The following is a 69,462-nucleotide window of genomic DNA, read 5'->3' on the forward strand; positions in this document are numbered from 1 at the left end:
TAGTGTTTCTTATAGAAAGCACTTCAAATGCTTTTGGAATCCAAAAATATTTTTTTCTAGAAACGCTTTCAGTCATTTTAAAAGCACATTCAAACTTAGCCAATAACTAGTTCACATTTGTACAAATTAATCTGAGAGGAATAGCTGTTTCCGTTAGCCAGCTCACTTATCGTCTTTTTGCTGGTGATATGATTCACAAAGTCACAGCATCCACAAATTATAAATGCAAAATCATAAGATTCATATCGTATGGTCCATTCCATAGCCTGCCGACGATAAACTATCTCCTAATTCGAGATGTAAAAACATATTTACATCTTATTTTATAGTTTCAAGAGGTGTAGACAGGAGTTCTATGCTAATGAGAGCGATGTAAATTTGAGTTTTTATTTAATTTTCTCTCTTATATAGAGTAGCAGAGTTCACCATAAAAAATATATATATACATCCATATATATATATGTATATATATTTAAGTTCTTATTTATATTTTCCAGTCAATATTTTACATCTTTCTGAACAACTTAAAGTTTCAAAGACAAATTGCTCCCTATCTTATGCATTTGGTTGCAATTGCCATCCGGGATATTATTACAATAGCAATGGATTTAATGCACAATTCATTATTTTAGGAACCTTAATTTCTGCAATCAACTATACAAATTTAAAATATATCCAACAGGCTCTTTAAGGGGAGATCTCCATTTAAAAATAAATAAATAAATAGTTGTAGGGCTCACTCCACATCAAACTTCAATAATAAGAAATGTCTATATTTTGTCTCTATTTATAGGTCATTCTTGCAAAAAATCAATTCAATCCGAAATGATTTAGTCACTTGATTGTCACGATGAAATTTTAATGTTTCTTATAACATAATGTTCATCAATGTCTTGGAGCTCAATTAGATTAATTGATGCCTCATACATTTTTTATTTGCCAAATTTTGCAATGATGATTTAATTGGTACAACTTGAAAATAGACAATTCGGATATCATTGAAGTTCAATGTAGTATAGACTCCACAACTAATCTAAAAAAATGAGAATCCCTTCCCTTAAAACCATACGTTACATGTATGTGTTTTTTTTTTTTTCTTCTTATCCTTCATAAAGGATGTAATACTAATAATAAGGATTTTATTTTACCATTGAAAATGAGGATTTTACAAGAATTCAAAAGATAAAATGCTAGTAAATATGTAGATATAGATTTTGAGGCCTTACGTAGTGGGTAAAATTGAGTTGAAGTCCAGTTTTATAAGAATCAAACTCCTAGGACGGAAAATCTGCATTTTACATGAGTGACTCCGATTATTGAATTTAATAATTACTAATGACTTTAATTTCAATAAATGATCAACCACTTGACAGAGAAAATAGAGATTAATACATAAAACGAGGAAAAAAAAGTCCAATAATATTATAGGAATCAAACTCAATGTACATGATTATATATAGGAATGAAACCAAACAAAACTAACGTTTCTCTCTGTAATTGTTACTTTCATCTCAGAAAAAAAGGTTGCACATGATCCCTTATACGGCCATGTACCACATGTTAGCATGAACATATACCAAAACATGTAATTATGAATCACAGTGATCAAAATACAAATCCTATTCATAAGCCTGTAGCACAGAGAAGAAACTTACCCGTAGTCGAACTTGAAGAAGCAGCCATTCCAGGTTATGCAACAAACAAACAGTGCACCTTCTCCTCTCTCCAGTAATCAGTTTGCTCTAACTAATAATAGGTCTTAGTTCGATGATAGAGCGTGTCAACTGTGAGAGCAGAGGCCACTATATATACACAACATAATCCTCGCCAAATCTCATAAGAATTCCCCTATTAGAATCCTTATAGACAACCAAATTAGTGTTTCAGCATAACGTGGATTACAAATCCATTCTCAATAAGACTTCTTATCCAAACTTGAAACAAATAACTTAATCCACGAATTCATACTCATGCTCATATTCTAACAAGAGTGTCACCGTATGTGCCTATCCTCACCCAAAAGATACTCCAAAAATACAAGATGTAATAGCTTTTATATATGCATTCATGTCTTGTCCATTTCATTGTCTTATAAAAATGACAGCCACAGTACTCAACTAGAAGTACATATGATTGATTGATTGTATGGAATCTTAACTATTTCTTCCACTTAGGGATTGACCAAGCGCATGAAGAGAGTTAGCAAGACTGTCGACCAACTACTCGAAAAGATAATTCAGAATCATGAACAAGTTTCCAGAAGTGAACAGGTACACGGCAATCATCATAAGGACTTTGTAGACGTGCTGTTTTCATTAATCAACCAACCATTAAACCCCAACGATGAGGAAGTCTACATGCTCGAACGAACAAATGCCAAAGCCATTTTACTCGACATAATTGCGGGTGCCTTTGACACCTCAGCCACGGCGATTGTCTGGACCCTGGCCGAACTCTTGAGACTGTTGTGCGGAAGCGTCAAATATGAAACCAATAAGCTACAACGGCAAAATATGACAAGACAAATAATCCAAAAGACACAAGGATTTATACTGGTTCGGCGTAAGCCTACATCCAGTTCCGAGACGGCGAGGAAATTCCACTAATATCAAAAGAAGATTACAAATAGAGTTTTAACTCTCAAACCCAAATCCCACATACAACCAATAGCTCTCACTCTCACAAAGAACAAATGGAGAAGATGGAAACATATACCAAATTCCTTCTCTCCCAAAAGCCACAAAATGTAGCACAAATATCTTTGATTGAGTGATCACTAACAAAAGGGGATTACAAACAAATGGGGGGAGAGCTGCAGCTCTTATTCAAATGGGAGAGCCGAATGCTCTCCCTGTGCTCTCTCATCTGCCGCTCCCCTCACTTCCAAAGGCATAATCGAATACCTTTTATAACCAAAATGAGCTCTCCATTTCTTCTCTTCTACCCGAAACAAAAAACAATAATTATGCTTATTAAAAAACCACAAAAGAAGAAAGCATAATCATGATGCCTCCTCATCATGATGTTTCCTCATCATTTTGGTTTCTTTTTCTTTTCTTTTGTTTGTTTATTAGCCGAAAGGTGATGGCCACTTGGCCACAATTCAACAGAGACACCCGAAAGTAATAAAACATTTCCAAGAAGAGCTCCAGAGTGTGATCGGGATGGATCGAATGATGAAAGAAAGTGATTTGCCAAAGCTGGATTACTTGAGCATGCTGGTCAAGGAGAGCTTAATGTAAGACTCATGTTGAGTTGTCAATTATTATGAATAGAATTACTTGAAAGACAAATAACTTGATCTTCAAGATATTTGGCTTTTAATGTGATTCAATATTGGTTGGCAAGAATCATGGAACCAAGATATATTTAGTTGACTAATTGAAACCCTAATTAAGTAGGACATATTGTACATGCCTTGGTGGGACAACATTAAGAATAAATGGTGATTTGGTGTATTCCTCTAATTACTATAATAGGCGGAATTAGGGGAACCCTAATCACTATATTAAGGGTGTCCCTGCTTTCACAAAAAACACGTTCCATTCCGAGCAAACCCTATTATTGCTGGAACACTTCCGCTTGTTGAAAGTAGAAGATTCCTTTGTCATCCACAAGAGCCATGTCTTCCATATTCCAAAGATAAGTAAATTGTAATTGATTTATTGTAATTATTTTGGTTTATCAAATCTGTGATCCTAATCTCTTGTTGTTGTTCTTATGATTTCAGAAATATCTTACACTTAAGGCTACACCCAGTTGCCTCATTACTAGTCCCTCGTGAATTCATGGAGGACATTACAGTTGATGGATATAACATACCCAATAAATCAAGAGCCTTTATCAATATTTGGACCATTGGGAGGGATCCAAGTGTATGGTCAGATAATGTGGAAGAATTCTACCCTGAAAGGTTAATGAATAATAACGTTGACCTACTTGGACATGACTTCCAGCTCAGGTCTGGTCGAAGAGGGTGCCCTGCTATGTAATTAGGGTTAACCACAGTTCGTCTTGTTCTGGGAAACTTGTTGCACTGCTTCAACTGGGAGCTCCCTAGTGGAATGCTACCTAAAGACTTGGACATGGCTGAGAAATTCGGCTTATCGTTGTCGAAAGCCAAACACTTGCTTGCCATACCGACGTGCCGCATGTACAATCGACCTTAATTTCCATAGTATGTCTTGGCATAAATAAATATTAATTAACCTTATAATTTGGATTAATGCAAGTATCTTGTAGCTCAGTTAATTAAAAATATTATTCCTTGCCCTTGAGGTAGCTTGTTCAATTTCCCTCCCGTAAAAAATAATTTGCTTGTCATCATGCCCACCTACATAACGCCTACACGGTCAACCTTCATAAAGGGTTGAAATAAATGTCTTGTAGTTATAATAGTGTTTCTTTGAGTAATGCTAGGGAGACAATTAAATTTGTAGACTAAATTTACAAACTAAATAATATATCACAAATAGGAAATGAACAAGTTTATCAATGTTTAAATGATAATTCAATTATCAACTTTCATGTCATTTAATTTACAAAATTTAATCTCCCTAGCATTACTCGTGTTCCTTTGATGCCACCTTTGACTAGGAAAGATTAAAGTAGTTACATTGTAAAAGTATTAACCATAATACGTTTTTCATTCTCCTAATTGATGTTTAAAATTATCTTACAAAAAAACTAATACAAATGGAGCTGGTTTAGATTAATATTTCAATAATTGCGCCCTTTTTTCTTACTTATCTAAGTTTATCACTTTATGTGTGTTTCCCTAGTTTGTTTTGTCTTTTGGGTTTTGCACTTAGGTTTCATTCATTCGTTCATTATTTCTTTCTTTCCTTCTTTCCTCATTCTTCTTTGTTTTTGCCCTTTATATTTTCTGCACATCTCAAACACAAAATGTAAAAACTAAAAATCAAATAATCATCGTACGAATTCTTAAATTTTACTCTCTTAAAATGTACTTTTTCTCTGGAACTCTCTCATGTAGCACTCATCTCGCTATTTTTTTTTCCTTCTTATAATACAATGATATGTTTACACCAATGGATGAGACAATAAACCGATATCAAACTTGTCATTCATAAGATTCGAACTTAAAACCTCTCACTTACAAGTGAAGGGTAGTAAAAGAGAATATTGTGGTAGCAAAAATCTGTCGTTTTCGGCCTAGACGAATTTTTACCTACAAAACAAATAAACACTTGTGATCAAAGACAAAGCCCTGCCCCCAAAGAGTGAGGGTGGGGGGTGTTTGGCCAATGGATCTTCAATGCCTAAGTCAGTTTCTCTGAAAAAAAGAGAGGTTTAGGGCTTAATTGCATTGCAAAAGCTTACTAAAATTTGATGGAGAATGGGGTATTTATAGGAGCTAGGATCGCCATGGAGGAGAGGGATCTCGCGCTATGTATCATCATCCAGTTGGCCAAGGTGTGTCATCCGTTGGATGGAGTAGGAAAGAATTATCCCAATGATATTATTGAATAAATAATATCTTGGAATTATCTTGTGGATCCCTGATTGGATTTGATTATAAATTCTTGCTTGATTAAGTATTGTAGTCAAATCTCATATTTGCACTCGAATATATCAATGTTACGCAGGTGAATTTGCAGGTATACAGTTAGCTTCAGCAATATCCTCACTGACTGTGCCCCGGAAAGCAATGCAACTAACATAAATTTTTGTCGTATCACCCTCTGCAGCAAATTGGGAATCCAACCTTAGAAAGAAACAATAAGACATGCCTACATGCAAGAAAGTAACTGCAACAACAGATAAACTAAATATGAAAACGATGCTAAAAACAATACTAAACGTTGAACAGAAAATAAATAGCTCTACTAGATTCTAAAGCTTTACTGAAAGTTAAACATAAAAAACAGGAAAGCCACCCGTATAATGGCTCTGATATCTTTTTGATCTTAGTGTCATCACAAATTTCGCATAACCTAAATGTATAAATCTGTGTTAAACCTCTATGTGCCTTTTTTCTAGTTTCTAAGCAACAACGCTAGCTTATATACTAATGTTGAACAGAAAATAAATAGTTCTATCTAAATTCTAAAGCTTTGTTGAAGTTTAAACATAAAAATTAGGAAAGCCACCGATATCTTTTCGAGCTTCGTGTCATCACAAATTTCGCACAACCTTAATTGTATAAATGTGTGTAAAACCTCTTCGTGTCATTATTCTAGTTTCTAAGCAACAACACTAACTTATGTACTAATGTTAAACAGAAAATAAACAGCTCTACATAAATTCTAAAGCTTTGTTTAAAGTTCAAACATACTAATCAGGAAAACCGCTAGCATAACGGCTCCAATGTCCTCTGAAACTCTGTGTTTCCACAAATTTCGCATAATCCTAAATGTCTAAATTTGCGCATTACCTACGCGTCGTTGCTCAAGTTTAGAGACTACAACATTAACTAAAACTATGCAAAGCTCAATAATTTCTTCAATAAGTTTAATAACAACGAAGCGGATTCTCGAAGAATGCAGAGAGCAGAGTGCAGAGCACAAAGCAAGCGTACCGGTGAGAACAATGGGGTAGCTCCGTGGAAACGTGTAGGCGTCATTGGAATCAAAACCTGACGATTAGAAAAACACCAGCCGGCCACACACACTGCATCACAAAAAAATAATCATATCAATCACAAAAATTGGACGAGCGGAAATCGAAGCAGTGAAGATTGGGCGGTTGTGGCGGCGGTGGAGTGGCACTTACGGTGGGGAGCTGAGGCGGCGGAGGAGGGTAGAGAATGTGATTGGGCGGAGGGTACTGATCGAGAAGAGACGTCTGGTAATACGTGCCGAAGCCGTGTAATCCTTTGGCGCCGTCGATGGTCCGAATCTTGGGTCCGATCCCGCACACCACGAAGTGCTCGAAGATCCGAGCCATTGGTCAACGATCGTCTCTCTCTCTCTCTCTCTCTACACACACAGATAGTATGAGAGAGAGAGAGAGAGAGAGAGAATGGGGAGCTGAGATCTGGTTCAATTGGATTCAATCTGTCAACAGCCGCTGAAGCTCGCGCCTTTGGATTTCAATCATTTTTTCCGGGTGAACTGAATCGTAATCATTAAATGTTACCAGAAAGAAATCCATTCTTTCTCGTGTTCCCATGCATTCAACTCTCAAATCCTCGTCTTCGTTACACTTATTTTGTGCATGGTTGATACTTGACCGCTCATCATTCCATGTCGTAAAGCATTACTGATTTTATTGTCGCTCTATAAAAAATTTCTTTGAGGCATACGTACAACACAACCAATATATTTTTTCACTTCAACCACTTAGTTTATATTCGAGAATTTATCATAAATAATCAAAATTAAGACTCTAATTTCATAAATGTCAGTTTTTATAAAAACTTTCAAATATAACTAAAATCACACTTTAATAGTCTAATACCCTCCAAATTAAAAACAATACAACCCTGAAAATTCAAACCTTAAATTTTTTTTTTTTGTCAAACAATAGATTTTGTTAGATTAGTCATGGATTCGAACGCCATCATGCAAACAATCATATGTATTAATCAAGAACTGAATTTCTTTTGTTTATCAATCACTCTCCAGAAGTGTTGGAATCTAAAGGTCTTCGCCTAAGCCGATCAAAGACAGAATATATGGAGTGCAAGTTCAGTGCAAATGGAGACCAAAACGAGTTAGGGGTGAGGATCGGAGATCAAGAAATACCAAAGAGCGACCGTTTTCGTTACCTAGGATCTATCTTGCAAAAGAACGGAGAATTAGATGGAGATCTCAACCATAGAATACAAGCTGGATGGATGAAGTGGAAGAGTGCATCCGGCGTGTTGTGTGACCGCCGTATGCCACTGAAGCTCAAAGGAAAATTTTATAGGACGGCAATAAGGCCGGCGATGCTGTATGGCACAGAATGTTAGGCGGTGAAGCATCAACACGTACACAAAATGGGTGTAGCGGAGATGAGGATGCTTCGTTGGATGTGTGGGCACACGAGAAAGGATAAGATTAGGAATGAGGATATCCGGGGTAAAGTAGGAGTAGCCGAAATTGAAGGAAAGATGAGAGAAAATCGGTTACGGTGGTTTGGACATGTGCAAAGAAGGCCTACTGACGCTCCGATTAGAAGATGCGACTATGGGACAGAGGTTCAGGGCCGAAGGGGTAGAGGAAGACCTAGGAAAACTTTGGAAGAGACCCTAAGAAAAGACTTAGAGTACTTGGATCTAACGGAAGACATGACACAGGACAGAACACAATGGCGTTCTAAGATTCATATAGCCGATCCCACTCAGTGACTTGGATTTTCCAAGTCTCCAACCGAGAAGTTTTCCTCACTCGGGAAATTAAGGGAACACTACCTCAACCTACATGCTCCACTCACAAAGCTTCAACATACAAGCTTCAACAAAAGAAAATTCAAAGAACTTAGCGAAGAAGGCTTTGGTGTATTTAACACAATACGTTGAAATGAAGGAAAGCTTATTTATTGATATCCCCGATAAGTTACAAATATGTACATATACTTGAGTCAAAATAAACAAACAAGAGGGAGCCTTCACAAAGGTTGATTAGGAGAAGTCTCAGCAGTCGGTAGAGCCCCAGAAAGAGAAGGCACCGGAGGGGGATCATTCGGAGCCTCAATACTGGACAGAACCCTAGAAGGATGAGGCATCAGAGGTTGATCATTTGGAGCTTCATTACGCGGTACAGCCCCAGAAGACGAAGGCAATAAATGCCTTTGGAACAAACCCACAAATCTCTGATGATCAAGTAAAACCTGACTATCAGATTCCTTCATCTGGTCAAGCTTCCTCTTCATGTTTGTAGCATAGTCATGTGCGAGCCGGTGCAACTGTTTATTCTCATGCTTGAGCCCTCTAATCTCCTGTTTGAGACTCATCACTTCAGCCGCCAATGATTCAACTTGGCGGGTTCGAGCAAATAGGCGTTGGGCCATATTAGACACAGAACCTGCACACTGAACACTGAGAGCCAGAGAATCCTTAACAGCCAACTCATCAGACCGTTTGGAAAGTAGTCTGTTATCTTTGGGAGTGAGAAGGTTCCTGGCCACTACCGCAGCGGTCATATCATTCTTCATCACGGAATGCCCAACGGTAAGAGGACCAGTAGGGGAGACGAAGGATGGGCGCCATATGTTGTCTGGAGAAGGCGGGGCTGCCTCTTCAACAAGGTTCAAGTCAAAACGACGGTCGGAGGGGCCAGACATTTTCAAAGGTGTTGAAGAGAGAAGAGGTCGAACAAATCAAGATCTTAGAAGTGCAAGAATGGAGCTTCTACTGGTGGATATTCAAGTGTGCTTTGGAACTTAATGTCAGCCCCTATAAAAATCTGCACTCGACGAAGCTTCAGAAATCGAAGAGGCGCCTGCTCAGAAATCGAAGAGGCGTTTGCTTTCTCAAAAGCTGGGCTGCTCAGAGACCACGAGGGTCGATCTCAGAAATCGAATAGGCGTTTGCTTTCTCAAAAGCTGTGCTGCTCAAAAACCACGAAGGCCGATCTTAGAAATCGAAGAGGCTTGCTTTCTCAAAAGCTGGGCTGCTCAGAGACCACGAGGGCCGATCTCAGAAATCGAAGAGGCACCTACTTTTCCAGCTTTGTCAACACCTGTCACACGCACACTCAGCTTTGCGGAAATTATGGGCATTATGTCGAAGATTTCTGGCGAAGTAGAAAGCACATGAATCGTACTGTTCAATCACCCACTTCCCACACGCAACAGTAGCTCATGGGTACCACAGATAACTTTGCCAAAGTTCTCTGACAAAGTTGAGACACGTGAAGCTTGCAGCTCCCACTACATCGCTCTGACCAAGAAGGGTAAAAGAATAGCAAAGAAACAACACTAACAAAGTTTAGACACATAAATTTTGAAGGTCTAGCTACCATATTATTACCCACAAGGGTAAAGGAACAGTACCACTGCTGGATAATTGGAAAGTCCCGGTGTGTCAACCTCTGTGCTTCGTGGCAAGGTAGACTAGCAAACATGCCCAACCTTTACTCACAATCGAGAAAACACTCCCAACAAGATTGCTTGCTCCAAAATCGAAGAGGCACCGCCCTCCGAATCTCGAGAGCCAGACTCCCAACATGATTACTTTCTAAAAAATCGAAGAGATGGTAAAGGAACAGTACCACTGCTGGATAATTGGAAAGTCCCTGTGTGTCAACCTCTGTGCTTCGTGGCAAGGTAGACTAGCAAACATGCCCAACCTTTACTCACACTCGAGAAAACACTCCCAACAAGATTGCTTGCTCCAAAATCGAAGAGGCACCGCCCTCCGAATCTCGAGAGCCAGACTCCCAACATGATTACTTTCTCAAAAATCGAAGAGAGGGTAAAGGACCAGTACCACTGCTGGATAATTGGAAAGTCCCTGTGTGTCAACCTCTGTGCTTCATAGCAAGGTAGACTAGCAAACATGCCCAACCTTTATTCACATTCGAGAAAACACTCCCAACAAGATTGCTTGCGCCAAAATCGAAGAGGCACTGCCCTCCGAATCTCGAGAGCCAGACTCCCAACATGATTACTTTCTCAAAAATTGAAGAGACACCGCTATCCGAATCTCGAGAGCCAGACCCCCAGCAGGATTGCTTTCTCAAAAATCGAAAAGGCATCGTTCTCCGAATCTCGAGAGCCAGATCCCCGACAGGATTGCTTGTTCGAAAACCGAAGAGGCACCACTTTCCCAACTTCAAGAGCTGGATCTCCTTGGATAAAGCTTGTCTGTAATCTTCACACGCAACATCAGCTTTCCAGATACCACAGACCACTTTTTCAAAGTGCTCTGACAGAGTTAAAACATGTGAAGCTGGCAGCTCCCACTACCGTACTATGACCAAGCAGGGTAAATGAATAGCATTATTACTTGATGTTAGGGAGACTCCTATATATGTCGACCTCCATCCCCAACGGACAGGCAGACCTGCAAAAATGCTCAACACTTCCTCTTATCTGAGAAGGCACTCCCAACGAAGCCTTTCGAAATATTCAGCTTTCTTTCCCCCCGATAATACCTCTGTAAACAAGCTATACTAGAGCAAGAATATCTCATATCATCAGGGTTAAAAGCAAGAGTATCCCATATCATGCTTTTTCCCTGTCTTTTCCTTTGGCTTTGTTCTTACCTGCAAGACAAGGAGAAAGAGAGCAATCAGTCAGCACTTGGAATCAAGCTTCCAGCCAGGAACTGACTGCCTGGAACCCCTTACCTGATTACTTACCTGGCATTGCTCTCGAGTACTCATCTTCAACATCTTATGCTTCCAGGGAAGATACCGCATCTGCCAGAGGAACAGATAGGGCAAGTGAGAAGGATACAAGGAAGCATGTGGAGACAAGCGTAACAGCACACGTGCCGATACATCCACTACTCTGTCAAAAGCAAAAGTATCCCATATCAGCAGGGTCGAACGTACACTAGATTTGATGGACTTGTTTTGACCCTCAAATTCTTCAGTCGGCCTTATACTCTGGAGGAAACCAGAAAACCCTCCAGCCCAGTTCAGGAATAAGCCTGTGGAAAGTTACTTCTTCAAAAGCAAAAGTATCCCATATCATCTCTTCTCATTTTTCTTCTCTTTATCCTTCATGCTGCCTGCAAGATAGGGAGAATGTGAACAATCAGCTGGAGCTCTGATTGCTTACCTTGTCTGTCACCTCTTTCAGCAGATCCCCTAGCTCGGCGACTTGGGGGACTCCTACTACATGGTTTGTATCGCGCTTGACCAAGCCTGAAACTACAAGTAAGCTTCAAGTGAAATTGATACATTACCTTGTGCATCTCCACCAGTTACAGATACCACCCCTGGATGGAGGAAGAGTACTTCCAGAGAAGATGCCACATCTACCTATGAGACAGATAAGGCAAGTCAAGACGATACCACACTCCGGTACTTAGAAGTTTCGTGGTTACGAGATCATTCTCCCACAATATTTCCTAATATCATTTGTACTAAATCATTCACTTGTACTCACTAAAGGAGAGCTTGAACCTATGTACTTGTGTAAACCCTTCACAATTAATGAGAACTCCTCTATTCCGTGGACGTAGCCAATCTGGGTGAACCACGTACATCTTGTGTTTGCTTTCCTATCTCTATCCATTTATATACTTATCCACACTAATGACCGGAGCAATCTAGCGAAGATCACAAAAAGTGACCGTTTTCGCTACCTAGGATCTATCTTGCAAGAGAACGGAGAATTAGATGGAGATCTCAACCATAGAATACAAGCTGGATGGATGAAGACACATCAACATCTTATACTGATTTCTTTATAGAGAGAGAAAGACAAAGATGAAAGTGTGAGAAGAGGGGAGGAAAATGGGGAGGATTAGGGGGGAAAGAATCGTAGTCTAGGGTAAAAACTCATTCACATGCAAGATTTTACTCCATTATCAATCAGCCGTTGGATCTTGAACTCTCTATAAGTATTAAACAAAATGAGTCCATCTATCTCACCCATCAATAAAAAATGATTCCTTCAGAAATAACCATCCTAATCCTTGTATTCCTTACCTTCTTGTGGTCTCTCCTCTGCATCCTAATCAATGCCTTCTCAAGGCAAAGCTGAAAACTACCTCCTGGCCCTAGGGCACTGCCAATCATTGGCAATCTTCATATGCTATGTGAGGACCTGTATTTTCAAAAATAATCATATATAATTATGTGTTGTGTATACTTATTAATTTCAAAAAAAAAAAATTGTATTACTTCTTATTTAATTGTTAATTCCTTTATTTCATTTTTCCATACTCTAATTTACTGTTATTTTGAACCAAATAAGTTCAGTACACCATTACGGTAGTATTTGAACTATATATTCATATTATTCATCTTCTTTCCTTTTACATTATTTTATTAAGCTGTTTGTTCTATTCTAATTGGACCAAAACCATAGCCAATTAAAGGGCTTTTACATCATTCCTATCGATAGCTTTGAGGCGGTGTAAGTTTGCTTGGTCTGATCTCACCTTCCTCTGTGCCGACTTCCTTCTCCTATAAATAGAATGTTATTGCTTCGGTTTTCTTCGCTGGCGAGATGAAACGTTTTCTATCGGGGTCTACTCTCTCTCAGGTTTAAAGAGTTTTCCTTTCTAGAACTCTTAGTTATTTGTCTCATATCACTGTATGTTATTAATAAATTATAAATGTTTGTATCTAAACCAAAAAGGGGCTGCTGGGCATCGTTATGCGTATGTATTTGAATTCGTTCATACTGCTGATTTAGTTTTATAGAAAAGTCTTTCTATTCATATTGTTCTTTAGTGATAGCCTTTTTTGTTCTGTATTTCGCATGTGACATAACAATACCATATTCATTCCTATTCTTGGAAAGGCACTTAACTTTAGGAGACTTGGATGCTGCTCTATTGCAAAGAGAAGAGTCGAAGCATGTACTGCATATATATGTATATGTATGGATGCATGTCTGTTGTTAAATGAATAAGCATGTTGGTAAATGGTTTTATGTAGTTTAATTTATACATATTACTTGAATGGTTTAGAAGGCAAAAGACTTTTGAATAAGCACTATACATGTTTGCTATATAAGAAACTATTTTGTACAGCATTATAGTCAACCAAATGACTTTTGAATTGAGTACCGTGGAACTGATGAGTTTTAAGTGTGTTGATTAGTATTAAAGTTCACATAAGGCATTTGGTAATTTTCTTATACTTGTGAATAGGAGCTTATCACAGTTGTGGTTTCTTGTGTTAATATATCGGAGCAATGCTTTGGAATCCAGGTAGGGGAAATACGGCAGACCTTTACGGAGATTGGCTTTATTAAATTTTGTGAAGCATTATATTATTATTGTTATTGATCTTGTTGGTTGATTAATGTGATCTGGTTTATTAATTGGACAAATACTGCTCTTGCGTGTTTACTTGTTATTGGTTATGGAATTATTGGTGAAATGCTATTCGTTGAGAATATGTTGTGGTACATGTGAACAATGAAATGAGATTATTTGTGCATTACTCATGTATGAGAATAGTTGGAAGTTCGGTGTTGAGAAAGGCACTGGAAATGAGGGTAGTTGGAAAGAATCTTTTGTGTAGTTGAGCCAAACTCTTAGCAGGTACCAGGTCTCAGGTGAGCCCACAGTGCACAGATTCTTTAAGGGTAATTCGGGACTGGCGACGAAGAGTTTGAGCAAGATGACTAACAAAAGGGGAAATTGGGATGATTGAGTTACAGGGGGTTAATTTGTATATTAAAACATTCGAACCACCACTGCAGAGGTAAAATGCACGGTATGGGACGTGCAGGTCCGCGTGTTTTATTACATGAATTAACGGGTAGAGATGAAGAGTATTGTATCGCACTCATGCATTGTTGATGATAATAATTTGGTACTTGATTACATGATTTTATGACACTTAATTTAATATTGTCAATTTACTGTGATAAGGTTATGTCCCTACTGAGCTGTTGAAGCTCACCCCTCTATTGTTATGCAGGTTTACGAACTGAACAATCTAAGAGGGTAGACGGGATGAGATCGGATTAAGTGTGAGGATAGAATTTTGTATTTCTTTATTTTAGCCTTGTAAAGAATTATTGAGTTATTTTAAATAAGAAGAATTTTATTTTTCACTCCGTTATTTCAGTTTTATTTTAATTAGTTAGCTTTTATCTCACGTTTCGGATTCGGAGTTATTTTTCCTATTGACCCCGGGTCCGGGGCGTGACATGCTAGGCGACCTCCCACGCATCCTAATCAATGCCTTCTCAAGGCAAAGCTGAAAACTACCTCCTGGCCCTAGGGCACTACCAATCATTGGCAATCTTCATATGCTAGGCGACCTCCCACACCGCAGCCCCCAAAACCTGGCAAAAAAATATGGACCTATAATGTCCATGCATCTAGGGTTCATACCAACCATAGTGGTCTCATCTCCCCAAGCAGCAGAGCTATTCCTCAAAACCCACGACACCATTTTTGCTAGCCGCCCCAACATTAGTGTTATGTGCCTTTCCTTAGTCCCCTTGATCTTCAGGTATGTTACCCTTCATTGTTAATTACCAAACTTTACCCTTCCTTGTTAATTACCAAACTTGTTACATGAATAAAGTATCTAGGAGACGGGCCAATGTCCACTTCTAACAACACTAATATTGTCTTTAACTTATTGATTACTACATGCACAGTCCGACAAGTGTGAAGTTTTATTACAAAAGACCTCAGTATTAGTTGAAATAGAGTTAAAATATTTAAACTCTTTTTTTTCATTGTCTCTGTCCAACGTCAGATAGTTAAACATGCCCCCTCACGTAAGACCCAATTAGCGGGTCATACGTGAGAAATCCACACATCCGCAACCATGTGGAGCCAAATTATGACCTCTCAAATAATTATTAAAAAAATAAATAATTTAATCATAACATTTGTAAATTTTACTATCGTTTCCAAACTTCTTTACATTGTCTGGCAAGAATTTTAACAAGCTTGTGGTGTGGAAAAAAATTCTTTGAAAATAGGGTTTTGTATAATTTTCTTAGAATTTTGTCAAAACTAATTAAAGCCTGTGTGTAACACTTTAGATGAAACTTGGGTAAATATCTTATATTGCACGTGCGTAAAATTGATATATTTGAGTGAATCACGTAGAAAAGTCGAAAACAAAGCATGTAAGTACAACTAGAACAAGACATGTTACTTTCAAAAGCTGGCACACGTATCCTCATGTTGTCCATATCCATCCATATTCAATGAACTCTTGTGCATTCCGCCCCCCCCCTCCCCCCCCACCACCAAAACCAAGAACTCATTTTTCACATGCTAGCATTTGGTAATATATCAATTTGCTGTTGGATCTTGAACTCTCTATAAGTATCAAACAAAATGAGTCTACATGTATATATATGTGTGTGTCTAATGTCCCATTTATCGATCTCATCCAGAAATTATATAAAATGAGTCCTTCAGAAATAGCCATCCTCATCCTTGTATTCCTCACATTCCTATGGTCTCTCATCCGCCTTATCAATGCCTCCTCAAGGCAAAGCCGAAAACTTCCTCCTGGCCCTACGGCACTGCCAATCATTGGCAATCTTCATATGCTAGGCGACCTCCCACACCGTAGCCTCCAAAACCTAGCAAAAAAATATGGACCTATAATGTCCATGCGTCTAGGGTTCATACCAACCATAGTGGTCTCATCTCCCAAAACAGCAGAGCTATTCCTCAAAACCCACGACACCATTTTCGCTAGCCGCCCCAAACTCCAAGCCTCCGAGTACATGGCCTACGGCACGAAGGCCATGGCCTTAACTGAATATGGCCCATATTGGCGCCGTATTCGGAAACTCTGCACGCTTCAACTTCTTTGTCCCTCGAAAATCGAGGGTTTTGCTCCGCTAAGAAGGGAGGAGGTAGGGTTGTTGGTGCAGTCCCTGAAGGTAGCTGCGGAGGCAGGCGAGGTGGTGGATTTTAGTGAGAAGGTCGGTGAGCTTGTTGAGGGAATCACGTATAGGATGGTGTTGGGGAGAAAAAATGATGATATGTTTGATCTCAAAGGGATTATTGAGGAAGCCCTATTCTTGACAGGAGCTTTCAACATTAGTGATTATGTGCCTTTCCTTAGTCCACTTGATCTTCAGGTATGTTACCCTTCATTCTTAACTACAAACTTGATAGATGAATCAATAATAAAACTACCGAAATGCTAGGACCACCGTAAAGTAGGGACATTTACAATCATTGCACACTCGCTATTGCTAAGCACAAATACAAAGTAGAGGCGTTGCAAATAAGTGCAAACACGTATGCGCGACTAATTTTAGCACTACTCCTCTAAAAATATTTGAACTCTATTATTTAGATGACGTATTTCGATGGATCCACCAACAGGAACAGAAGTAGTGTCAACAAATAAAGTGAACGAGATTAATTCATAGTTTAGGGAAACCGAGCTCGTTTGGATGTGCTCTTAAAATGACTTAAAGTGTTTTTGGTAAAATTATTTTAGAAACAATCCTTAATAAAAATGCTAGCAAATCTTGGAAAAACACTTAAAGTGCTTTTTGGAAGAAGCAAATATAACTAGTGCTTCTTGTAGAAAGCACTTCAAATATTGCTTTTAGAATTCAAAAACATTTTTTCTAAAAGCACTTTCAGTCATTTTAAAAAGTATATCCAAACTCAGGGAGTAACTAGTTCACATTCGTACAAATTAATCTGAGAGGAATATCTGTTTACTTTAGCGGCTCACTTATCGTCTTTTTGCTGGTGATATGATTCACACAAAGTCAAAGCATCCACAAATTATAAATGCAAAATCATATGATTCATATCGTATGGTCCATTCCATAGCCTGCTGACGATAAACTATCTCCTAATTAGAGATGTAAAAATATATTTACATCTCATCTCATTTTATAGTTTCAAGAGGGGTAGATGGGAGTTCTATGCTAATGAGAGTGATGTAAATTTGAGCTTTTATTTAATTTTCTCTCTTAGAGTAGCGGAGTCCACCATAAAAAAAATATACATCCATATATATATAAGTTCTTATTTATATTTTCCAATCAATATTTTACATCTTTCTGACCAACTTAAAGTATTAAATACAAACTGCTCCCTATCTTATGCATTTGGTTGCCAATGGCATCCGGGATATTATTACAATAGCAATGGATTTAATGCACAATTCATTATTTTAGGAACCTTAATTTCTGCAATCAACTATACAAATTTAAAATATATTCAACGGGCTCCTTAAGGGAAGATCTCCATTTAAAAAAAAAAATAGTTGTAGGGCTCACTCCACATTGAACTTCAATAATAAGAATTGTCTATATTTTGTCTCTATTCATAGGTCATTCCTGCAAAAAAATCAATTCAATCCAAAATCATTTGGTCATTTGATTGTCACGATGAAATTTTAATATATGTTTCTTATAACATAATGTTCGTCAATGTCTTGGAGCTCAATTAGATTAATTGATGCCTCAAACATTTTTTATTTGGCTAATTTTGCAAGAATGATTTAAGAGGTACAACTTGAAAATAGACAATTCAAATATCATTGAAGTTCAGTGTAGTATAGACTCCACAACTAATCTAAAAAATGAGAATCCCTTCCCTTAAAAGCATATGTTACATGTATGTGTTTTTTTTTTCTTATCCTTCATAAAGGATGTAATACTAATAATAAGGATTTTATTTTACCATTGAAAATGAGGATTTTACAAAAATTCAAAAGATAAAATGCTAGTAAATATGTAGATATAGATTTTGAGGCCTTACGTAGTGGGTAAATTTGAGTTTAAGTCCAATTTTATAAGAATCAAACTCCTAGGGCGGAAAATTTGCATTTTACATGAGTGACTCCGATTATTGAGTTTAATAATTACTAATGACTTTAATTCCAATAAATGATCAACCATTTGACAGAGAAAAATAGAGATTAATACATAAAATAAGGAAAAAAAAGTCCAATAATATTATAGGAATCAAACTCAACGTACATGATTATCTGTAATTGTTCTTTCATCTCAGAAAAAAGGGTTGCACATGATCCCTTATATCCATGTGAGAGTGTCACCGTATGTGCCTATCCTCACCCAAAAGTTACTCCAAAAATACAAGATGTAATAGCTTTTATATATGCATGCATGTCTTGTCCATTTCATTGTCTAACAAAAATGATAGCTACAATACTCAACTAGAAGTACATATGATTGATTGATTGTATGGAATCTTAACTATTTCTTCCACTTAGGGATTGACCAAGCGCATGAAGAGAGTTAGCAAAACTGTCGACCAACTACTCGAAAAGATAATCCAGGATCATGAACAAGTTTCCAGAAGTGAGGTACAAGGCAATCATCATAAGGACTTTGTAGACGTGCTGCTTTCATCAATCCACCAACCATTAAACCCCAACGATGAGGAAGTCTACATGCTCGAGCGAACAAATGTCAAAGCCATTTTACTCGACATGATTGCGGGTGCCTTTGACACCTCAGCCACAGCGATTGTCTGGACCCTGGCCGAACTCTTGAGGCACCCGAAAGTAATGAAACGTCTCCAAGAAGAGCTCCAGAGTGTGATCGGGATGGATCGAATGGTGGAAGAAAGTGATTTGCCAAAGCTGGATTACTTGAGCATGGTGGTCAAGGAGAGCTTAAGGTTACACCCAGTTGCCCCATTACTAGTCCCTCATCAATCCATGGAGGACATTACGGTTGATGGATATCACATACCCAAGAAATCAAGAGTCTTTATCAATATTTGGACCATTGGGAGGGATCCAAGTGTATGGTCAGATAATGTGGAAGAATTCTACCCTGAAAGGTTTATGAATAATAACGTTGACCTACGTGGACATGACTTCCAGCTCATACCATTTGGGTCCGGTCGAAGAGGGTGCCCTGCTATGCAATTAGGGTTAACCACAGTTCGTCTTGTTCTGGGAAACTTGTTGCACTGCTTCAACTGGGAGCTCCCTAGTGGAATGCTACCTAAAGACTTGGACATGACTGAGAAATTCGGCTTATCGTTGTCGAAAGCCAAACACTTGCTTGCCATGCCGACCTGCCGCCTGTACAATGGAAGTTGATGATTAGCTTATTACTTAAGCGTTGATAGATGTACTCATTTCTATTGGTGACACATCATTTAGTTTACAATTTTAGTCTCTAAATTTAGTCTCTCTAGCATTACTCCCTTAATATATATGTATATATATATCTCTAGCATTACTCCCTTAATATATATATATATATATATATATATATAGTATGTCTAGGCATAAATAAACATTAATTAACTGTATAATTTGGATTAATGCAAGTGTCTTGTAGTTCAATTGATTAAAAATATTATTCCTTGCGCTTGAGGTCGCTTGTTCGATTTTCCCTCCCGTAAAAAATAATTTGCTTGTCATCATGCCCACCTACATACGTACCGCCTAAACGGTCAACCTTCATAAAGGGTTGAAATAAATGTCTTGTAGTTATAATAGTGTTCCTTTGAGTAATGCTATAGAGATTAAATTTGTAGACTAATTTGCAAACTAAATGAAATGTCACAAATATTAAATGAATACGTTTATCAATGTTTAAATGATAATCCAATTATCAACTTCCATGTCATTTAATTTACAAAATTTAATCTGCCTAGCATTACTCGTGTTCCTTTTGGTATCGTTTGGTATGCAGACGGGACGGGACGGAACGGAATGCGACAGGACGGGACAGGACAGGACTGGACGGAACGGAGAGGAAGCAAAGATGCCCTCAGATGGAAACAAGGAGAAAGAAGAATGAGACAGAGAGATTATAATTTTGTGTTCCACGAATGTGGAACAAGTTGTTCCGGGGGGGTGAGGTGGAACGAAAATTCACCCAAAACTCGTCACGTGGAACAGCGCGTTCCACCTGTTTTAGGCGCACCAAACGTGGGACGGAACGTCTCGTCCCACTCTGTTCCGTCCCGTCCCATGTACCAAACGGTACCTTAGTGCCACCTCTGACTAGGAAAGATTAAAGTAATTACATCGTTAAAGTGTTAACCATAATACGTTTTTATACGTTTTTCATTCTCTTAATTGATGTTTAAAGTTATCTTACAAAAAGCTAATACAATTGGAGATGGTTTAGATTAATATTTCAATAATTGCGCCCTTTTTACTTACTTATCTAAGTTTATCACTTTATTTGTGTTTCCCTATTTTGTTTTGTCTTTGGGTTTTGCACTTAGGTTTCATTCTTTCGTTCATTATTTCTTTCTTTCCTTCTTCCCACCATTCTTCTTTCTTTTTCCTCTTTATATTTTCTCCACAACTAAAACACAAAATGTAGAAACTAAAAATCAAATAGTCATCAGACGAATGCTTAAATTTTATTCTCTTAAAATATACTTGTTCTCTGGAACTCTCTCATGTAGCACCCATCTCGCTATTTTTTTCTTCTTATAATACAACGATATGTTTACACCAAAGGATGAGATAATAAATCGGTATCAAACTTGTCATTCATAAGATTCGAACCAAAGACCTCTCACTTACAAGTGACTGGTAATAAAGGAGAATATTGTGTTAGCAAAAAATATGTCGTTTTCAGCCTAGACGAATTTTTACCTACAAAACAATTAAACACATGTGATCAAAGACGAAGCCCCGCGCCCAAAGAGTGAGGATGGGGGGTGTTTGGCCAATGGATCTTCAATACCTAAGTCAGTTTCTCTTAAAAGAGAGAGGTTTAGGGCTTAATTGCGTAGCAAAAGTTTACTAAAATTTGGTGGAGAATGGGGTATTTATAGGAGCTAGGGTCGCCATGGAGGAGAGAGATCTCGCACTATGTATCGTCATCCAATTGGCCAAGGTGTGTCATCCATTGGATGGAGTAGGAAAGAATTATCCTAATGATATTATTGAATAAATAATATCTTGGAATTATCTTGTGGATCCTTGATTGAATTTGATTATAATTTCTTGCTTGATTAAGTATTGTAGTCAAATCTCATATTTGCACTCAAATATGTCAATGTTACGCAGGTGCATTCATATAACCTGTTAGGTACATGCTTTAATTAGCTTTGGCAAACTTCTACGAAAATTTATGAAACCACTATTTTCAAAGAATATTTTTCCACACAACAAGCTTTTTAAAATTCTTGCTAGACAATGTAAAGAAGTCTGGAAACGATAGTAAGGCCACTTCCAAAAGGCATTAAATTTTCCTTATTACTGGCCTTACGAGTTGCATTTTTCATAAAAATTATTACTCATGCTTTTTAATCGGTTTTTTATAAACCAACAACAATTCATTTTAAAGACTAGGCCGATCCGCTTACACAGGTCTATGGTAAACTCCATACTGTCGCCACACAGACAACGTTCCGTACGAGCCATCGTCCCTTAGGTTAGGTGGAGACAATCCCCTCTGGTAATATCTCATCCGCCAAAACACCAGAAATTAACCGCATGCAGTTTGGTTACTTTGGTATTGCCAGCCATTTGCTTCTTGTCCATTTGTTCCACCATGTGATGAACGTGAAAAGTTGAAAACACAGCATATATGTACAACTAGAACAAGACATGCAGTGTTACTTTCAACAGGTGGCACGCTTTGCTACCTCACACTATCCTCATTGAATCCCTATCCATCCATATTCAATCAACTCTTGTGCATTAAGTCTTTATGCTTCTTCAATATTCTCTCTCAATTTGATGAAAATTGCTGAGAGATGGGCGTAGCTGCATGAGTACAAGTCGAAATATTATTGAGTATATAAAACAATTCATATAAGTTCGATTTTTTTTTTTTTTGCGATCATTTGGTTAAATTTCGTTTTGCATGTAGTAGGGTAAAGGAGTAGAATTCTCTCCCCTCATAATCTCTCTTCTCTTTCCTCCTCTTCTATTTAAACGGTTACGATTAAGTCATAGCAACATCTTTTGTTGACTTCTTTATAAAGAGAGAAAGACAAAGAAGAAAGTGTAAGAGAATGGGAGTGGATTAGGAGTTAGGAGGGAGACAATGCTAGTACAGGGTAAATAACTCATTTAAACATAGATTTGACTCCATTTGGTAATTTATCAAAATCATTTTAAACATGCAAGATTTGACTTAGTAGGGTAAAGGGAGTAGGATTCTCTCCCCTCATAATCTTTCTCCTCTTTCCTCCTCTTCTGTTTGAATGGTTACGATTAAGTTATGTCAACGTCATTTGTTGACTTCTTTATAGAGAGAGAAAGACAAAGAAGAAAGTGTGAGAGAACGGAAGTGAATTAGGAGTTAGGAGGAAGAGAATGCTAGTGCAGGGTAAAGAACTCATTTTAAACATAGATTTGGCTCCATTTGGTAATATATCAAAATCATTTTAAACGTGCAAGATTTGACTCCATTTGGTAATATACAATCTAAACATAGATTTGACTCCATTTGATAATATATCAAAATCATTTTAAACATGCAAGATTTGACCCCATTTGGTAATATACAATTTAAACATAGATTTTACTCCATTTGGTAATATATCAAAATCATTTTAAACATGCATGATTTTGACTCCATTTGGCAATATATCAAAATCATTTTAAACATAGATTTGATTCCATTTGATAATATATCAAAATCATTTTAAACATGCAAGATTTGACTCCATTTGGTAATATACAATTTAAACATAGATTTTACTCCACTTAGTAATATATCAAAATCATTTAAAACATGCTTGATTTGACTCCATTTGGCAATATATCAAAATGGGATGTGAAGTCGTCGACCGAACCAACACGAAAGCCATCTTACTTGACATGATTTCGGGTGCCCTAGACATGTCAGCGACTGCGATTGTTTGGACTCTAGCCGAACCCTTGAGGCATCCTAGGGTTCTGAAGTTTCTCCAACGAGGGCTCCATACCGTGATCGGAATGGATCCAACGGTGGAGGGGAGCCATTTGCCGAATTTGGACTACTTGAACAAGGTTGTCAAAGAGAGCGTTCGGTTTCATCCGGTTGCACCATTGCTGATTCCACATGCATGCATCCATGGGGGACGTCACAGTTGGTGGATATTAGATGCCTAGAAATCCTGAATCGTCTCAAACATTTGGACGATGGGAGAGATCCAAGTGTCTGGTCAGATAATTTGGAAGAGTTTTACCCTGAACTGTTTAAAGAAAACTAATTAAAAAAACTTGAAAACTTTGAGTTTTAACGATAATGACAAAATAAAGGGTAAAGTAAATAGTACCAGAATTGACTTTTTAGTATAAAAATATGATTTTTCGTTAAAATAAACAGTACCGGAAGCTTTTCGTTAAAGTTCTCAAAAGTTTAATGGTAGTTAAGTGGACCTTAAGTTCGGGTTTTGTTAAGTGGACCTTAAGTTCGGGTTTTGTGACTGCCTGAATAGAATTGGACTGGACTGAAAACTGAAATGGTGAAACAGGGCAGGGAAGGCGCGACCCACCCACGACGCTGCTCACGAGGGAAGCGCCTTCCCACCCACGATGCTGCTCACGAGGGACCTGACAACACCGCCGCTCACCAAGCCCTGACGATGCAGACGACCCACACCCACTTCGAGATTGGCGGCCGCGACAATTCGATATCGCCGGATCCGAAGCCTGCCACGACGACTCGAGAGCGGCGCTCGCAACCCATCCGTACGACCCATCCCCGTCAAAGTGGCAAACAAAATAAGTTAATCAAAGATGGCTTGTGCTAAAACAATAATCTTTCAAATACGAAGTATAGTTTATATCATAACAACAAACTCTAACTGTAATTCTGGACAACTAAAAGTAACTATACCATTAAAAACTGTGAGCGCTTTGAAACTACATAACCATTTCAATCAAAAAAAAAAAAAAACATTGCCCAAAGTTCTAAAATTCTAATGTTCTCTAGGAGTAAATACACCAATGCTTTTGCCTCGGTCGGAAAAACAAAATAGCACCAACGTTGCCAAAAACGGGGCATCCTCCCCTTCCTAGCTCGCCATCGTCTGCAAAAAGAGAGAAGAATGCGCATAGTAAAGTTTACGTTCTAAACTTCGAGGAATGAGCAGTCTCGTTTAGTATTGTGGAATGACCGAGAGTGAAAATTAATGTCGAAATAAATTGGTTTTGCAAGAGAGAAATTGCAGACACCCCACACAGAACACCTAGTGCAACATAAGTAGGCCGACTGCATAAAATACAAAAGTAACACAAAAACCCCCGGTTGTGCAGAAACGGACTGCACTCCACTACATCTACCTTAAAATTAATATCCGAAAGATGCACAAGAAACTGCAAGACAGAAGAGAACAGAACTAAAACATCACAATACTTCTTACAACACAACAGGATATGACACCACCCACAAACCAGCGTATGACCTCAACACTTAAATGTTCAAGTTATTGGTTACAAACAACCGAGTGCGATAAGCAGAAAATAACATGCATAAATTACTCCATGACCCTCTGATTAAAGAAAGCAGCCAACCTAAACGAGACAAGAAAGGAGAAAGGAGACATGAAACTGATATAACACAGATACGGGGACAGTGTCATTTCACAAACAGTTTTAACACCATCGACTTTCATCAATGGATCAAAGACAACAAAGGAGAAAAGGAGAGATCACAAACAATCAACTGGAAAGTTGAACTGTTTGTATTACTTACCCAATTAACTGGCAGATATTGATCAACTGATATGATCACTTCCGCTTCCAAAAGGATGAACCCTTAGTGGTAAGCTTGATTATCGAACCTGAGAAGGAGAACATAGCAACCCAGAAGCATCTGCCCCAACCACTGCAAGATCACAAACAGTACAGAGCTGCCCTTCTTGAGTTGCCACAAACCGTGAGCTACAATATGGGCAAGAGACATCCTTCTGTCCTCGGTAAATTGGTACATATGTTGCCCCACAAATCACAAATGGGTTTCTGAAATCATAGTTCAGTTGAGATTTATCAGTCATATTCCTTTCTGCAGCCTGCAGCACTTGCCGGGCTTTCTTTGCTAGACTCTCATTGGTGGGGTTTGTTTCCAACAGCCGCCTGGCAAAGTTAGCTGCAGTAGCAATGTTCCCGGCCTTATAGCAAACAGTCAGTGCACTATTCAAGGCAAGCCGTAAGTGAGGTGTTTGAAGATTGCAGTGCGTGAAATAAGCTGCAAGCTCCTGCTCCCGTTTTGGATCATCTTTCATTTCCCTTCTCTTCAGCTCGATTTGTAATCCCAGAACATACTCTTTGACTATTATAATTAACTCCTTGACTTCATCGACTTCCCTCCTAGAATCAACAACAATCAGAGGAATTGTGTGAAGAATGCTCAGAAAGATCTTCAGAGCGTCGGCGAGCTTCCCATTTGTGGTAGCCTTGTAACCAGCTTTCAGTTTCTCTTCCAACTGGGAAAAATTGAACACGAGTGCTGGTGGACCTCTCACATTTGGGGTAGCAGATACATTCCACCCCCGCTCAACCGCTAGAGATATCACCGGTGCAGATGAAAATGCAGGAAGATAGCTGTGGCTGCCAGTGTGAAGATCAAGAAACATTGGTTTTAAAAGAGCAAAGTTTTTGAATCCAAGTTGCCTTTTCAGTAAACGCATAGCAGTGTCAAAATTGCCAGCTGCTGCATGTTCAGCGGCAAGAGATGACCTCTGGGTCCAAATCTGGCTTACAGGCATGCCAGTAGTTGGAGCAACAAACGAACTAGCATTTACAGAAGCCCTTGGTGTGTCAGCTTCAGGGGGAAGCTCCAAATCTTCAAGGTCCCATCCTTCCTCTTCCTCATGTCCTTCACCTGTTTCCTCATCTTCTAATCCTGCGGTGCCATCTCCATTTTGCAAGCCATCAACGTCAACCATGTCCAGCTCCTCACCCCAATCACCATCAACAGCCTCATCCTCTTCATCCGCAGCTCCCCTGCCAACATTATCCAATCCACCTTCAAAAATACCTCTCATGACTCTAAGAAGAGGCCAATCACCGCCACACACAATTGGGGTAGGGGGCATTAAAAGAGTGGGCACTTTCCCCTGCGGCAATGTCGGAACATTTTCTCCCAACTCTGCAGATAGCCTTTCAGCAACATCGTGCAGGCCGTGAACTGAAGCTGTGATGTAAGCAAGTGGCAAGTGGCCAACATTCTCCAAGATCTTAATACGCTCCTTGACATTGCCTAGATACAGTGCATTGTGGAACTGACCCATGACATCATTCTTAACCTCAGCAATTTTCAGCATCTTGGACAGTTTTTCCATATTACCGGTAATTAGATAAAGGAAAGATAGCCTCTCAAAATTTTTAGTCTTCTGGTAGGCATACTCCACAATACCCGCATTGCCTTGGCGAAGAGCCTCCACCCCCAACCTATACCAGTAGTCTTTTTCATCGATTGCTGTAGCGGATGCAACTGCAATTTGAATATTCCCACTCTCCAGAGCCAGGTTGAATCTGGTTCTTTCATCTTTCACAAAATGGAGTGCAACTTCAGGAAACCCCTTCTGTTGCAGATAAGCAATCATTGCCTGCCCACATAGCTGTGAGTTCCTTATCATGCTCATTACATGGTCATATCTCTTCTTCAATAGAGATAACTTGAAAATGTATTCCGTAGCATCAATAACTATGGCCCTGTTTTTCCCATCCCTATCCAAGCAGAAGATAGTATTTCCAGAAACCTTCGTAATGTAAATAGGAACATCTAGGGTTCTGATTATTCCACTGTCTCCATTAGGAAGGCAATATTTTATGTGATTTAGAGTCGTATAAATGAAAACACCATTGTCATCCCATCCACCACTCTTCACACGGATTGTCTCATGAAGAGTGCACTGATGCACAAGCTTTTTGTTGGCAATGATAATGGCATGTTTGCTGAGCAAGGCAACACTTTCCATGTCATTGGACCAAACAACATACTTGATGAAGGGGGTTTGAAGTTCACCAAGTATAATCTTCTGCTGGAGATCAAATATAACCACTTTGTCTTCTACTCTACACAGCAAATTATTTGATCCAGCATAGAATATTGCGTCAGCAGCAAAAGGAAGGGGGATCTTTTTACCAGCCTCATTCGCCATATTCTTAATCAAGACTTGGTTGTTGATTTTGTCAAGCACAGCGAACCTATTCCGTGCAATAAACACAGCTGAACCTCCAACACCTCTCTTTGCATCTTGCAGACTATCACCCCTACTAATGCTGTCTTTGGGTATCAAATACAATTCATAAGATCCCCCATCCAAGTCTGAGGAAATAAGAACTGCATTTTCTGTAGGACTGTAAGAAAGAGTCCTTGGACTTTGATTTAAAGTGGTGGAACCAGGGCGTCGAATTGGAATAACTTGTGTGTCTCTTTGGGTTGAAAACTCATAGTACCGCAAAAAGCGATCTTTAACGTAGAACAGAGAACTACCACTCACTGCAAAGGCTGGTCGTTCCCTCTCTAGCTTAAATACAATCATGCCACTGTCATGACCAGCTGCCAACAGATTCATTTCAGGGTGAGATGAAAGAATCCAAAAACGGTCATGCTCTCTTCGGAAAGTTTGAATTCCAGTCCGCTTCGTTACATCCCAGACACGTATACTTTTGTCCTCCGAGTTAGATACAATTATGTCCTGTTTGGCATGAAACATGACACATGAAACATTATTCATGTGCCCTCTCAATGTATCCACTTCCCAAGCCTTTGTATCTGTATACAAAATGAAGAAATTGAATCAGTAACTCAAACCACTCTATCCCCTACACAATTGAAATGATTATTCAGAAGCACCATAATCTTTTATGCCTATGTAACCAAAGCTTTGCCTCTGTAATACAGATGAACAAAATTTATACTCAAAAGAAATTGTTCCATGGACTCCTATGAGACTAACATTTAATAAAATTATTTGTTAAACGCCCCATGAATCTTATGAAAAGGAAAATAATTATCATGATACCATTCATTCGCCACAATTTAACTTGGCGATCATCTGCTCCTGAGACAATCAGAGGCAGGTTGGGGTGGAATGAGGCCCAATTGACACCACGATCATGCCCTTCCAAGACATACTTAACAACAGTATCAACACCGCCAAAAAGATCTGTGTTCATCTGACTTAGTCGCAGAATGTCATCTGCCGGTGATACGGTCTTCTTTTTCAGGGAACCAATATCCCAAACTCGGACAGTCTGATCTAGAGAGGCAGATACAACAAGGTCTTCTTTAGGATGGAATGAGGCACACATGACATAATGATTGTGCCCTGTCAACACTGAAATACAAGTACGTGACTGCCAATTCCATATACGAATGGTCTGGTCATCACTGGCACTCACAATCCACGGGTATTCGTGGTGAAACTGCACGGTACGGATATAATCAAGGTGCCCGAGAAGAGTAAAAAGACACCTATGCATCTTATAGTTCCAAACTTTAATCTTATAATCATCCCCTGTAAAAATGCAACACAGCTAGATTAACACATGAAGCGTAACACGAAAAAGTAACATTGGTAAAAATCAATAGAGAACAGAGAGCTATCTGAACGCAATCGAATATAAGCCTTGGAAACTTTCGGATATAAGCACTCAGGCTAAGTTTGTGTCAATTTCAATTTTATTCAAAACAAATTCAAATTACGCTTCTAATTTCGTATTCACAGTTGCCTCCAACCTAGATCTAATCAAACCAGATACAAAAATTACCAAATCTAACTGCGAAAAAACAAATGCATACATCAAAATCCAAACAAAATTAAAATATTAATAATAATTCAGATACGAATTCGGTACCTCCAGAGACAAAGAGGGGCTGAGATTTGTGAAAGTGGACGCCGCGAACAGGCCCATCGTGCTCGTCGAATCGATCAATGAGCGTCCCCATGCGGTAGTCCCATAGCTGGACCACACCACTGTGAAGACTCGCGAGGATCCACGGCCTCTTAGGGTGGAAGCTCAGTCCCTTCACTCTGTTACTCTTCGTTTCAAACTTGGTCAACATCTTTCACCACCGCGGTCACTGCACCCAATCGAATCGCATAAAAACCAAACAGACCACAAATTCATCAAAACGCAAAACCTAGGGGGAACAAAATTGGGAAAGATCTGAATCGAAACCCTAATCGTGATGAGCATCGTACCTTAGATCCGATCAGTGAGTGAGGGATCCGAATTTCTCACCAATGCATCCAAAACTTACCTCCAGAGGTCGATGTATGTATGTTTTGTATCTATGGAGAGAGAAAGATGAGAGAGAGAGAGAGACAAATGGTGAGTTAAATTTAGATAGAGAAGACGGATTTTATTTACTAATTAATTTTATGGCGTTATTCCGGGTGATTGTGGCCGTCAGATTGGTATTGGATGGACGTGATCGAGTGGAATTGCGTCCCCAGAGGATTGGGCGAGATGACGGTGGCCGTTGGATTGGAATCCGACGGACGTGATTAAGTAGAAGTGCGTCACCCGAGTGAGCAATTGACTTCGAGTTATTACAATTTTTCGCAAAATATACAATAACCAATTTACCACTAGAGGTGGGTTTTCCACTGGAGGTGAGTTCGGTTTCATTTGGTTCGATTTTTGGTCGAAACCAAAAATCAAACTGAAATTACTGTTTGGTTCGGTTCGATTTTTTTTCGGTTTTTTTCGGTTTGATTTTTTTCGGTTTTGATTTTTTTCGGTTCGGTTTCGGTCCAATTCGGTTTTTTTTTTTTTTTTATAATTTTAATCTGGAGCACATGCTTCTCCCTGCCTTGAGCATCCTCAATGAGAAATCAACCCGCAACAAATTTGCAACAACGATTTTCTGAGATCGACAATGAACTATGCATTTTAACAGAATCCAAAAAGTAGCAAGGCAGAGCTTTACACACAAAAAAAAAAAAAACAGAAGCAAAAGTTAATTACTAGTTAGTTAGTGGTAAATGAAAAAGGCATCATACTTGCAATGGGAGAAACACATTACTGCGAGTTTACAATGAGTACTACAGCACAGTTTATTCTTTTTTCCAGTTCACCTAGAAAACCAAGAATTAAACCTTTACCTCCATCTTGCAGATCAAACAAAACTCGTTTCGTCAAATCCAATGAACTTGCAAAGGAGAACAAAACAAAATGTTGAACTGTTGAAGGATAACCGGAGCACTTACCTCGGCGATTGGAACCGTTCTAGCTGCAAAGTCTCCACCATGGTTAATTTTTCGTCAAATCCAATGAAATTGGACAGTGAGTTTCACCGATTTGACTCGAAAATTGAGGGGAGGTGGGAATTGGAGGTTGGGGAAATAGGTGAGCTTGATTTATGAGGTGGGATTTCTGGGTTTTTGTTGTGTTTGGTTGGAGGGAGGGAGAGAGAGAGAGAGAGAGAGAGAGAGAGAGAGGGAGAGATGGTTTTTTTCGGCTAGGTTAAAGAAATTGGGATTTCTGGGTATAATTTTGGGAGGGAGGGAGGGAGAGAGAGAGAGAGGAATTGGGAAAGATGGGTTTTTCGGCTAGGTCAAATAAAAGTTGGGATCGGATGAAAGATGAGAATTGATAACTTATTATGATCTACTTTTTTATAAATATGCTACTCATAAGGTATTAACAGAAAAAAACTTGCTATCAAAATGGTTTAAGGGAAACATACTCAGCCAAGTGGGAATGGGTTCGAACCCCCTTGGTACTAAAAACTGAAGGTTTCATGTTCGAATCCTGCTGCTGGTCTGGAAACCAGAGAGAGGCTGAAATGTTTCTGTGAATATTCCCAACCCCAAGGAGGGATGGATAACGGTGGCTTGCCACTAGAATCATTTTCGTCATCTCTTCAAAACTTCAATTAAAATGAGTCATAATAAAAAGACCATTAATACAAACTATTACTCTAATTGCGTAAAAATTGAGAGGTCATGCTACAATTTTCTCATTTAATTTTTCATATTTACCCCTTCATTCAGCCTCAAGTGTGGCACGTATCTTATTTTGACGGAAGTTTTGACGAAGTTAACAAAAATGACCATACCTGAATATTTTGATGAGTTAAGAGACCAATGATCATGAATTTTTTGTTGAACCACCATTACGCAAATGGTTTTGCTAATGCCGTGAGACTCGGAAGGAAAAGGAAGACCATTCATCGCAACCCATTACAAAGGTGAAGAAACTAAATTCCAACACCACATTTGGATACAACAACATTACTAACACTGATGTGAACAAATGTACTAAAGAATCAAAATCATGGCAAATCGTTTGAGCGTACGAAAACCACCTCTGCGTCTCAAGAGGGTAAAGATACATCTGAATTTCGTGGTCCACAAAAAACGTAAACAAGGTGCAAACTGAGGACTACGTCGCTAGCTAGTCATCATGACCTGCTCACTTGACTGAAGGGCTTGGCTAGCAAAGGACCTTACATCAACGTCAGGATCCTCGCTAAGCTCAACCAAACAAGGACGAATAGTTTTCTCCACCACCTGCGCAATGCGTATTATGAATAAGTCCTTTCAGTACTTTCACGCGATCTGCGCATTGTGTTTTGAATTTTATGCTTGTGTGACTTCAAAGTATCAAATGAAGAGATTTTTATTACTTACCGACTGATCAACTATCGGAATAATTGACTGCAACACCTTAGCCACATTGAACTTGATGTTTGGTACCCTACAAGAAGCAACTCTCAGCCCAACAGCGCAAATTAAATCAAACAAGAAGAGTAATTTAACTTAATAGCTTCTAATCGATACCTATCTTTTGATGCAGTGACTACCACCGGTAGAAGCTTGGAACAAGTGATTTCTGATCCCAAAACAGGGGCAAGTAGGGAAATTGCATGGAGAATCGTCATCCGATACAAATAGTGGGGGTTGCTAATCATTTCCAAAACCTGTCAAGAGATTTCCAATTTCAACTGTTTAGTTACCATGTCAAGAGATTTTCGAATTCGAAAGAACACTATTCAACGATCCAGTCCCTTAACAAGGCTGGGTCCGATAACTATGTTTAGTAATCTGTCACTACAGCTTAGACATAACCATATCTAATCTTTTCAGAATAAGGAAAAGAAAGAGAGAAAACCTGTGGGACTATATGCTGCATTGCCCATTCAGGGCCAAATTCTTCCGCAAGGCGCTTCACATTATTAGCAGCTGCATCACGTATTGAGTAAACCTACCATCATCATCAGAAGTTTTGTCAGTAAAATAGATCTAAAACAAGGCAATACTGCACCACCGATTACAGTTTATACAATTTGAAACGGCACCAGCTGTCAACCATCCAGAAAGAAGAATCCTATGTTTTTACTTCATAACAAGGAAACCATTATACGCCGCACTAACCTTATCATTTAACCACTGCATGCAAAGAGACCCAAGCTTATCATCAAAAAACCCAACACCCAACTGACTTGCCAATAAAGGAATATATTCTATTATCGCAAGCCGAACCCTCCAATGTCTATCCTCTGCAAGTTCAACAATTGCCGGCAACAAAGACTGGGACAGCAGATCAATCCCAATTACCTGCATCAACAAGTGATATATCCACGACTTTTTCAAATTCAATATGAAAACTTTAACTAATACACTTAATGACTATGATTTCAGAATTTAAAGCCTTTCTTGCGTCTCTTAAATCCGAAAACTCCAACAATTGAGTTGCTCATGTTTATACTATGTTCCTTTGCAAATGCTAAAATTTCCTTCTCAGACCACCATTAACGTCTGTAAAAGTAAAAATTTAGCACCATACTGCAAAAGCTTTTTCTGATTCATCAACATTGCTTCAGCACAAATGCTAGCTATGTTTCATATAAAAGCAGTATGCTGCTAAACAGGTCTACCTTCCTAAAGAATCCAAAACAAAATTGACTACCACACAGTCCAACCACCACATATTAGTATGTACAATATACAAAATCTTATGTTTAACACCACCAGTTCGATACACACAGAAAAAAGAATATGTAAAGCATACAGATAGAAAAACTTGTGACAAACCTGGTTGACTTGATCAAGCTTGCTGATAATATTCAATCGCACATCAGGGAACTCGTCTTTTAGAAGAGAGAGAAAAATAGGCAGCAGCTGCTCTATGGTTGCATCCTGCAGCCACCAAAAGAAAGTAACAATCATATAATGAGAGGGAGAAAAATTAGCTTCGAAGTAAGAATCTGAATTAAATAAGCCCCAAAATTTTCTTGCCTTTCCTAAAACTGGTGCCATTCCCATTATTACTGATGCCAATGCAGAACGAACGTGCTGGGAAGAATCTGTTGACAAGTCCTACGGCAGGCAAACATAATAAGTCATACCATTTTCAAACAAGCAAAAGCTAAACAGCATTTAGCATTGCCTAAAAACTTCAACAACAAACTGCTTAGGGAAAATATAATCCACATGTTAGGTGAGATGTGTAACCTTTACAAAAGGAAGGATCTGCTGAATGGCAAGTTCTGGATTCAAAATTCGGCAAAACTTAGTTACTTTTCCTGCAGCAGCTATTCGTACTTCAGCCTCATTATCCCGAAGAAGCCGAACATATGCAGGCACCAGGTCCGACCTAATATATACCAACATCACCACACTCATCAACTAATTTAGAACTCAACTAAGTAGGTAGAGAGAGAGAGATCGGACAATTGATTCACATATACATAATTACAACATCCTAATCCAAATAATAAAGTATTCACAATAAAAGCCAAGCCACAAAATAAACTGACTACCTTGTAGCTTCTGGACCAACAGCTTCACACAGCTCATATAATTGATTCGCAACCATGTACCGAACACGCCAAGACTTATCCTGGTCCAAAGAACAAGTTTGCATCATGAATATTGGCGAGGGTACATCAAATATTGCAATTTCTATAATTCAGAATAAACAATGTGTAAAGATTGCTCATTACCGCATGCAATAATAACCCTCAGAAATATGATATACCTGTGAAAAGTTAACAATGACAGGAAGAATATGGGCCACACATTCTTGAGGTTCCAACAACTTCCCAAGAGCTGCACAACCCTCAACAGCCAATAACCGAACAGAATCCTGATCTGAAAAAACAAGATTCATCAGGAACAAGTTCATACTTAATACCAATGCTAAGATTAATAACACCGTCTTTAAGAAAAAGATAGAATATTGGTGTATGATAATAGAATTTTATACAAGAGTGAGAAGAGACACATACCATCCTGTGTCAAATCCTCAAATATAGACATTATGTCAGCCTTGAGGTGCACGTCTTCTACAGTCCCAGCAAATTTTCCCAGGTTAGTTGCAGCAGATCTCCTAACCATGGGCATGTCATCTTGGCACAGTTGACTGTATGTCGTCCGTAGTTCCGTTTTTAAAGTTTCTGGGGCACTAGGATAAGCAATATGAAACAAACCGCAGGATGAAACTCGGGCTGTAAACCATTCTCCGGCAGCAAGTCTCTGTATTCAAAATGATGTATGGAGAGAAATACAGACAAGTCATTCCAATGCACTGCGGTAGAGCATTCTCATAGGGGAGAACGTGAACAAAATATAAGTTCTAGTGGATTTTGTGAATAATTACATTTTATGAACTGGGAAGAAAATAAAACAGATAACGAAAATTTTGTATTGTGAACCTACTACCATGGCATTTTACATACACTCTACAACCCAATCCGCCATGTCAAACCACAAGATCATGTGTCCAAAGTGAAAGCGTAACGAGAAGGCAAACAACTACAATTAAATAATGGAATAGGACCAAATCATCTAACCTTAACCAAAGGAATGAAATATTCAACCAAGTCCTTTTCTCTCATCTGCCCGCCAATTTTACACAACGAATCCACCGCCTTGTCCCTCACACATGTTTCCTCAACTGTGCAGAGCGTTTCCAAAGGCGGGAGCAGAACGTTGGCATGATCCACACCACCCACATAGGGGATAAACACCCCCAACTCTTCCGCCATTGCCAGCAGCACTTCATCATCGTCATCGTTGTTCTCGCTGAGGAAAGGAATCAGTTCCTTCCTGGTCCTCTCTTCCCCGAGTGCACGGGCAATCGTGGAAATCCTCCGGATTGAGTTCAAACGGAGCTTAATGTCTTCGTTCTTCAGCTCATCGATTAAAACCGCGATCGGGTACAAGGTTTCATCAACCATAGCCATCTTTTCTACAAATTACGCCTCTAACTGAAATAAAAACAAAAATTTCCAACAAACTTCAGAAAAAAAATCCACTTCTGCATCAAATACATGTAACAATTTTCGATTGTTTTCAACTTTCCCCCTAACTTTTACTCCCTAATTGAAACGAATTCCATAAATTCCTCTACTTTAAGAAAGAGCTACGGACCCTAAATTCAATTAAACAATGCTTAGCAAAAAATAAAAACATATCTCAAGCGATTTCCAACAAGATCCGAAGAACAAAGCGCAAACAAGCAGATTGAGAGAGAGAGAGAGGAGAGAGAAGTGGATTACCTGAGGGCTTTGTTTGCAGAGCTTCGATCTAGAAGGAGACACTGTTGGAAATGGGACAGATCTTTTGGGTGAGAAACCGGAAGGGGAGAGAGAGAGAGAGAGAGCGCGAGGAGAGAGAAAGAGAGATGTGTGATTAGTTTTTTAATTTTCCGTCAAAATCGGGTATTTTTTCCCTTCTTTTTTTACCAAACATTTTACGGTGGGAAGGACCGGATCCTGCCCGACCCGATTTTCTTTTTCCGTGTCCCAATTTGGGCAGCACCGGATCCGGTTTTCCCCCATTTTTATCTCTACTATTGGTATTTTTTTTTTCTTTCATACATCGATATTTTTTCACTAAGGAAATGGGGAGTTCGGCTAAGCCAACAGCCTAATTTGGTATCGAATTCGTCATCCACAAGATTCGAACCTAAGACCTCTCACTTTCAAGTAAAGAGGAATATCACCAGAGTGTAGTACTGAGTGATATCTCTACTATTAGTATTAAAAAGTCAAGTCTAATTTATTTTCCCTTTTTTTTCAAAAGACCTGATGGTTTTAACACGGAAATCCACTCTTTTAGTTGTCCGGAAGACTTCAGAGGCATTTCAACCTCCCTTACCACCATTGTGTAATTCATTAGCGTGAGTAATCGAAGTCAAGACCAACTGTGTGAAATACGAGTATTGAATTCGATTAGGAATTGAAACGCAATATATATAGATGAATATATAGTTCGCGATACAGGGCGTTACAGAGCCAAGTAAAAAGTTGTTAACTCCGAATTATATTATCTGACAATTTGGTGGAGCAAAAACTAAAACCACCAACATCAGTATGCAGTGTTAGTCAGAAAACAACAGTTTCATTATCCCCTATTGATCTGAGTAATCTTAACGTTAGCCTGCAAATTATCCGACCCATCCCCGGCGGAGGTATCACCATCTCCGGGCGGCTTATATGCTTACTTTGTCAACCAAATAGAGATCACTTCACCTGTCATCGATGAATAAGAAGGCCGACTGCTCTTGTGAGCAATGACATTGACAGCAGCAGAAGAAAACAGTGCCGCCGTTGTATTTTGGAACTGAACTAGCAGTAGAAGCAGATCTCCATAAAGCGGAATAGTACTGCCGCGTGCTGATTTCAGGATTTCAGACAGTTGAGCAACCGGGTCCAAAACCTGTGACTGCGAGGTGGCTGTAATATTTCTGGTGGTTCGGCAGGTTCCTTGAAATGTGCTTTCTCACTTAGTTCTTCAAATGAGTCTACGAGATTTTGAAGCCTTGCGACAAACTCTATCAACAGGGATGTAAATGTGGCTAACGACAACTGACTAGCATTTTCAAAGGTTTTGGATTCCTCCGCCACTGGCGGTTCCTCAGCCTTAAATTTAAGTCCTGCAGGCCACGATATCTGTTTCATGAACATGCTTCCTGACGAAACACCTGTGGGCAAGTTCGAGTGGTTGACTTCAGTTGGTATGGAGCCTGGGCCATTTGGCTTTGCGGGCATCTGGCTATCCCAACTTTGAGGCGCAGGAAAAGAACTGAGATCAAGTACAGCTTCACTAAGGGATTTGTATTCCCGGAAATAATTTTCTTCATCATCCACGTTCAGTAAGTCCTGAGGTTCTCCCAGCTCCTTTGGTCGACTTCCAATCTCCCAGCCTTCTGAATTAACAAGCAGGTACGACTTCTGGTCAACTTTCTTTTGTAAGTCTTCTGCAGCCTCGTGCACTTCATTGAGTATATCTATGGGACCTATTTTCTCCATTGTTTTCAGTTTGTTTCCAAGTTCACGTAAAACTTTGGCACCTTCATAACCTACCCTTTGAAGTTCCTTACGAAATACTTGTCTTCGCTCAGCAGGAGCCTACATATAAATATACCGGCGGTTCAGTAAAAAGACATTAAAACATTTCAAATAAATGAACACAAAGAAATAGATAGTTCAAGAAAAACCATAATCTTGAAGACGTTAAAGGTGCACACACATAAACAAGATCAACATCCAAAATGAGAAACCACGTAAAAAATTAGAAATACAGTATTTATACCCCACACAAATAGATCATTCAACAAGAATTCTTCAATACCAAAACACCGGAGATGTGTTGCAGGAAAAACTTTCCCATGCATGATAATGAAAAGGTCATGGATCCCATGACTACCGGTACTCAATGAGCTTCCTCGCAATTCATGTATACGCAAGAAAAACTTAAGTTATGGTAATTTATGCACAATTCAAATTAACGGGCAAAGGTAGACCATGAGGATAAATTTAAGCAACAAACAAATCTATGAACACCCTGAGTGCACAAATTCCATTGTGGTCACAGTCTCACAGACGTGGGAAAGAAATTACACGTTCTCAAACAAACACAATTAACGATAAATTAGAAGGATCTGCTTTTCAAATGAGCAAATTGCCATGCTACATCAAACCATCTTTAGAAGCACAGATAAATGAAGGAAAAAAAAAAAAAACCAACACTAAATCTCTGTTACTAATAGCCTCAAGATGTGGTTGGACATGGTTAGTACCTGTATTTCAGAAAGTATACATCCGTGCAATGCCATGACCATAAATGCACAATGCCTCAGTGCACCACCCACTTTTGCATAGTTCTTCCATGGATATCTAAGCATTCTGTATCGACCATGTGGTGGCTCCCAGATAGCAAATCCCATCTTCAAACAAAAAAAATGAGTTTAAAACAAAACCAAAACCAAAACCGAAAAATATGCTAATGCAGTGAATTGCCAATCATCAACATATTGCAATGGAAAATACCAGAGTGTCCTCTTGGCTTCTAGATTCCACAGCAGATCTGTAGCCACTATAGAGTGGATCATCTGAAGCTTGATAGGTAAGAATCTTGGAAGGGACCCTCTCATATTCAACGCAATTAAGGTAACTGTTAACAACACCTACAAAATGATAAAGATGGTCAGCAAAGGAAATTGGTAATGACAAAACTGGGATTTGGCATATAAAAGAAAAAGATTTTACAATGTCCAACAAATTCGAAGCATACGGTAAACGAACCTTCGAGTGATTTTGCAACACCCAGGAAATTTTTTACCACCAAGTTGTGCAGATCCTCGCCAGCCCAGATGGGAAAAATGCATATATTTACTCCCAAACCAACACCAGCACCCAGTGCAATGAGAAAGAATCGAGACACAGCTGTATGAAGAAATTCCCTCGTTCGATACCCAGATACCATGATGAAACAAAATGTCAACAAGAACACCCGAAACCCATATTCATAAGGCTTCATTGTCGGGTATAGCTTCGCATAAGTTGCAAGAAATCCTAGCAACCGCATAATATGTCACGAAAATGAAAATCAAACAAAAAGTTAGCAACTAGCAAGTCTAGCATATAGTTGAACTTTTCAATGACATTACAAAAACCAAAACTGTACACTGGTTGCAAATCCAGACCTACGATAAAGATGCTAGCGAAAATAACGATTTCTTCCCACTCTCCAGCTAGCTCACATAAGTTTGCCACAACCAAAGCCAGGCCTCCAGCCGAAAGGGTCCCCAAACCGCGGTTAAATCCTTTGCTCAGAGTCGCTCCTGCACAAGAACACAGATTGCAGTGTAAAAGAAACGCACTTTGAATCCCGGCTAAGAACAAAATCGAGTCGAAGGTCCAACAGTAACAAAAAGAATTTACCTTTCAAACTACTATTAATACAAAAGAAAGATTTTTGGTCTCAAAAAATTCGTTCTTCTAAATAACAACTTCCCGTGAACAAAAACAGAAGGAAAAAACTTTAGCTTCAATTAATTATTATAATCATGAGCTCCATGCTTTTTCCAATTCCCTTCCACTTTATTAAATTCACCACAGTAAAGTTCGTTTCTTTCCACATTAAATAAACAAATCTACAAACAAAGAACTCAAATTCTGCAAAAAATTCAAAAGTAATATCCAATAAAAACAGAGAAATGCTTAAAAGCATCGGGCCGAAGAAAGTTGAGGTTCCGCCGTAAAAACAATTGGACGAGGACCCAGATGATGAAACTGCTAAATAAACCCGAAAACAAAGAGAATGGGCAAGACAGCAATTTTACCTATGCTGAACTCGAACACCACCACAACGGTAAGAATTGCCCAGACGGAGTAGCGGCTGAGCTGCTTGAACGGCTCTTTGAGGAAGATGAGCAGCGAGATGATCATCAGCGCCAGACCCATCTTCGCGGCGAAGATGATCTTTCTCGGATCGGACTGACCCATCTTAACGGCCCGTTTCGAGACATGTTGCACGGTTCGGCACCAGCCGACAATTCGGTCAGAGACTGATCGGAAAGTGCAGCAGCGGGTAGACCCCGACGACGGGTCTTGCTCCTCGATGTTGGGGAAGCCACCCAGCTCGGAGTAGGAGTAGCCCTTCTGGACGGAGAGCAACCGCTCTCTCTTCTCCTGGAAAGTGTACTTGAAGGAACCCAATTTTGCTGCCATTTTTGTTGGAAGAGGGAAAGTGGAAAGCAGAGGGAACGAAAAATCTTTGTAACACCGAAGAGGAAAGAAAAGTTAATTACAAAACAAGAAAGTACGAGCTTGAGTTTGTTGAACTTGGGAGACATGTGGTTATACTATTTTGGGATTTTTTTTATTTATTATTTATTTGTTTATTTACTTACTTTTTTTTTTTTTTGCTTCAGAAAATGTTTTGGTTTGGATCTAAAGAAATTTTGTTGTTATTTGTCTTTTTTTGTTATATTCTAGAAATTTGGAGTGCTTTTTCCAGTGTTTATTTACTTTTAGTACGAAATTGTGGTGCTATGTCAATTTACGTTTTATTTGATAGTTTTTTTTAGAACAAGTACGATATTCTTTGACACAATAAAAATGATACATACATATAAAAAAGCGGATGCATTTAAATGAGTCTCAATCAAAACTTTGTTGGAGATTTCAACTAGCTCAAAGGGAAAAAAGCTTCCTGCATCAACAAAATTACAAAGTTTGTACTATTCTCTAAAAGAAAATCTGTAATTATATCAGGAGGTTCTTCTAACCAAAACATTCGAGCGACCTTATTTGCATTTGGTCAGATTTGATGCATAAAAGGGTAAGCATTATTAGTTCATAATTAGATTTTTAGAATATTAATAATAATTATATAATCTTTAAAAATTGTATTATTTGAGAAACAAAATTTTTTTTTTTTTTAACGAAACTATTATTTTGGCCGGATGTAACCAAATTAACGAGAGAGGTCCAATAATTTAGTTACGGAAGGTGCAAAGAAATTGCTGCGGGTTTCAATTTATTGATTTGACGGAGTTTGGCAGCGCCGTTAAATTTATCCGGATAAGGTTTTATCATTCGAACGCGTATCGTAATGATTCGTACTTCCTTCAACAGCAAAGGAAATGATTCGTCACCTTTTCGACTTATTGCAGCAAAATATACAGTGGTTCTGGACAAATGTAGAAACTTGATACAGTGGCTATTGAACAGTCAATTCAAATTCATGCACATGTTTATTAAAAACAAAGCCACATATGGATTGTGTGGTGCATATGGCGAATCTACCATCCACCTAATGAAGGAATGCCATTATGCGAAATGTGCGTGGATGAGCTCGCAGGTGGGTCCACTTTTGAGGAACACTCACCCTTCATCCTACATGATATGGATCAATGAGATTGCGGATTTGATACCCAAGGCAAGTTTTGAAGTTTTCCTGGTGGTCTGTTGGGCACTATGGGGGGCAGGGAACAAGAAACTCTGGGACGAGAAGCTGGAGTCTCCTGAGGTATGTACTGCTAGTGCTATTCAATGGTGGCTTGAGTTTACCAGAACCACGAACACAAGTGAGGAACAGAATAGCAGATTGAGAAGCACCTAGGGGTGGGCACTTGGCACCGAAAATCGAAACCGAAACACGAATCAAATCGAACCGCACCGAATGGTTTAGTTTTGCGGTTTTCAAACCGAACCGCTTGTTTTAGCTTTTGAAAACCGCACCAAAACCAAAACCGCACAACTTTATTAAATGTTAAATTTTAATTTGTTATTTCATTGAGTCCATACATTTACTATGGACTCAACCTCATCATAATATTTCCACATAATCTCTATCTTTTCTTTCTTCTAGTCTGTACTGCTCAACTTTATTCATCTAAGCTTATAACTCTCTCTTTCTCGGCCTCCCCTTCATTCCAGCTCCTAGCCTCTAGAGTTCAGGGTTGGGTTTTGAATCAAAAGGGGATTTGGTTTTTCGTTGGTTAGTCTTTGAATTTTCTTCGTTCATGAACATCAGAATGTCAAAATGTTCTTGATTGTACATATAAACCTGATAAATCAGAGTAAAATTTAATATGATTCAAGTTCACGAGTTCTGCAAAAAAAAAAAGACAAAATGTCATATCTGCTTCTAGATTAGTCGATATAATCCACTTCTTATTAGATTTAAGTATTAAATTTAGCAAATTAAGTACTAATTAGGCTTGTTGCTTACTAGAATGGCCATGCCTTGAAATTTCATTTTCTTCCAAATTTTATATAACATGCAAATAATGGGTAGATACTAGATAGGTTTCCGCCAGTATACACAATTACACACGCCTACACGAATTGAATCCGCCCCCTTGATTAAGGAGATGTTCGCGTTACTTAGGGCTGCATGTTGATTTCAATCCCTGCATCATGATGTGAACTCTCTTGAACTTAAGATTGAATGTGTATTGCATCTTGGCTGTTGACTACAATAAATAATGCTGAATTTGGGCTATTGAAGGACTTGTTTTTAATGTCAAAAGTTTAAACACCAAAACTTTTTTATTGAATTGGATGAAATGAGATACAACTAGGTAACCATAATAGCTTTTTCAAACAATGAAACCAAACCAAAACCGTTTAAAACCAAACCGAACCGAACCAAATGGTTTGGTTTCATTTTGGTTTTAGCCTCAAAACCGCACCAAACCAAACCGCAAAAACTTGCGGTTTCGGTTTTGGTTTCACTTAAAACCGCACCAAACCAAACTGTGCCCACCCCTAGAAGCACCCCTAGATGGATTGTCCCACCCCAGGGGCAACTCAAGATGAATGTTGACAGGTCATGGAATGCAACAAGCCTTGCTGCTGGTTTCGGTGCTGTTATCAGGGATGGTGATGGTATTTTTGTGGCTGCTTGTATTGGAAGCTCTGAAAATATATCCTCCCTGCTGCTCTCGTAAGCTATGGTGTTGAGGGAAAGTTTGCTATGGGCGATGGACAGGGGTTATCAATTCCTTTTTATTGAAACATACTTCTGATTGTAGAGGCGTTGAGGGATCCTTCCCTCAATTTGTCACCCATCGAACAAGTTGTGGAGGATTGCAAAGCTCTACTCAACACAATCACTGAAGCAAATATCACCCACATTCGTCAAAACACGAATGCTGCTGCTCATCGCCTTGCAAAAGTCGGCCTATCTCTGATGCAAAGTTGTGAATGGACCGGTTCCCCACCTAGTATCTTAACTTATATACTTGTTGAGGACTGTGTGTAGCTCTATGCTTAGAGATGGATCAACCTTTGTAATGCAATTTATAATGAAATGAAATCTACTATTGTATCTTTTCAAAAAAAAAAAAAAAAAAAAAAAAAAGCCACATTTTCTAGTATGTCGAGATATGGGAGAACACTGTATTTTATCATAGAATTAGAGAAAAAAAATTTGAAGTGTTCCTCTAATTGTATATTAACATTTAGTATCCCGTCTTGTATTTCAAGTACCAGTGAAAAATCTCTCTGATTCTAAGCTAGTAGATCATGTAGAAATCAAAATAAAATATCATAAGCACTGACACCATAAACTGAAATCAGAAATCGAATTGGGGATTGTACTAGGGTTGCAATCGAATGAGGATTTTAAACTCCTTGTCAGCGAACCTAATGTAATTTTTTTAGTAGTTCACCATAAGTTTTTTAAACAAACATGACATTTTGTTTTTAATAGCCAAAGTTTTTAGGTTTGTACTAAAGAGAAGTACAGAAATTTGTCATCTCAAAAGTTCAAACTCAATTTATTCTCCCACCCTTTGTGTACATATACTTTTGTATAAAAATAAAAAATACGTCAAAATGAGGTCAAAAGTCTGAAATAACTATGAAACCTAATTTTTTTTTTTATAAAAAAACTTAATGGAGTTAGCGTGAGATGACAAATTTTTAGAAAATTGATATGACAAGTTTCTTAAAATATTAGTTCGTATGAAAAATTGAAAAAATGTGTATAAGTTCGTAAGAATTTAAAAAAAAAAATTCTGACAAAAATGTCAGTTTAATTTTGTTAATTGAATGGATTCTCTTAAGTTGAAATCTTAAACAAACTGCAAGACTGCCCTTATGTCAAAACTATGAATCCTTAAGTCGAAGATCAAATGAAATTACGGGGATTGTAAAACGTAGTCTGGCCTCAAAGTAAAGTAATTAGTCTCTTAATAAAATACTAGATATAAGGAATGTACACCAAACTTGACCAGTCTCTCTAACCTCAAATTAAACTTAAGGTAATACAAGTTATCCCGCATACTCCAACTCTGTAAAGAAAGATGGTTACAGTAGTTTTAAATGCGCAAATTAATCAGGCGACTCAAGTTTAATGGTGGTGTGATTCTGTACAAAAAGTTTCAACTTGGTTAGGGTACGAGACGACATTATTCCAAGAAATGATCAAAGGCGTATGTGGCGTCTGATCTTGAAGGTGATCTTGATCATTGGTGTTACTGCTCATAAGCTCTTGTATATCGAGTATCTCAACTCTGCGATTTGTCTTCTTCCTTATCTTGATCGCTACGTCCTGCGGTATAAATCTGCCGCAGACGCTCACCCTGCACTCCTTCTTCTCTATGGAATGAGTCTCCAACTCTATGCATAACAAAATCATGAACAAACAAATTATATATATTTGTGTAATTGTGTGACAAAATTTAGAGTTTATAATCTAATATAAACTGCTGGAAAGGAGAAGACTGCTCTAGCCAACTTTACTAGCTAGCCAAGAGTTTAGAGATTAGAGAAAAAAAGTGTTCTCACCTCGAATATCGAGAATTGCTCTCCTTACTTTTCTGTAACAACCATTGCAGTCCATATGGATTCTCATCAGCATGTAGCAGAACTGGACATGCATAATCAATATCAGATCATACAGAAGATAACTAAGATTAGAAACTAATGAAATTCCATGACCCCTAAAAAATGTCAATTGAAGCATACCTTGTCTGCCATGAAATCGTAATGAGAGACAGATGTGTACTATTGCTGTCCAAAACTCTCGAATGGACGACGAAAAATGGTGATATTAAAGGCAATGATGCATTGTGATATTATAGAAAACGAAAAAGGATGAATGGAGAGTGTCATGAGCTAGTTACATTGATTCTGTTGATTCATTAATTCATGGACTGTTCATCTTGGGATCTGATTCTTCCACCCAGTAAAGACACACACACACACACACATATATATATATATATATATATGTATCCGCTGGCAATGCGGCTAGATTTTTCCATTATATTCTTGACTTGTTTGCATTGTTTTTTGTCAACTTTTTTTATTTCCCGTGTGCGCTAAGCTTAGAGCATAATAACTTTCTTGCTTTCAGAAGCGCATATAACTATATATATGCCAATAGAAAAGCATCAGCTTTCTGAATACACCTTTTTTTCCTTTCCAAATTCATGATAAATGCTTTAATCCTGGTGAATGTGGAAAGTTTAGTTGACTCTAATTAATGGTTTCCCTTTGGGATTTCAAAATTCTCTCTTTTGTATTATTTCTCTCTAATCTTGCCCTTGGAATTAAGGAACAGCCAGTATAAGAAATGGCTGTATAGGCTTGTTTTACACAAATCATATTTGATTTACTAGTCATCTTCAATGTACATCATGATGCTTTTGAGTTTATATCTAATTTGATGTTAAAAATTTCTAGGTTGCTTGTAGGGAACCTATTAATAACTGGAATCAAAGAATAAATAGTTTAATTTGTTCCATCCAAAATGGAAATCGCCAAAGTATATTATGAACTTATGATTTATAAAATTATATCTGATGATCGAGTCAATTCTATGATTATAAGTTCATTTCATACCAGACCTGATAAAAAATATATACACATTCTAATTATGAGAAGCCGTATTCGAGCTTATTTTTAATATGTACCATATTCACATATGAATCCTAAGTTGTTACATACCATTTAGGATTAAGAAAAGGTATGATCGGAGACCTGCTTTACATGTGTCTCTTTATTTAGGATAGGCCTAAGGATATTTTTATTGTAACACCACCTCAGCCAACATCACAGATAATGATCATAACTTAAGGGTTTAGGAAACACAAATACTAGGTATTTTTACATGCATAGGGCAATTCGTTATCAGAAACGATTTTTTGGCGGAATCAGTGACGCGTATAAAACCTTGCAGTCCTTAAGGCTCTGTGAGATAGTTTTCCGCAGATGGCCGAGATTTTTCTTAGAGATCCTTTACGGACTGGTTCACAAGTGAGTGTAACCTTCTTATCCAAAAGATGTACCACCATGGAATCCACATCTGCAAGAAATGCAAAACCTCATCAACGAGTACATTAGAAGTTTTTTTTTATTGAGTGGCACATCATTTTAAAGGTTTTAAAGAACTCTTACCATCAACATCCGATATCACCTGGCATGCGCTCTTTTGACACTTGCTGCATCGAAAATCAGCACCTATAACCACTTCCTGCATCTCTAGGCTGGTTCTAGCAGAAGAGCCGGTTAGAGGAAGTAGCCGGCTTTCACTGGCCTTCTTGTGGCCTTTCATTGGAACTAACTTCTTAACCCATGAAGTTGGAGACATGACCTTGCTTTGTTGATCTATCAGCACAGGAAATGATAAGCCATAATAAACCATTGTACCATCACCACATATAGAATAGTGATATATATATATATAGCAGCTAATTAGCTAACCGCGTTAATTAAATCTGTTTAGCTTCAGTTCACCTACCAATTAATCGAATCGGATATTTGATTGAAAAATCTTATCTGTATGATTTTGAGCTGCATGAGCTTTAGGACAGCTAGATGCAAAATTTTGCGTAACAGCAGAAGAAATTGACAGGATTTCATTTTGAAGTTGACCAAAAATGGTGAGTCCATTGATGGCCTTTTATATTTCTTGCTCATATTTCCTTTCCTTGTAGTAGTTATCGTGGAAAATTGTAAGTAGCAAGTCAGAATCATGAAACAGCAGTGGTCCGACTGTATTGATTTCACTGCAATCACCTTTATGTTGGAGAAGAAAGTGAAGTTTTTAATTTATAGGTAGAACAATTAAATCATATTAACTGCGCAAATGATTTTTCTTTTGTGCTTGATTATTTTGGATAGTGATCCTTCTAGCTAGCTACCTTATTTGAAAATTGGATTACATTCTTAAAACAAGGAGATAAAAGCAAAATTCATATCATTGGAGGACTCGAATTTCAGTATTGTAGTCTATTGGAACTGGGGAACGATTATTGACACTTCAACAAAGTGATCATGCACTTCTCGATGCGTATTTTTTTCTAGGAGTGCGAAATGACATTATTGACATGCCAATAACCGTTTCTTTTTGTTAATCTTTGAAGTTGAATGTACATGTCAGACTGTATTGCACCTTGGGGAAATAGAGCAAGAAGTGCATGTAGCAACTGATACTCAAAAGACAGCAAGAAATGCATGCAGAGAATAACACACACCATACATATAGAAGAAACTCATCACATCCAAAACATGCACAATTCATCTATTTAATTTACACATTATTTGGTAATTTTTTAACTCTTCTACATGAGAACACAACAATGGCTTCCCCTAACAGCTCTCTGCTTCAAGATCCTTTCTCCATTTCCTCTGTGACTCTACTCCTCTTTCTCGTTTCCCTTCCGCCACCCGTCCTCTCACAAAACCCTAACATTGCTCAATGCACCACGCGGCTTCTTCCACTGGCCCCGTGTGTGCCATTCGTGCAAGGCACTGCCATATCACCTGCACAATCATGCTGTGACAACCTCAAGCTGCTCTACAGCCAGCAGCCAGAGTGCCTTTGCCTTTTTCTCAACGATACTACTTTGAGCACATTCCCTATCAACACCACTCGCGCTCTCCAGCTTCCCGTTGTTTGTAGCCTTCAAGTCGACATCTCTACTTGTTCGGGTAACTTCTGATTTTGAAGAAAATTAGGGTTTTTTTTACGATTCTGAGTCCAGCTCTGTTCACTGTTCTGTGTCATTACATAATCTTACATTAAGTCATGTTATTCTAATCTTTTTTCGATCTTTTTGCTGCAGGTGCAGGGATACCTGTACCTGTGCCTCCTAGTTCACCTAGTTCTCAAGATCCCCCTCTGGGGAAAAACACCAACTCATCTGCTGCTAATTCTACAATTGCTGGTAGGAAAAAATAAAAATATCCAACTCTTGCGCAATCCCTCTAATTTTACAAAATAATGCCTCAAAAATTAAATAACAATCTAAACGTAATTTGAGTTCGCTTATTTTAGTCTTTTTACTATCCCCTCTAAATTCTTGAACTCGGGCTTGGTATTTTTTTGGGATTTCAGCCACTCCAATGCCTCAAACTGCACCAATACCCACCACGATGGGGTTAGGGTTTAGCAGAACTGCAAATGCTGGGACCAAACTGAAGATGGGAAGTTATCTTGCAGTGGCTTTCGCTGTGGCAGGTTTTCCGGTGGCAGGAGTTCCATTTTAAACATGATCATATTTATACCACCAGACTAATATCTGGATGGTTTTTTATGTTGTGTTTAGAGATTTTACTTATAACTTAGGACCGAGAGTTTATTTCATTACGGTTTTACTTAGATAGCATCGAACTTCTATTGATTTGAATAAAAACAGTGGTGACTGTCAAATTATATATGGGCTCTCAGCTGACTTAGGTTTTGTTTTAAGTGTTGTGGAACTGTTTTTCAATGGTTACCGGAAGTATACACCCGTGTGTGATGAGAGATGTAGACACACGTGTATACACCCGGTAACACACAAACTTTCTCTACTTCAAACAGATACATCCACAAACAATGCTATCTCTGACAATTTGATAAACGTCGTACAAGATAATAAAATACAATTCAGAAAGAAAAAAAAAAGATGTTTAGATTTGGAAAGTCACCTTACAAACAGAGATATTTAACTATGACAGAATGTTTGTTTGCCTAGGATTGTATCACGTATTTCATTAAGAAACTATTCCAAACTAGGAGCCACTTCAGTCGGGTTGGATTCGAAGACATCCGGGTTGGATGCCTCCGGTTCTTCCAAAAACTCCCGAGACTGGAACGAATCTTTGTAGACTGGAGTTTCCTTGAAATCAGTTGCTCCTTCATTGTAAGAAGTAGCAGCAACTAAACAAGCAATAAGCTGCAGGGAAAAACAAAAACAAACAAACGGCCGGGGGTCAAACGTTAGCCTTCAATTTGTAAAATTTACGTAAACACAAGGAATGCCACAATTACGGTATTTTAATCTAATCATGCATTGTTATGTATTTTAACTTATCCGCATGGCAGTGTATATATTGACAAAGAAGTACACCCTTAACTAGTGTTTATCAAGTTGTGATTAACGAACTTTCGTAGTACACAATTATAATTGGATCTATTTGTTTATATTCATTATTTAAGGATCATTCTAGCAAAAGAATCAATCAAATTGGTAATTGTTTAGTTGATTCATAAGTACCATATAAATAGACGGTTCATTAATAAAATCTAAATTATTCTGAAATCATCGATTTGTTACATACGAATCATTGAACATAAACACCCAACATTAAATTAAGGACAAAAATTGATGAACGAATTAACAAAGAGTAGTAGTGAACATACCGCAAAGCCAATACCAAAAGCCCACAAGTACTCAACAAAGAATCCAAGCCAGTCCCATTTTTCACCTTCCCAAAAGCAAGGTTCATCCCCGGGAAGCTTAGGCAAGAAATACCCATCATCAACGTTTCCCACAGCCCCACCACCGACGTTTTCAATCTCAGCCGTTCGTTGCGACCCCATCATGTCTTGTTCTTGGTCTCTGGTGGTTGTGTTGCTCCTCCTGTTCTTGCCGTCGGTCCTTCCAGTTCTGGAGGTGAACCTCTTGGCTGCCACCACGTGAAGGGCTCTTCTGGAGGAGGGAGGGAAGAGGAGCTGGCGTTGTGAGGAGAGGTTGGTGTAGGGGTACTGTCTGGTGGTGGAGCTGCTGTAAGGGACTCTAGCTCCGCCGGTGGAACTTCCACTGTTGGCTATGGCTAGAGCCATGAGGGAGAAGAGTGAGAATCCCTGTGTTCTTAGCAGCTCAAAGCTAAATGAGCAAAGTGCAAATATCTCTTCAGCAGCGTGTGTGGATGAGATAATGAGTGTGTGAAGATGATAATGGATGTTTTTCTATAAAACTTGACCAAGATTTGTTTTCCATATTGGATCATGTGGTCCGTCCACTTTGGTCCAGTTAGTAAACTATTGTTCCATCTTATGAGCCCAAGCACTGATGTGGTGTATTGTTTATTTTCTCATACTTAATTTGATTTGTCTTCCAAAGTGGTCCTTGACCTCTCCTCAATTTGGTCCGTAACAATGAAAATCAATAGAAGTGGTTCTTGAGTTTGTCTACTATAAATAATTTTAGTCGTTCCGTGAAAGCTAAGACAGGACTTGCCTTCTAAGTTGGTGAATGAAATTTCCAGTGTTCCTGCTGGTTTGAGTGGTTGCAGACCTGATAGTTTGACAAAAATACCCTTAAAAATGTGCTCACATGGTCATTCATCCGACAATTTAGCGAGCATATTGGCAAATTTTTTAGGAAATGACCAAAATGATTTAGAGTGGACAAACGCAGGAACCACTTCTACCAATTTTTATTGTCATGGACCAAAATAAAGAATTATATTAATCTCATGAACCATTTTGGATTAAAAAAAAAAGCCATATTTATTTTTTATTCAACAATATTTTACATTAGGAAGTGAGAGATTACGCAACAATATTTTATATTAAAGGGTATGAGATTTTCATTAAAGTTGGACAATAAGTCTGTCATAATAATTTAATATCAAAGTCAATTGTTGAGAAAATCAAACTTAAAAACTCTCACTTTACAAACTAAAAGATAATTGCACTAAGACTGTAATTCTAATAACTTTTCTAGCTCTTATTAATGATAAAGAAATCGAACAAGTCTTTGTGGTGATCCAAAATGGTGAAGCGGCCCGTTACCCGTAACTTAGGTTTAAGGTTGGATTACTGTAATTACACAATAAAATGTGAAGACTTAAATAAATTAGAATGTAATTAAATTTCTTTTTTGCTTATAGGAGGTAAATCTCCTTAATAAATGTATGTATATATTTCTAAACCCTAAACTTATAATCGGATCGGATCTTTTTGCATTTTGAACCCAAGCCCTAGTTCTTGCACAAAGAAAAATCCTACAAATTATGACTAACCTTATATTTCGTTACTCTAAAAAGGTAACGAAAATCACCATGGATTTTCACTCCAAAATTTTAGCTTAAATTTCTTGTTATCAAAACCAACAATTTGTATGCATATATGTCACCACAAAAGTTCCTTCACAAACACTTCAATGGCGACCGGTAAAGCAATCAAAGTGCAATTGGCTCTCTTCTGCATCGTCTTCATAACCCTCTCCGCTCTTACTGAAAGTACGTACAAAAAATTTCTCATGCATGCCAACTTAAAGATCTATTTAATTTCTTATTTTTTGGTTCTTTTAATTTATTTTTCCGTACGGAAAATATTGTAAACAGGCCGCTATGAAGGCATTGGTGCGATGACTAGCAGCAACAACAACGTTGTCGACAATTTCAGGGTGAAACCATACGAGGACAAAATATCGTTTTGCAGAGACGGCTGTTCTAAAAATAAACCTTGTTACTGTTGCGCCTTTCGTCCGGATCAGTGTTGGACATCGCTCGATGAATGTAATCAGAAGTGTGGTCGAGATATCTAAACCCTAAAGATCCGAGGTTAATTATCTATTACAAACTAAAATATTTGAAATAAAGCTATCGTGTAAAATAAAATAAAATAAATTGAACTGTTTGTGACTCATGTCATGAGCCTTATTGAAGCTTAATATTTGATTCTACCTTTTTTCTTTTTGTTCTACTTTGGTTTGGCGGCAAGCAACCCAACTAGTTGTGGACTTTGTACTTTTAAGTTTTTCTTTTTCTTTTGAGGGTTTTGGATTCTACGGACATAGCCCAATTTTAACACATTTATAGGCCTCCCACGTCACCTCACTTTCTTTCTCTCATTTAATATTGTGCATGAGACTTTCATCTTACACGTCTCCTAAGTAATGAAAGAAGAATTTATCTTCTTTCTTTTTTGATTGTCTTGCTCGGGTTTGTATAAGACCGAATCCATTTGATTTTAAAAAAAAAGATTACTAATCCTTGACTTTTTTAGGAATCCTTCATTAGTGGTTGTGAATGACTCTCAATTTTTTTTACTAAACCCAACTGTTTTTTGTTGTTATTGTAATAAAGAGAGTTGAGTTTCCACCACTGAACCAATTAGCATTACATATAAATCCAACTACTATTGGCACATACGAGGTCTTTTTTTCGATATAAAATTCACTCCCAACAACTTACACTGTTGAATTCAACTTAATTTTGGTTGTGTTGATGCACAAAACCAGAGGTCTTGGAACAACGAAAATTCGACCATGAATCTGCAAGAAATGTAAATAACACAAGATGTATCGTGGTTCACCCTAAGGTTTGGGCTACGTCCACGCTGATATTGTATTTCTGAGGGAGAGAGAGAGCTCTGAATATGCGAGTGAGAGCTTTGAGAGGATGAGGGAGCTTAAGGCCTAAGAGTTGGCTTCCCCTAATTGTGAGGGTGAGGGGTCCTTTTATAGAATAAGGGTTGTTCACTTATTACATATTTACCCCTCCATTTATTACATAATTACATTTGAGTCCCCCGAATATTTATACGAGATCTAAATACGGATGCCCTAAGTATGGTATAAACCGGTTAGAAAAACTTTTAAAACACCATAAAAATGAAGTAAGAATCCAACACATATTGATTCCCGTATTTGATTCTGTTCTACTTTGATTTGTTGGCAAGCAACCAATTAGATATGAAATTTGTATTTCATTATCGTGTTTCAGAAAAATAGTGCTTCATATTAGCAGATATATTATTGGAGGATAGTCTAGTTGAAAATCATATTACACTAACGAACATATGAACAGACTACAAAGATTAATTGATTAATGATGAAACGAAGAAAGCCGAGACAACTACAAAATGAAGGAACTACATTGTGTCTAACTTGTTATTCTATGTAGTTAGTATAATATATATAGAAAACTAACCTCTAACCCTAATAGGCAAGGAAATGAAATCCTAAAACCAACACTACTTAGAGCTGGTTTGGTATTGCTGTGCTTTGGAAAAAAACTGTTTCTGCTGTTGTTTGGGCCCAAAATAGCAGTTTGGGCCGAGGGAAGAATCACTCTCGGCCCGGGAAGCCGTACGGCGAAAGGGTCATGGAGCGTTCAGCTCATGGGCTTCCAAGCCTAGGTCGGTTAAATCAGAATGCAAGTCGAGTCCTAGTACAATAGGGACTCTCAACGAGATCAATAAACTAGAAAGCGAATCCGGCTCAGTTAAGGACTAGATTCGTAGTCCTAGCGGAGATAGGACTGATCGAGGTAATATTAATCCGGAGAAGGAAACCTAGTTCGAATAGGATTGGAACTCGGGCTCGGTGTTCTGCTACTATAAATACAAGACATTCAGCAACGGGAAAGGCCCCTGCAAATCAACACAAAATTGCCCTGCGCAAATTCTCACAACTTGTGATTTTTCTTTTTCCTTTTTCGCTGACACATCTTCCGTTGGCATCAACAGCACTGTGGAAGCAACCGGTGATATCTTAAGTCGGCATAGATAGCTCTGTCACCGTAGAATCAGTCTGTCTCGCAGTATCTTCCGTTGGCATCAACAGCACTGCGGCGAGAACGATTGATTATCTATCCAAGTCTCGGTCGAGAAGGATTTCTGAATCCTTGTTGGTCGAGGTCATCTCATCAGCCTTCTCGGCGAAGTGAGGTGTTACAAGTGACTACATTCGGCACGTTGAAAGCCGAATTTGATATTGAGCTTCGTAAAAATAGTAACATTGTCTTCAGGTTCGAGAGCCCAAGAGGCCGAGACGTGTTCCTTTCTCGGCCGCAATCGCAAGACGCAGAAGTCAGTAGCGTGACCTAACGCAACATCAACAAATTTACTCATCGGCCGAGCTCGGCCGACGAGTTGGCACGCCCCGCATTCACCGAAGGACGTAGTTAGCTCATTAATTACTCGGCCTGCGCGCCACGTAGGCTTTGTAGTTTCTAGGGTCAACAGCTGTGCTGTGAGAATAAGCTCATTTTTAATGTTTCACGTTTTCAGCTTTTTTCACCCAAAACTGTGAAAATAAATTGTTTTTAAGTGTTTACCAAACACCTTTTTTAGCTCAACTTTTTTTTATACTCACTTTTTATAAAAATACCAAAATAATACTTAGCCACTTTTATTTCCAAAGTTTATAGTGGTGACCTCCTTTTTCCTTGGGACAAGGATTGTCTGCCCTCCAACTTTCGGTGCCCTCCTGTCTGTGTGGTCACAGTTAAATCACGTCAATATTTTATATTATTATTTATTTTTGTCTTATTATTTTTATAATAAAAATAATATAAAATGTTGATGTGACTTAACAGTGACCACACAAAACAGAAAGACACGAAAGAGCACCGAAAATAAGAGGGCAGACAATCCTTATCCTTTTCCTTGAGTCTGGATTGAAAGCCCCATCACATTTTTTTTTTGTCAGAAGTTCACAGTTCTATTCTCTTTGTACGAACTGTTGACATCTTTAATAAACATCGTACTTGTTCTAAAAAAAAGTGATACAAACTTGCACTTGTAAAAGTAAATTATGAGTAAGAAAATCACCTGATTAGTCGGGAAAAAAATACTAAATCTACACCTATCTCCTCCTGAGAATTGAAATATAATCAATCGACCTCCATTACTATCTTCATCTGCACTGTTTCAAAGATATGAGCATTTTAGCTGTGCTTTGAAAAAAGAAGTCATGAAAACGATAACAAAACCATTGAGCTCTTCACATCGAAGGACCTACCCCACCAACCCTTCCCTCCTCTTTTTGAATCACACCCCCACAAAATTCAAAATACATTTTTCTGTCCTGGGCAAACAAAATCAGCCGTGATTCACTCATAATAAGTCATAATAGACTAGGTGTATTTAATTGAGATTTGATGGATTGATAAATTCATAGATTTGATAAGAGTTTTAATTTGTAGAGACTTTATGTAAAATTTTATTTTAACTCCTGAGATAAGTTAAATATGAAAACACAATGCAAAATTTCTCAAGTTTCCTCAAATTGCTCAACTTCTAAAAATTCCTTAAAAGAGAATTTTAATTGAATATACATAGAATATAATAAACTCTTTTAGAATCCTAAGCAAACACACCGAAATTTATAAGAATTTTAATAAACTAGTTTAAAATCTTAATTGAATACATATATTAGTCACTTAACTTCCCATGAATATTCTTAAATTCATTAAATAAATTAAAATCCCTCTATTTCAGTTGAAAACACCCCTTAGACCATCTCCAACCCTTGGGCTAAAAGCCAAATTTTTTAGCCCGGAAAATTTAGCTTTTAGCCCAGAAACATCTTTTCTGCTCCAACCCTTCTACCCTAAAATTTTAGCCCGGAATTATTAAAGAATGAAATTAGCCTAAATTTTTTTCTTAAATCAATTTAAAAAAAAATAAATATGTAGATTATTGTAAATTAATTTTATGAACATTTTAATCTAAAAAAATTTAAATTCCGATAAACATTTCGCATTTAGCCCGGGGGGAAAGCTGGGGGGTATTTGGCTTAGACCATCTCCAACCCTGGGCTAAAAGCTAAATTACCCCCCCCAAATTACCCCCCAAACACTCTCCAACCCATGCTAAAATTTTAGGCTAAATGCCAATGCTATTTCTGGGCCAAATACCCCCCAGCTTTCCCCCGGGCTAAATGCGAAATGTTTATCGAAATTTAAATTTTTTTAAATTAAAATGTTCATAAAATTAATTTACAATAATCTACATATTTATTTTTTTTTTAAATTGATTTAAGAAAAAAATTTAGGCTAATTTCATTCTTTAATAATTCCGGGCTAAAATTTTAGGGTAGAAGGGTTTGAGCAGAAAAGATGTTTCTGGGCTAAAAGCTAAATTTTCTAGGCTAAAAAATTTGGCTTTTAGCCCAAGGGTTGGAGATGGTCTTAGTATCCTAAATCTTTAATAATATATAAATTTCTGTACAATATCAGAATTATTACAAATATATAGGTCTATGCATTCTTACGTGCGTACGGTTAAAGATTTAAAACGAATATCTATTAAAGATATTTTGATATATGAAACTGTATAAAAAATTTAGAACGAATATTTTATGTCAAGTAACATCTTACAGACAAATAAAACAAGGGGTGTGCTATCTACACATTTTTTTTACTTTTCTCACATCTCTAGTTAATTTCTGTCATTTGATCTTTTTCAATTCATCCGATCCAACGACCGAAAATTAAAAAAGTGTGAAACAAATAAAAAATGATGTGTGGATATCACATCTCATAAAACAATATCAACATTCACAAAATTTCCATTTACGTTGCCTTCTGTCAAGTTTTACAACCTCTATCATATGAACATCTGCATGTCTAGCGCGTAAAATGAAACAAAACCCATTTTCCGCATGCAGCGGGCCGGGGGTTTAACCAAAACCCTTCGGCATGCCGCCCGAAACGTTTCTACGAAGCGGAAAGCGACTCGGTCCGCCACGAATCATCCGACACGCCGCCGCCGGAGTAATCAAACAAACCGCCTAACGCCAAGTACTCCTCCCCGCCAATATAACTGTCATTAATAAATTCAGAGTTGCCACCGATTCCGAAATCGAACGAGTCGTAACTTGGAATCAAGTCGTTATCGAACCCTACCATGCCATCAAATCCAAAGGCCTGGGAACCACTCTCGGTGAAATCAGCGGCCTCGATTTTTTCCTCTTCATTTGCTCCATTGGTCGGTGGGAGACCAAGCTCGTCGTCCGAAGCTTCCAGAAGGTAACCAAGCTCTGGCTGCCTCGACTCGCCTGAAGCCGACGTGTCTTCGGACGCGGGAAATGCCGGAACTTGTATCTCCTCCTCGAAGCTCTTAATCACCGAGTCAAGGTCTTGAATCTCCGGGACGGCGTCCGAGTCGTCCAGGATGTTAAGTAGGTCGTCTTGTATCAGCTTGACCTCCGCCGACCCCATACGCAACTCGTCCGAGTCAACTCGATCGGGAGTCTGAGTCGATGGCTCGCCCGAGTTAATATCCGAGTTGTTCAATTCATCTCCGGTGTAGCCCGACTGGTGGGAGCTGGCAACCGAGTTGCTCGAGTCGACTCGGATGAGTTTTGTATCGGGTTGGGTGCTATTGGTTTCTGAGTTCTCCGAGTTGTCTGAGTCATCTCGGGCTCGCTTCCTATTGTGGTTGCTTGTGTCATCCATTTTCTACACCAATGAGAAAATAGAAAAGTGGGTTTTAGGTATGATTCTAAAGGGGGAACAAACAAAACCCAAATCTAGGATTAGGTTTTCTAGAGAGAGACACACACACACAAAGGAAAAAAGGTTGAGAGAGAAAAGGATTAGGGTTTTAGGGGTAAAAGCGGTGGTGGGCAAGTATAATAAGTGAGGTGGTGGGAGGTGGTATATATAGTTGGACAAGGGGGCAAATATTAGCTAACGTCTTTTCTAGAGAGAGAAAGTTGCTTGGGAGATGGGAAAAAGATGGTTGGGGAGAGAGAAAAGATGGGATGGTGGATGAGAAAAGGAGAGAAAATTAGCAAATTCTTTGGGGACCTCAAGAAAGAGAAAGAGGGTGCGAAAAGCAAATGGTATTTCGAAGACTTGAGGAAGGTGTGAGAGAGTTGAATTGTTGAAGGGGAATATATAATGGAGAGACAAATTTAGGATTTGGATTTGGTATTCAAATTTAATACCGGAAGAAAACCGGTAGGCGCGGGCATTGCGTAGGAATGAAACCCCTCACGCAAGTCTCTCACTTTTTTTAAATTAAAGAAAGTCGCTTTTCTTTAATTCTTAAATTTTGTTTTTAGTCAATATTTATTTATGTTTGCCAACTTTTTGTAATCTCTTACTAGTATATGCTTGAAAAAGGTACGTGTGATATTTTTTATTTTTGTTTTTAAAATTGAAGGAGGGTGAAGGAGATTGAGAAAAAACATGGAGTGGGAAGAGAGGGAGAGAGGTTTGTTTTTTGTTTTTTTTTAATTTTTTAAAATTAGAGATGATACAATCATTTGTAGATGGGGTTTAAACAAAAAAATAACAATTTTATTTTGTGAAATTGCAAGTCCTTAATTTTTTTTTTGTGATAGGAGACAAAAATGTCTCCTCACATTTTTTTTTTTGTTGACAAATTTTTTTTTTATTAATATGTAGTTTAAATAAAATGTTAGGTGGATATTTTTAATTTTTTGTTTTGTAGATTTTATATATTTAATTTTGACATTTGAGGTGCGTTGAGGACCCACAGAGTTGGGTGAAATCCTGTGGTTGGTTTTGATTTTTATCACTTTTTTTGTTTTGATTTTGATTTTTGTTTAATTTTTCTATTTGCTTGGATCGGCTTGCTTGGGATAGGATGGGAGTGGTGATGAGGATTTTTGGCTTACCTGTCTTTGTTTGTTCTTGACGATTTCTTGCTTGATTAAGGTCTTATTATAGTAAAACCGTCAACAAAATCAATTGCGTAATTTGATAAGTTCTTTGTTTAGAGTTAAAATTCGAGAACACGATCAATGTTTAAACATTTTCCTTAATGAACTGTTCTTGCTGTCAATTAGTCAATGCCAATGGTTTTATTAATAAGATAGACATTAAGGATTTTCAAAATGATTTTTCAAAGAAATCATTTGAAACTGAGTTCTCTCTTAAATACATTCATCTAATCATTTTCAAGTTTTCGTATCTAAATTTGTAGTACATTCCTAACATATTTTAAGACCATTTCACAAAAGTTAAAAGTCCCCCGTACAAGATAGAGAATTAATTTCATAATTTGGCATAGAAATATCCTGTCTTCTTGAAGGAAAGAAAATATACATAGACCCCAGAACGCCGCCCTTGTATGCAGACTAACAAGAATTATCTCTTCGTTTTTTGTGTACAAAGGAGACGAGCTGGTAATTTCGTCACGTCAGTATATTTTTATAAAAGTTAAGAACATTCACATAGCCATTTTAAGATTCATATGGTTACCATCGTGTGGTTCGTTAACATCAAAAATTAAAATCAAAACTTACCGTGTAAAATACATACTTAAAATTCATTCCTAACTATTAAATTACCCTGAAATGGCTAAGAAATTGAAAGACGTGACGTCATGTTATTGGTATAAATTACAGTGAAACTTAAATCATCTTATAACAAGTAAAAACTTGACTCAGACAACTTAATTATTAGGTGGTCCGATCACCTTATCAGATGCTATATTATTAGTCACTTTCGAAATAGATGTTTCATGACGTATATTGTAGTGTGTTTGTACCATATTTGATCAATCCCAAAATTATTGAGTACCGGTCAACGTTATACCGTTAAGGATCCAGAAGAGTTTCCCTCAAACCAGGAGGCCAATCACAGTGCGACACGTGTCGACATCAGAAGCCAATCATAGCGCGACACGTGTCAACATCAGAAGCAAATCACAACACGACACGTGTCAATGTCAAAATGAAACTAGAAACTCTATTCTATAAATAGAGATCATTCTCTCACAATATTTCCTAATTTCATTTGTATTAAAACATTCACTTGTACTCACTAAAGGAGAGCTTGAACCTATGTACTTGTGTAAACCCTTCACAATTAATGAGAACTCTTCTATTCCGTGGACGTAGCCAGTCTGGGTGAACCACGTACATCTTGTGTTTGATTCCCTGTCTCTATCCATTTACATACTTATCCACACTAGTGACCGAAGTAATCTAACGAAGGTCACAAACTTAACACTTTCTGTTGTACCAAAATCTTCACTGATTTTATGCATTAACGTACTGTATAATTGAAACACTGTAACGTAGCGTACGCTTGCTAATATTAAATACTCAAACATTCTAGGCTGTCAATCAACATGAACGTTAATAGAGTGATGAGTACAAATAGATTGGATCACAACGTCATTTGCTTTTATGAAGTATGCGAGGGAGATTAAATTTTTATACTAAATTTGTAAATCAAATTAATAAAAAACAAGCATGTTAATTATACATTTAGTTAATAATTTAATTATTGACAATTACATCATTAAGTTTGTAAATTTGACTTAAAAATTTAGACTTAATTGGATTAATAGTCCTCATGGTAATAGGGTAGTTGGAAGATTGCTCTTGTGGTAAAAAAAAAACTAGCATTTAAGCTTATGTGATAAAGTCTGTTAGAATTTATGCCCAAAATTAAAATTTCCGTCAATTTTATGTTAATTATTAGCACATGAGCCAATCCCAAGTGTTAACAATTAACGGAGAGGTTTGTTGTAGCATAATATGTGTAGGGAGAGTTCTGTTTTAGTCTAATATTTGATGCTCACGTGATAATAATTAACAGAAATTTTAATTTTAGGCATAAATCCTAACAGACTTTATCACATGAGCTTAAATCCTAGTTTTATTCACCACATGAGCTATTTTCCAACTATCCTATCACTACGGTACGGTGGCTATTAATTAAAACAGGCAAAAAATTTAGTCTCTTTAACATTATCCAATAAAAGACTTGGTAAATTTAACAAAATAAAAATAAAAAAACTTGTTAAACAATTGAGATAAATAAAAAGGACCACAAATTAATCCAAGGCTGACGTAATTCCCTAGCTCTTAAAAAAATCAAAACACATCTCCACCATCACACACTCCATCGCCCACCACGTGTGAACGTGACACGTCCTCGAATCCCACGCCAAACCAGTTGGTGAGCCGACTCTGAAAGCCGACTCACCGAAACGGCGCCGACAATGAGAGAGTGAGAGAAACAAAACAAAAGCGTAGTTCGCGGCTTTCGAGAACCGACGAAGTCCCAGTCAGCTTCTGCGGCTCCCACGCATGCACGTCGCCACATCACGCAAATCCGCGCGGCACGTGTTGCGAGAACCACGACGTCCGTCATCGCCACGCGACCGACTCACCACCGCCTTCTGCAGTCTTTTATTAAAGCGATCGGATCTTCCGACGGAAGGAGTCGATGTGTTCACAAGCCGAAGGTGACACGTTTAAGTTTTCAACGTTGCCGTTTTATATGTTTTCTTTTTGGCGTGGATTTCACGATGTTACGGGTGGCGGGATCCACGAGCCAAATAAATATCTGCATGATCTGTTTTTTTGTTATTTTTAGTAAATATTTAGGAATATATAATTTGGTCGATGCAGGTCTTTCCATGTCATGGATGAGGCCACAGCAAGGAGAAGCTGCCCCACACCACCTATTGAAAGAAAGAATTCGAAATTTGAAAGAGGAAATATAATCTCTCTACATCAACTTGCGGTTTTTAAATTTGAATTGACATTAGGGTAAGTTATTAAGTTGTCTCATTTTGAATGAGTCAATAGAAATATGTTTCCGTAAATACCATCCTTGTCAAAACGAAAAAAAAAGGTGGACAAGTGAAAATAGAAAATGGATGTGTTTCTTTTATTGGGAAACTTGTTTGTTCCTTGACTACGATTAACGAACTTTTATCGGTCCTACATTGTAATCGAAAGTGTTTATTCATTTTATTATCATTTAAAGATCAAATTTGTAAAACAACTATTCAATTTTGGAAATTGTTTAGTCGTTTATTTGTATCAAACCGATTAACAGTTTTGATAACAAGTAACATTTTCATGGTTAAGCATATGATTTTATGCATATAAATGACTAAAAGATCCTGAGTTTGAGTAATTTTTTTGCATATATGATCTTTAAATGATGAAAAACAAATAAACGTTTCAATTATGATGTTCAGACAATAAAGTCGGGTCCAGAAGTTGGAATTTCCATCCATAATCTTGTTAGTCTAGCGGAATAATTAAATAAAGGGAAAATTAGGTTCATATCATTCTTTTTGTTACTCCATTGATTAAAATCCTATTCATTTTTAATTTTTTATCAAAGTCCTTGGGTATTAATAACATCATTAATTATTTGAATAATAAAATATTTTTTATTTTTAAATATATTCCTTTAGTGTTAAAAATGTTACAATTAGTATATTTATATTTATGGCTAAATTTTTTTATCATATATATTTTTTTAGTTTGTACCTATTTTTAATTTGCAAATATTTTTTAATTTGTACCAATTTTCTTTTCATTTTTAATTTGTACCCATATATTAGTTTCTTTTTGTGCCCATATTTTTTAAAGTTTTATTTGTGTTTGTACCCATGTGTATACCGTCACATGACATTGTATATTTAATCAATGATAGAAAAATTACATATGGTATATTTATGTTTTATGCCTAAACTTTGTATCATATATTTATATTTTTAGTTTGTACTCACTTTTAGTTTGCAACATTTTTTAAAAAAATTTGTAGTATTTTCTTTTTAGTTTTATTTTGTACCCATGTATTAATTTTTTTTAGCGCCTATATTTTTTTAAAATTCATTTGTACTCTTAATTTTTAATCTTTTATCTGTACCCTAATTTATTTATAATATACTCATTCTTCTTTATTAATGTACCACTTTGTTATATGTGAAATGTACCAATTTTTTTGTAAAATGTTCCAATTTTTTTAACACTATGGATACATTCTTTTACCATTTATTATTTCTTATTTTTACATAGTTTTTATCCATTTATTCAATCAAAATGTTTGAATTTTTTTTATTGTAACCGTTTATAATAGTATTATAATTAGGGATTTTAAATTTATAGGATTATAAATCTCATAAAATATCAAACAATTAATGTCAAAACTATAAAAATAAAAATATTAATAGTAATATAATGAGATGTACAAAGTCAAGAGACCTTGATCAAACTTTGAATACCATTAAAGTTTTAATAAAAAAATGTTAAGGATTAGGGACCGCATCCAAAATATCCCTTACATAAAACATCAAACTGAAATGAGACTTCAAAGTTTAAATAATCAGGTTTCCATGCAAGCAATTTCCGAACGGATAGAGTCTGCTGCTGTATATATCAAGGTAGCAAATAATGAAAGGGAGTATTAACGAAAAACTCACAGTACTGTTCACTTTAACGAAAAATCATATTTTTACACTAAAAATTCAAACCTAATATTATTCACTTTATCCTTTATTTTATTCTTATCATTAAAATTCAAAATTTTTAAATTTTTTTTCATTAATTTTTCTATAAAAAGCTCAAACAGTAGTACTGGCAAATATACAGTGCGCCGATGTAACACTCTGGCAGCAGATACTGGAATTGACAGGTTTGTACCACCGAAGTCACATGCTTCAACGACTATTGTATCTGTGAATTATGATGGTCCTGTCCTGAAGGAAGAGGAGGACCACACGTACTTGTTGCATGGCACTGCATCTGCACTGCATGGACCCGTTTCTTCATCGTTTGCTTCATCCCAAAGCATCTCAAAACCCTACTTCTTCTTCTAGATCTTCTTCCACTTGCAACCACCCAACCACATCTGCAATTCCACATCATATATACGTACCCTTGAATAGATAATAGTAAGATGCGGGAGCTACACCTAAACAAAATCAAGGGTCTCGACGTTGCCATGTGGCACTAGTTTTAGCCTCTGTATTATAAAAGGTGCAATGATCGATGGATCAGTGCAATTTGCAAGTCAAAATACACAGTTTGCATGCAGAACCAAGCATCGAATGATATATAGTGGAACCAATTTGCTGTTCATTGTACCATATTACTAGTAACTTTGTTTACGAACGTCTCACATGAAATAAAAAGGTCAAAATCACGGTATTTTAAATTAAAAATTCAAAATAAAAATAGAAAATTTTAACAAAAAACTCATGATATTGTTTACTTTAACGAAAAATCACATTTTTACACTAAAAAGTCAATCATATTACTATTCACTCTACCATTTATTTTGTCTTTATCGTTAAAATTCAAAGTTTTCAAGTCATTTTCATTAGTTTTCCTATAACAATAACGGTTATTACACTTCTTACACCTTCACGGCCACCTCCGCATTAAGGTAAATACGCTGCAATCTTAGAGCATCTTCAAAGGAGATATCAAAACTGCACTACTACAATATTAGCTTGAGGTGTCGGATGATGGTGGCGGTTTAATAAGTCATTATGTTGGATGTCGGATAAAAGATATCCGACACATCATTCAGTTAGTGTCGGATAACAATGAAATCCTGTCGGTTATTTCCAACATAAATTTCTGGCGATTATTTAGTGTCGGATGCAAACGCCATAAAATTTGAATTTTTTTTTATAAATATTTTTAACATATTATGGCAGTTTCTAAGTTAATGGTGGCGGTTATAACCGATAGAAATTGACTATTTTATTATTTTAGTTTCTGGCGGTTATTATTTTAGTATTCTGACGGTTATAACCGATAGAAATTGACTATTTTATTATTTTTACGCCAAAAGTGCCCCTATGTGAGAGAAACCCTAGCAAGTTAGTATATAAGCTGAGTTATCAGCTTCCCTTTTCTCATTGTTGCCATTCCTCATGCGCCGTTTACCCCATCTCTTTGCACTTTCTCTTGCAATTTCTTCCATTCCTCTTGCTTTCAGAAAAACCTTACTTGCCTGCAATCAAAACCAAAGCTTATCCATCCAATCTGAAATCATCCATTAGTTCTCTCAGGTTTCGTATTGCAGCTCCATATTCTGAAACCTGCAAATCTCAACATATATCTGCCTTCATTTCTTCACAGACCCAAGCCCAACTCACCTATTTCAGCTGTCTCGGTTTGCCGACGCACAAAGGTAAGATGCATCGTTTAATACCCTGAAAATTTTAAATATATGAATATGTGGAGAAAATAAAAAATAAATCGATTTATGATTATGAAGAATTAAATCGAGAATATTATTGAGCTTTTATATGATTTTTCAAGAATTTATAATAATTTGTGTAAGTTTAGTTTTAAATTAAACTAGTTACGAGGTTTAAAGTTTGGACCTTAATTATTTAAAATACGTAGACCTTTCGAGGTCAAAAATTATATTTTTGAATAGAGCTCGACCTTACGAACGCGTAGGTGCAAACCGTTCGTAAAACGGAGTTAGAATGAAGAAGTTATTAACGTTTAAAGTTGGGGGCATTTTAGTAAAATAGTTGAGTTCAAGATAACTCCAGATTTTTGAAGAAAAATCTGGAAGGCCACGTGTGTGGCCGAGATTTAAAGACAGAAAAGATGGGCAGTGGAGATGGATTATAGAGAGAAAGGAAGGAGGAGAAAATGAGGAGAGAGGAGGATGACCAATGGGTGAAGAGAGAAAGGAGGGAAAGGAGAGAATGAGAAATGGAGAGGAACCTGCCGGGTTTCCTTGTCCCGCGGACCCGGTTGCAACCCATAGGGTTCTCCGATGAAATTCATCCTTTTTCCGATGGATTGGGCCGATATAACCCTCTAAATCATCATATATACCTTCCCTCTACCATCTCCATAGCAAATTTGAGACGATTGGGTTCAGAATTTTGGAAGAAAGGAACTCGTGGGTATCGTATGACCCGTGGTCGAAATCCAGCAAATCAGAAACGGTTTCATTAAATTAACACCACCATTAGACTCTCCATGAACCAAGAAACAAATCTCATTCATTGGTTGGGTCGTCGGAGTTGCTATGGAGTCGAATTGAGGACACCCAAATTCTAAGGTTCCGACAGGTTTTGATGAAATTGGAGCCTTTCCAGGAAACATTGGCCTTGGTTGCAGGTATGAAAGTTTCTCTACTCATTGAGATCTTCATTTCTGTAATTTTTGAGAATTTTTAAAAATAATTGAATTTTTTCGGCGAACCGGGGTGGCCGACCGCCACCTGCGGCGGCTGGTGCGGTGGCGCACGGCCAGGGAACCGACAAGTGTGTTTTATGCGAATTTCTTTATTCTAATTATGTTTTTGAGATCAAATTGTTGTGGTTTGAATATTAATACGATTTTGGTATATGCTAGATTAAAGGAATATTTTCGGATTTGGTTTAAATTTTGAAGTTTTGAACTACGGAAGGCTTGATCCCTGTTGAGGGTAGGTAGACAGTCTAACGAGAAGTTAGAGCAAGTCCACCCCTAAGGACTTTGTGCCAGCACCCAGCTCATTTATCTACTCAAGTGAACAGTAATATACTTTAGTGAACAGTAATAGGCCAATGCATCTCCACCCCTAAAAATGTGCTGGCACCTAGTCCATCTAATATTATATTATTTTATTCATATCAATTATTATTTTATTCATATCAATTAATATTTTATCATCTAATATTAATATTTTAATATTTTATCACTCCCACCCTTCTCTTCTCTATTTTCTCAGCATACAAACACAGAAAAAAATGGGGCCGTACTGATCGTCGCCGGCCGTGGCGGTTCTCCTCCTCATGATCTTCATTGTCTCATCGGCCCTCGACATGTCCATCATCTCATACGATAACAACCTCGGAGACAGCAAGTCCATAGGTAGCTGGAGGACCGACGATGAGGTGATGTTGATTTACGAGGGGTGGCTGGCGGAGCATGGCAAGGCATACAACGCCCTGGGAGAGAAGGAGCGGTAGTTCCAGATCTTTAAAGACAACCTCAGGTATATCGACGAACAGAACTCCAAGAACCTCAAGGATCAGGAGGCGTCGGAGGCGCGACGGAGAGTGATGGAGGTGGAGATTGCGGTGAGGCGGTGTAGGTGGAGATTGCAGAAAAAAAATTAAAAAAGCCCACGACGTCACGCTGGCGTCATACGGGCCGGCTCACGCCTCTGTCGATTTTAGGCTGGCCTGGAGACTAGCTTGGGCTGGGTGCCGGTCAAAATGCTGGGCTGGAGTGGTTTCACTGGGTGCCGGGCTAGTATTTTGGCTGGGTGCTGGCCTTTCTCACCCCCGGTGGACTTGCTCTTAGATGCAGCCATAAAATAAATGTGTTTAAATATTCGAGAATTAGTATATAGATGGAAATTGATCCAAGAGAAGAAAAATCAATTAGCTATGTTCTAGGTTGGGCCTACCATAATTATTTTTCGAAATATACAAATATTTCAGAGCAGGGGCGTTACACATCGATCTCGTTTCCTTATTAATTTCTTAATTCTAGCACAAATGCAATAGTGAAATCCGAGCCTAGTATGTGAGCTTATGTTGTAGACAACGACCAGAGATGATGGCGAACACAAGGAACGATAGCAATGTCAAACTTTAGATCTGCAAGAAAAATGAGCAGCGGCAACCACGATGTCCACAAATCTCATAAATATATGTATAAATGCTCAACCCAGAATGAGCATGGTCTCTGCATCCATATATCTGATAGTCTCCATTACGCTCATGTATTTTGAGGAAGATGAAGTTGTTTGTGAGTAGCAAGTCTGGGATGAGGTGCAAGTTTTTTGAGGAAGATGAAGTTGTCAACAAATGTTTGTTGTTTCTTTTACTTTATTTTTCAGATTTGGTTTGGCCTGGTGTAAACATTCAAGTAAATTCAATGTATTCAAGTAAATTTAAAATAATAATGGATGAAGAATGGATTTGTCAATTTAAATTTAAGTTTGTTTCATGGTTAGAATGGTTTCTGTTCGTAATTCATGTGCATATTTTTTTCAATTTTTTTTTTAACATTAGCATTGAGCAATGTTTCAAAATGGTGCCCTGACAATTAAAAAAGTTGTCAGACCTATCAGCATATTAATGTTGTATGTAACCGACACGAGATACCCTAGCGGATTAAGCCTTTCTCTTGGCGGATTAAGACTTTTTCAAACGCACGCAGGCATGTCGCTTCACTTTTCCGCCACTACAACCATTTCATGTCGGATTTTACCTAATATCCGACATTAATAACTTTTTCTTGTCGTTTTTATTTGTGCCAATAATGGGTAGTTTTGTAGTAGTGTTGTCACGTAGACATATAATAGTACAAAATGATAGCAAACTCTCTCCAACCAAGCCTTCAATTTTTTACATGGCGCTAAGTCAATTGAAGGCAAAGTCTTTTGCTATCAAAATTGACAGCAGATGTCAAATTTATTAAATAATTTTTTAATAGATAAATATAATATATAATAATGTTGTTATGTTTTTCAAGTATTTGATTTGTTCCTCAATCATTGTACCCCCACAAAAAGATAAAAATAATTTATTAATTACCAATATTATTTAACATATCGGGTGAGGCAAAATATTGTACAAAATATCAAATGTCACATAAGCCATCAAATATCATTTTGATGTTTAAAATTTGACACATCATTTGAAGATGCTCTTAGCTTCAAGTATTACCCGGCCGTTTTTTATTTTTGGTCAATAATTACCCGGCCGGCTCTTAGCAAACCTAACTATTTTACCTTTCTGGCGGAAAATAGTTGAAAGATTATTAAACTAATGTTGCTTAAAGTTATCAATTACCAATGAGGTTCCTTTGTTTTCCGTTCCTCTCTCTTTATCCCCGGGAGAAGACAAATTCCTTAAATTTAACTTTGGATGAAGAATTACAAGGGAAGTAAATTAACAGGTCTCAAAAGGTAAGTTAGGGAGACAAAATTTGTAAATAAAATTTTAAAAATTAAATGACAAAAAAGTTGATGATTGATTTATTTTTTATGTGTTGATATACATTTTCATTATTATTAATGACACATAATTGAGTTTACAATTTTAATCTTTCTGACATTACCCAACCTCAAACCGACACACCTGCTTAAACAATTGGAGAATTAAAGCGTCACTTTGACAAATTCCAGGTGAAGGTAATATATGGGTCCCTTTACCCTATAGCTTCATCCATATGATCCTTTTACTTGAAACAAACTTACGCGCGTCATGCGTCAACCTTTCATTTTCCAGGGAAATTGGGGAAAGGCGGATCTTTTTCCTAGGGATCTTAGGGATCCCGTGATCTCATCCATTCATCGTATATTATGCAGTTGGAAATCATTTTAAAATTTAAAATATAAATATAAATATAAATAGTACTTAAGGAAAACTAATGAAAAATGTTTGAAAACTTTGAGTTTTAATGATAAAGACAAAATAAAGGGTAAAGTGAATAGTACCAGGATTGACTTTTTAGTGTAAAAATGTGGTTTTTCGTTAAAGTGAACAGTACCGGGTGTTTTTCGTTAAAGTTCCCTAGTACTTAATGAAAACTGACGCATGATATACGATGAATGAGTGAGATTACA

The 69,462-nt window shown here is 37.6% G+C and overlaps 7 protein-coding genes, 3 long non-coding RNA genes, 1 other non-coding gene and 1 pseudogene across 14 annotated transcripts in view; 4 read left to right on the forward strand and 8 right to left on the reverse strand.

Annotated features, from left to right (window-relative positions):
- The window catches only part of LOC103413167 (cytochrome P450 CYP736A12-like), a 4,010-nt pseudogene extending 1,131 nt beyond the window's left edge, over positions 1–2,879 (forward strand). Inside the window, exon 2 of the transcript XR_011582441.1 lies at positions 2,175–2,879. The product of XR_011582441.1 is annotated as a cytochrome P450 CYP736A12-like (transcript). The remainder of the gene's footprint in view (positions 1–2,174) is intronic.
- A 2,185-nt stretch (positions 2,880–5,064) lies between these two features.
- LOC103413159 (uncharacterized) lies at positions 5,065–7,200 on the reverse strand. The gene is made up of 3 exons (XR_003774178.2): positions 6,736–7,200; positions 6,542–6,633; positions 5,065–5,705 (listed from the first exon to the last, which is right to left on the reverse strand). It is a non-coding gene; the product is annotated as an uncharacterized lncRNA (long non-coding RNA).
- Positions 7,201–12,974: 5,774 nt separating this feature from the next.
- LOC108173588 (uncharacterized) lies at positions 12,975–14,643 on the forward strand. The gene is made up of 3 exons (XR_011581838.1): positions 12,975–13,110; positions 13,724–13,783; positions 14,502–14,643. It is a non-coding gene; the product is annotated as an uncharacterized lncRNA (long non-coding RNA).
- A 1,230-nt stretch (positions 14,644–15,873) lies between these two features.
- Positions 15,874–19,867, forward strand: LOC103409777 (cytochrome P450 CYP736A12-like). The gene is made up of 2 exons (XM_029104063.2): positions 15,874–16,644; positions 18,768–19,867. Exons 1-2 carry the CDS (start codon positions 15,907–15,909, stop codon positions 19,605–19,607), a joined length of 1,578 nt encoding a protein of 525 aa, XP_028959896.1. The 5' UTR covers positions 15,874–15,906; the 3' UTR covers positions 19,608–19,867.
- A 4,369-nt stretch (positions 19,868–24,236) lies between these two features.
- Positions 24,237–31,007, reverse strand: LOC103437990 (coatomer subunit alpha-1-like). 3 transcript variants are annotated; one of them, XR_011582442.1, is made up of 6 exons: positions 30,641–31,007; positions 29,630–29,719; positions 29,283–29,508; positions 28,448–28,942; positions 25,171–28,197; positions 24,237–24,505 (listed from the first exon to the last, which is right to left on the reverse strand). XR_011582442.1 is itself a non-coding variant. In XM_008376524.4 (4 exons), the coding sequence occupies exons 2-4, from the start codon at positions 29,488–29,490 to the stop codon at positions 25,250–25,252; spliced, it is 3,651 nt and encodes a 1,216-aa protein (XP_008374746.1). In that variant the 5' UTR covers positions 29,491–29,508; positions 29,630–30,271; the 3' UTR covers positions 24,793–25,249. The 3 variants fall into 3 exon arrangements, 1 of the variants encoding a protein (XP_008374746.1); XR_529741.4 differs by lacking the exon at positions 30,641–31,007 and having other exon boundaries at positions 29,630–30,271; XM_008376524.4 differs by lacking the exons at positions 24,237–24,505; positions 30,641–31,007 and having other exon boundaries at positions 24,793–28,197; positions 29,630–30,271.
- Positions 31,008–31,587: 580 nt separating this feature from the next.
- LOC103437989 (serine/threonine-protein phosphatase 2A 65 kDa regulatory subunit A beta isoform-like) lies at positions 31,588–36,103 on the reverse strand. Its single transcript, XM_008376523.4, has 13 exons — positions 35,938–36,103; positions 35,230–35,646; positions 34,666–34,912; positions 34,416–34,528; positions 34,198–34,277; positions 33,890–34,031; positions 33,674–33,754; positions 33,470–33,574; positions 32,810–32,992; positions 32,547–32,639; positions 32,216–32,355; positions 32,066–32,132; positions 31,588–31,945 (listed from the first exon to the last, which is right to left on the reverse strand). The coding sequence occupies exons 2-13, from the start codon at positions 35,620–35,622 to the stop codon at positions 31,826–31,828; spliced, it is 1,764 nt and encodes a 587-aa protein (XP_008374745.1). The 5' UTR covers positions 35,623–35,646; positions 35,938–36,103; the 3' UTR covers positions 31,588–31,825.
- Positions 36,104–36,607: 504 nt separating this feature from the next.
- On the reverse strand, positions 36,608–40,493 carry LOC103437988 (aluminum-activated malate transporter 9). Its single transcript, XM_008376522.4, has 6 exons — positions 40,008–40,493; positions 39,369–39,506; positions 38,968–39,237; positions 38,713–38,849; positions 38,463–38,609; positions 36,608–37,791 (listed from the first exon to the last, which is right to left on the reverse strand). Exons 1-6 carry the CDS (start codon positions 40,393–40,395, stop codon positions 37,063–37,065), a joined length of 1,809 nt encoding a protein of 602 aa, XP_008374744.1. The 5' UTR covers positions 40,396–40,493; the 3' UTR covers positions 36,608–37,062.
- A 3,860-nt stretch (positions 40,494–44,353) lies between these two features.
- Positions 44,354–45,385, reverse strand: LOC103437987 (uncharacterized). Its single transcript, XR_011582444.1, has 3 exons — positions 45,148–45,385; positions 44,968–45,049; positions 44,354–44,799 (listed from the first exon to the last, which is right to left on the reverse strand). It is a non-coding gene; the product is annotated as an uncharacterized protein (transcript).
- Positions 45,386–46,058: 673 nt separating this feature from the next.
- On the reverse strand, positions 46,059–46,841 carry LOC103437986 (uncharacterized). Its single transcript, XR_011582443.1, has 2 exons — positions 46,582–46,841; positions 46,059–46,489 (listed from the first exon to the last, which is right to left on the reverse strand). It is a non-coding gene; the product is annotated as an uncharacterized lncRNA (long non-coding RNA).
- Positions 46,842–47,696: 855 nt separating this feature from the next.
- LOC103438217 (non-specific lipid transfer protein GPI-anchored 10) lies at positions 47,697–48,841 on the forward strand. The gene is made up of 3 exons (XM_017332843.3): positions 47,697–48,117; positions 48,252–48,353; positions 48,524–48,841. Exons 1-3 carry the CDS (start codon positions 47,766–47,768, stop codon positions 48,673–48,675), a joined length of 606 nt encoding a protein of 201 aa, XP_017188332.2. The 5' UTR covers positions 47,697–47,765; the 3' UTR covers positions 48,676–48,841.
- A 155-nt stretch (positions 48,842–48,996) lies between these two features.
- On the reverse strand, positions 48,997–50,439 carry LOC103437985 (uncharacterized). The gene is made up of 2 exons (XM_008376519.4): positions 49,814–50,439; positions 48,997–49,346 (listed from the first exon to the last, which is right to left on the reverse strand). Exons 1-2 carry the CDS (start codon positions 50,234–50,236, stop codon positions 49,173–49,175), a joined length of 597 nt encoding a protein of 198 aa, XP_008374741.1. The 5' UTR covers positions 50,237–50,439; the 3' UTR covers positions 48,997–49,172.
- A 6,248-nt stretch (positions 50,440–56,687) lies between these two features.
- LOC139197234 (uncharacterized) lies at positions 56,688–58,260 on the reverse strand. Its single transcript, XM_070824200.1, has one exon. The coding sequence runs from the start codon at positions 57,586–57,588 to the stop codon at positions 56,848–56,850; it is 741 nt and encodes a 246-aa protein (XP_070680301.1). The 5' UTR covers positions 57,589–58,260; the 3' UTR covers positions 56,688–56,847.
- Positions 58,261–69,462: the final 11,202 nt, after the last annotated feature.

This window comes from Malus domestica, chromosome 06 (genome assembly GCF_042453785.1).
Source record: "Malus domestica chromosome 06, GDT2T_hap1".
In the NCBI taxonomy this organism is placed as follows: domain Eukaryota; kingdom Viridiplantae; phylum Streptophyta; class Magnoliopsida; order Rosales; family Rosaceae; genus Malus; species Malus domestica.

What these genes read in the sequence shown, in the direction of transcription:
- LOC103409777 (XM_029104063.2), top strand. Translation starts at nt 15,907, where the DNA reads ATGTGTGTGTCTAATGTCCCATTTATCGATCTCATCCAGAAATTATAT. An exon ending in TTAGTCCACTTGATCTTCAG is followed by an intron (nt 16,645 to 18,767) that starts GTATGTTACCCT and finishes TCTTCCACTTAG; the next exon opens with GGATTGACCAAGCGCATGAA.
- LOC103437990 (XM_008376524.4), bottom strand. Translation starts at nt 29,490, where the DNA reads ATGTTGACCAAGTTTGAAACGAAGAGTAACAGAGTGAAGGGACTGAGC. An exon ending in GCCCCTCTTTGTCTCTGGAG is followed by an intron (nt 28,943 to 29,282) that starts GTACCGAATTCG and finishes GCATTTTTACAG; the next exon opens with GGGATGATTATAAGATTAAA. An exon ending in TAAATTGTGGCGAATGAATG is followed by an intron (nt 28,198 to 28,447) that starts GTATCATGATAA and finishes TTTTGTATACAG; the next exon opens with ATACAAAGGCTTGGGAAGTG.
- LOC103437989 (XM_008376523.4), bottom strand. Translation starts at nt 35,622, where the DNA reads ATGGCTATGGTTGATGAAACCTTGTACCCGATCGCGGTTTTAATCGAT. An exon ending in GTTGGTCCAGAAGCTACAAG is followed by an intron (nt 34,032 to 34,197) that starts GTAGTCAGTTTA and finishes GGTATATATTAG; the next exon opens with GTCGGACCTGGTGCCTGCAT. An exon ending in AGATCCTTCCTTTTGTAAAG is followed by an intron (nt 33,755 to 33,889) that starts GTTACACATCTC and finishes TGCCTGCCGTAG; the next exon opens with GACTTGTCAACAGATTCTTC.
- LOC103437988 (XM_008376522.4), bottom strand. Translation starts at nt 40,395, where the DNA reads ATGGCAGCAAAATTGGGTTCCTTCAAGTACACTTTCCAGGAGAAGAGA. An exon ending in GGTGTTCGAGTTCAGCATAG is followed by an intron (nt 39,507 to 40,007) that starts GTAAAATTGCTG and finishes GTTCTTGTGCAG; the next exon opens with GAGCGACTCTGAGCAAAGGA. An exon ending in GAAGCCAAGAGGACACTCTG is followed by an intron (nt 38,610 to 38,712) that starts GTATTTTCCATT and finishes TTTTGTTTGAAG; the next exon opens with ATGGGATTTGCTATCTGGGA.
- LOC103438217 (XM_017332843.3), top strand. Translation starts at nt 47,766, where the DNA reads ATGGCTTCCCCTAACAGCTCTCTGCTTCAAGATCCTTTCTCCATTTCC. An exon ending in CGACATCTCTACTTGTTCGG is followed by an intron (nt 48,118 to 48,251) that starts GTAACTTCTGAT and finishes TTTTTGCTGCAG; the next exon opens with GTGCAGGGATACCTGTACCT. An exon ending in TGCTAATTCTACAATTGCTG is followed by an intron (nt 48,354 to 48,523) that starts GTAGGAAAAAAT and finishes TTGGGATTTCAG; the next exon opens with CCACTCCAATGCCTCAAACT.
- LOC103437985 (XM_008376519.4), bottom strand. Translation starts at nt 50,236, where the DNA reads ATGGCTCTAGCCATAGCCAACAGTGGAAGTTCCACCGGCGGAGCTAGA. An exon ending in CTTTTGGTATTGGCTTTGCG is followed by an intron (nt 49,347 to 49,813) that starts GTATGTTCACTA and finishes TTTTCCCTGCAG; the next exon opens with CTTATTGCTTGTTTAGTTGC.
- LOC139197234 (XM_070824200.1), bottom strand. Translation starts at nt 57,588, where the DNA reads ATGGATGACACAAGCAACCACAATAGGAAGCGAGCCCGAGATGACTCA.